Source organism: Neoarius graeffei, chromosome 19 (assembly GCF_027579695.1).
Source record: "Neoarius graeffei isolate fNeoGra1 chromosome 19, fNeoGra1.pri, whole genome shotgun sequence".
Classification (NCBI taxonomy): Eukaryota; Metazoa; Chordata; class Actinopteri; order Siluriformes; family Ariidae; genus Neoarius; species Neoarius graeffei.
The window spans coordinates 43,993,138-44,065,226 of record NC_083587.1 but is presented as its reverse complement, the minus strand read 5'-3'; the positions used below and the strand labels follow the sequence as shown (position 1 = coordinate 44,065,226).

At 43.5% G+C, this 72,089-nt stretch overlaps 2 protein-coding genes across 3 annotated transcripts in view; one reads left to right on the top strand and one right to left on the bottom strand.

The window, feature by feature from the left end:
- The window catches only part of LOC132867300 (hyaluronidase-5-like), a 19,010-nt gene extending 13,594 nt beyond the window's left edge, over positions 1 to 5,416 (top strand). Inside the window, exons 3-4 of the mRNA XM_060900120.1 lie at positions 4,404 to 4,493; positions 4,995 to 5,416. Of these exons, the coding sequence (XP_060756103.1) occupies positions 4,404 to 4,493; positions 4,995 to 5,330 (426 nt within the window). The 3' untranslated portion in view covers positions 5,331 to 5,416. The remainder of the gene's footprint in view (positions 1 to 4,403; positions 4,494 to 4,994) is intronic.
- A 23,909-nt stretch (positions 5,417 to 29,325) lies between these two features.
- fzd6 (frizzled class receptor 6) lies at positions 29,326 to 61,353 on the bottom strand. Of its 2 annotated transcripts, none has more exons than XM_060900119.1 (6): positions 61,065 to 61,353; positions 56,984 to 57,340; positions 48,244 to 48,440; positions 41,090 to 42,098; positions 40,817 to 40,965; positions 29,326 to 33,756 (listed from the first exon to the last, which is right to left on the bottom strand). In XM_060900119.1, the coding sequence occupies exons 2-6, from the start codon at positions 57,167 to 57,169 to the stop codon at positions 33,381 to 33,383; spliced, it is 1,917 nt and encodes a 638-aa protein (XP_060756102.1). In that variant the 5' UTR covers positions 57,170 to 57,340; positions 61,065 to 61,353; the 3' UTR covers positions 29,326 to 33,380. The 2 variants fall into 2 exon arrangements, with proteins under 2 accessions (XP_060756102.1, XP_060756101.1); XM_060900118.1 differs by having other exon boundaries at positions 61,069 to 61,353.
- Positions 61,354 to 72,089: the final 10,736 nt, after the last annotated feature.

Genomic DNA, 72,089 nt, shown 5'->3' with positions numbered 1-72,089 from the left:
CTCCTCCCAATTTTCCCGCAGCACATCTAGAATGCCGCGCGGTTTACGCCCATATAACAATTCAAACGGGGAGAACCCCGTGGAGGCTTGTGGGACCTCTCGCACTGAAAACAACAAGGGTTCGAGCCACTTATCCCAATTACGTGCGTCCTCACTTATGAAATTTTTAATTATATTTTTGAGGGTGCGATTGAACCGTTCAACTAAACCGTCCGTTTGTGGGTGATAAACGCTGGTGCGGATCGGCTTAATACCCAACAACTTATACAGTTCCTTTAGTGTACGTGACAAACGCTGTGCCTTGGTCAGTCAGAATCTCTTTCGGGATTCCAACTCGGGAGATAACGCAGAACAGTGCCTCCGCAATACTGCATGCTGAGATATTGCGTAGAGGCACTGCTTCCGGGTATCGCATTGCATAGTCCACCAGAACTAATATAAAGCGGTACCCTCGTGTTGACCGATCTAATGGCCCGACGAGATCCATCCCAATTCTTTCGAATGGGGTCTCGATTAATGGTAGAGGGCGTAAAGGCGCTTTTGGAATGGCCGCTGGATTTACTAACTGGCATTCGCAGCACGCTGTACACCACCTACGGACATCGCCGCGAATCCCTGGCCAATAGAATCAGGCCATTATTTGGGCTAGTGTTTTATCCTGCCCTTAGTGTCCAGCCATGGGATTAAAGTGAGCCGCCTGGAATACCAATTCCTGGCGGCTCTTCGGAATTAAAAGCTGCGTGACTCGCTCTTTAGTCTGAGTGTCCTGCGTCACTCGGTATAATCTATCCTTCATAATCGCGAAGTAGGGGAAGGACGGGGTGACGTTCGGCTGGAGCATTTGACCCTCGATTACTCTCACTTGGTCAAACGCATGCCGCAGAGTCTCATCTCACGACTGCTCTAATGGGAAATCCACAAGGGATTCTCCAGGAGAGAGAGGAGGGGCCGGTGGCTCCTCACTCTGACGCGGAGCTGACGTAGACGGCTCTGTGACAGCTGCTCCCGCCAACGTGACACCAGGACCTCCCCTTATTACACTACTGCAGGACCCACTCTTCACTAGATGACTCATTAAATCCCGAAATCCCGGCCAATCAGTCCCCAAAATTATAGAGTGGGTGAGGCGAGGATTAACCACCGCCTTTACTATAAATTTCTCCTCTCGAAACAGAATGTGAACTGACACTAAAGGGTAGCTGTGAACATCCCCGTGCACACACAACACCTTCACCAATTGTGCTCCCCCCAATGCTTCGTCTTGCACCAGGCTTTGGTGGATTGAGGTCTGATTACAGCCGGAATCCACCAAAGCCTGATACGTATCCCCTTGGATACTCACCGGTATGCGATACGCTCCAGCCCGATCAAGGGCGGCTCCTGGCGTGTCAGGGATCCGGACCACTGCACCCACCTCCATTGCCGAGCCCTGATGCTGGAGGTGCCCCGGCTCCCCACAGCGCCAGGACACCGGCCCGGGCTCTCTCTCTGCACCGGTGTTCCGGATATCACTCACCTGAGGGGGGGAAGACACAGACACGGAAATAGGAGAAGATAGGACACCGCGGGTGCGGGGAGCCGGCTGGGGTGGAGCTGGCCCCCGCCTCCGCGGTGGGGGAATGGGGTGAGGGAGAGGCACAGAAGGAGAGAGAGAAAGAGAGGGGAGGGGAGAAGGGGAGACACGCTGTCCTGCCATTGGGACAGCCGCCATATGGTCCTCCGCCAGCTCAATGGCCTGATCCAGCGACGCCGGGCGATGGCACTGGACCCACTCCGCAGTTCCCTCTGGAAGTTGAGTGACGAACTGCTCCAGCCCCACCAGATCGATGATCTCCTCGGCGTCGCGGTTGTCGGCCCTCAGCCACCGGCGGCAGGAGTCCCGGAGTTGCTGGCCAAACACGAACGGCCAGCCGACCTCCTCCAGGTGCAGCGCGCGGAAGCACTGCCACTGCTGCTTCGGAGTGCGACCCACGCGCTGGACGACGGCCCTGTGGAGGTCCGTGTAGACCAGCCGGCTGTCGGCGGGGAGCTGTAGTGCGGCCAGCTGCGCCTCGCCCGTGAGGAGGGGGAGGAGGCACGCCGCGCGCTGTTCCACCGGCCAACCCCACGCCTCTGCTGCCTGCTTAAAGAGAACGAGGAAGGCCTCGGGGTCATCGTGCGGGCCCATCTTCGTGAGGGTGAGGTGGGAAGGGCCCGCGGCGGTGGAGGTGGTGGACCCCGCCGACGCGAGTAGGTGCCGGAACGCCCGGCGATCTTCCTGCTGCGCCAGCACCAGGGCCTCGAACCTTCGCTCCTATTCTTCCCGGAGGGCGACCAGCGCCTGGTGCTGGCTCTGTTGGGCCGTGGCCAGGGCATGGACCAGGTCCTTGAAGGGGGAGGACTCCATGGGGCTGTTTTCTCCTGCACTCCGTCCCGCGTTTTGGCACCACTGTAGCAAGTGTTTAGGTGGGTGGAGCACAGAAGCACGGCAGGCCAGTACTGAGTTCTCACTAACTCTTTTATTATTAGCTTTTCAGCTTCTACATGTTTATTTAGACATAGACGCACACACACGCCACACACACGTGTTCTGGTCGGGAGAGAGCCCGCTCTGCTCTTGCTCTCTTCCTTAAATAGGGCACGGCTCCTGGGAAGACACACAAACAGGTTAATTCACCTCAGGTGTAGTGATTCTGCCACTTACCTTCCCTGACTCCACCCTCCGGTCACAGACCGACGCTTGACCATGCCCCCACTGCCACACCTATATATCATTGAAAGTAGTACAAAGACAAAATATCAAATTTTGATACTGAGCAATTTTATTGTTTTTTGAAAAATATATGCTCATTTTTAATTTGATGTCAGCAACACATTTCAAAAAAGCTGGGACAGGGGCGTGTTTACTGCTGTGTTGCATCACCTCTACTTTTAACAACACTCTGTAAACATTGGGGAACTGAAGAGACCAGTTGCTGTAGTTTTGAAAGAGAAATGTTGTCCCATTCTTGCCTGATATACAATTTCAGTTGCTCAACAGTTTGGGGTCTCCTTTGTCATATTTTGTGCTTCATAATGCGCCAAATGTTTTAAATGGGAGACAGGTCTGGACTGCAGGCAGGCCAGTTTAACCCCTGGACTCTTACTACAGAGCCATGCAGTTTTAATATGTGCACAAAGCAGTTCGGCATTGTCTTGCTGAAAGAAGGAAGGCCTTCCCTGAAAAAGATTTTGTCTGGATGGCAGCATATTGCTCTGAAACGTGTTTATATCATTCAGCATTAATGATGCCTTCCCAGATGTACAAGCTACCCATGTCATGTGCACTAATGCACCCTCATACCATCACAGATGCTGGCTTTTGAACTGTGCACTGATAACAAGCTGGATGGTCCCTCTCCTCTTTAGCCTGGAGGGCGTGCTGTCCAGGATTTCTAAAAAGAATTTTTACTTTTGATTCTTCAGACCTCGGGACAGTTTTCCACTTCATCTCAGTCCATCGTAAAAGAGCTCGGGCCCAGAGAAGATGGCAGTGTTTCTGGATATTGTTTATATCTGGCTTTAACTTGCATTTGTGGATGCAGTAATGAACGGTTTTCACAGACAATGGTTTTCTGAAGTGTTTCTGAGCCCATACAGTGATTTCCACTACAGAGATGTGTCTGCTTTTAACGCAGTGTCTCTTGAGGGCCTGAAGATCATACTGTAGGCATCCAATGTCAGTTTTCAGCCTTGTCTCTTGCATACAGAGATTTCTCCAGATTCTCTGAATCATTTAATGGTATTATGGACCATAGATGATGTGATCCCCAAATTCTTTGCAGTTTTACATTGAGGAACGTTATTCTTAAATTGTTGCACTGTTTGCTCACTCAGTTTTTCACAGACCGGTGAACCCCTCCCCATCTTTACTTCTGAGAGACTCCACCTCCCTGGGATGCTCTTTTTATACCCAATTATCTTACTGACCTGTTGCCAATTAACCAAATTAGGGTTTGTTTGTTTTTTTAGCATAACACAACTTTTTCAGTCTTTTGTTGCCCCGTCCCAACTTTTCTGAAACATGTTGCTGACATCAAATTCAAAATGAGCATATATTTTTCAAAACACAATAAAATTTCTCAGTTTCAAAATTTGATCTGTTGTCTTTGTACTATTTTCAATGAAATATAGGGTTTCCAGTATTGCAAATTTTTACATTCTGTTTTTATTTATGTTTTACACAGTGTCCCAACTTTTTTGGAATTGGGGTTGTAAAAGGTGTGTCTAGACTTTTGACTGGTACTGTACATACAGCCAAATAGATTTTTCACTTTGGAGATTTTGTTAACTTTAGTGTAAATACATGAAATATTGAAAAGTTCTGCTGAAGACATTAGAATCTGGTTTATTATTGATCTCTTTATATGTCTGCTTCTTCTCAGGCAGATCTAGTCCATACTATTGGAGAGAGCGCAGCTTTAGGCGCATCAGGTGCAGTGCTCTGGGGTGCAAGTGCTGACTACAACAGCAAGGTACGGTATGCAAATATCAAATAGGTTTAAAATGCACTATATCTAATCTAATTTATGTCTGACCAACATCTGATCTTCTGGGCAAATTCTGACTGAAATATTTTTTTAAATATTCATCTCATCTCATCTCATTATCTCTAGCCGCTTTATCCTGTTCTACAGGGTCGCAGGCAAGCTGGAGCCTATCCCAGCTGACCACGGGCAAAAGGCGGGGTACACCCTGGACAAGTCGCCAGGTCATCACAGGGCTGACACATAGACACAGACAACCATTCACACTCACATTCACACCTACGGTCAATTTAGAGTCACCAGTTAACCTAACCTGCATGTCTTTGGACTGTGGGGGAAACCGGAGCACCCGGAGGAAACCCACGCGGACACAGGGAGAACATGCAAACTCCGCACAGAAAGGCCCTCGTCGGCCACGGGGCTTAAACTAAAAATGTTCCCATTAGACAGTTGCTATATTTGATTTATTGTTTCTCCTCTCCCTTTCAGTCCTCATGTGAAGCACTGGCTGCTTATCTGCCCTCTACGCTGAACCCTTATGTGGCCAACGTAACTGCAGCTGCAAAACTCTGCAGTCAGACCCTGTGCCAAAGCAACGGTCGCTGTGTCCGCCAGAACCCCGATTCAGCTGACTACCTGTACCTGAACCCAAATAACTTCAGTATTCAACAGCATGATGGCAAATATGTGGCTGTTGGTGTGCCTTCCCAAAGTGATCTTAATGTCTTTGTAAACAGATTTACCTGTCAGTGTTATGTGGGTCAAGTGTGTTCTGCCAGTACATCCATTTCAGTGCCTAAGACTCCAGTAGTTATTCAAGTGTGATTTTAAGTCTTCTTGCTACCTGGATACCTTACTGTAAAATTATGCTACAATGAATACTTACATATAATTCTACTGCTTTTTTTAATCATGAAGCTTATTTCAAATCAGTGTAATGCAGCTTTCTTATATTTCAGTTCATGCTTATATAATAAAGCTTAAAGCTAGACAGCCTTTCGATTTCATAAAATCTGTGAAATTTAGTTCCTGTTGAAATTTGGTCATTGTGATGTATGGTTATTTCTATATCTCTATGTATGTGATCTATGTATGTAGGTCATTGTGATGTATGGTTATTCTATATCTATATCTCACAAAATGCCAGGCCATTCTGTGGCTGGGAAGTTATTTAATTTGAGGGGATTCCCTAGCAAATAATATTGTAGAAAGACCCTGATGTGGGTGGAGCACAGAAGCACGGCAGGCGGTTGTTTGCGACTTAATTATTTTCTTTATTGCTGCTTTTCAGCACACAACTCAGACTCTCTCTCACAGACATACACACACTCTCCTTTTATAGGGCGCGGTCACTGGAGGACTCACACAAACACACATTAATTGACAACAGGTGTAGTGACACGACCACTCACCTTCCCTGACTCCGCCCTCCATTCACAGACTGACGCTCAGCCACGACCCCACTGCCACAAATATGCATGAAATTGCTTGCTTCACACAGTCAAGCAGACAGAGGAAGTCTGTGTGCACATGCGCAGGTTTATCTTCTTCTTCTTTTGGGTTTTACAGCAGCTGGCATCCACAGTGTTGCATTACTGCCATCTACAGGCTTACCTTGACCGTGCAGCTTCTCTTCCTCTCTCTCTCTCTCTCTCTCTCTCTCTCTCTCTCACTCTCTCTCCCTCTCCTCGCCCCTCCACTACCCCAGCCTCATGGAGATGGGGGCCAATTCCCACAATACCCGCTCCACATGCTCATGTCTGACCTTGTGTCTCATCACCCCTTTTTCCTTCCATGTCTGTGCTGCCGCTAATCCCCTCTCTCTCTCAAGTGAACCTGTCTGTGCCCACAATAATCAGGAGAAAGTCCGGGCAGGTCTGTTGGTGCAGCAGGAAGGCTGGAATTTCCCAGAATCAGCACTTCTGCAAAGAGGGAAGGGTTCTGATTCACATTCCTGACATGCCCCAGGCTTCCCCTGATTGAGCAGGAACATACCGCGTCTCTGTGAGTATTCAAGGGGGTACACATCAGGCTTTGGTGGATTCTGGCTAGAATCAGACCTCCATGCATCAAAGCCTGATTCAATGTGGGGCATTAGGGAATGCACTATTGGTGAAGGTGAGGTGTGTACACGGGGATGTTCACAAATATCCGCTAATGCTCATCACTATAGACCCCTTTGCATGTTTGTAAACAAACCGACCATTGCCAGGATGCGCGCGCAGCCTGGACTCAGAAACAATGGCGCTGCCATTGACCGGCATTATGAGCTGTCAGATTATGCCAAACAATTGTCGTTACAAGATCGAGAATGCTACATAAATAAGTTAACTCTAACAAGTGGACATCGCCTACCGGATCCGTATTTAATTAAAGAGTGGACGGACGATGTTAGTAAATTCCCTGGTATACAATGGCCAGATATATACTCGTACCTTATTGACAAGACTTTAGTGTACACCCACGAAAAACTTCGTGCCTACAAGTCTTTAGATGCATATGATTATGCTATGTGCGGGCATGTACAACTTAATTAACAATGGGACATTCATATTCATTTTGTTTTAATCAAATTATGCCAGTGATGTGATGGCAATGTGGCTTTAGCTACAACAGCAAATACTAACACTAAACAGCAATTTGCAGGAGGTAATGGCATGAAAGGAATGATAGTGTAAAGAGTGCAGCTAAGAGAAATCAGAGCTGCGTAAAAAGCGAGAGGCAGAGACCAGAAATGAAACTGAACGGGGCGGGAGCTAGGTTAGAGCAGTCAACGCAAGTTGGCATTTAGAGTGAGGGCACACAATTTTACCTTTCCATCCTTGCTTTAAAATTGTGATTTTCGGCATGCACAAATAATGATGGCACAAAATCTGGACTGCTTGAGTCGAGTGAGACCTCTCCTACAAACAAAATTGCATGCAAAGCTAAGTTAACATGCTAACAATATTCATTACATTGTGTAACTATGACCCAGCTAATCAGACAAACATTACCAAAGTATTTTGCTACATCAATAAACGAAGACTAGAAAGAATAAAAAAGAAAGATTTAATAAATAGCCTGATCTTACCTGTGATCAAGTGGGCGCTGCAAACCCGCGCATTTTTGATGGTGCTTTCATCCCAGTCTACACGTTTGATGGCTTGTAGTCATAGACGTCGGCGATTTTTTTGGAATGGGTGAGATCCTGCTGGAATTCTGTACATTTTAACCCCATCACTGCTACGATTCTGACACCCGACAACACAACAACTAGGCATCGCTGAGTCTTTATTGAGTCCAGGCTGCGTGCGCAATTTCCTCTTACGTATGACTGACGTTTACTGCGAAGGGGTCTAATCACTTCCAGGAAGCAAAAACATAGTGTGGAGGCAGTGGTTAGCCCGAGCCTCACCCATCCACTGATCCTGGGGACAGATTGGCAGGGGAGTTTGATAGATTGACAGATGGGTCCTGCAGTAGCACGTCATGGGGGAATAGAACATGCTGATCAAATGATTACATTTTTTTGGTGGAGAGTCTGTGCCATTACCGGGAATCATCATAATCAGTAAAAAGACCTCTTCAGTAGCTTTCAAACAGCACCAAGCCCTATTCTTCTGCAAGCTACAGTGCCCAAGACAGAGACTGTGGATTCAGGAATGCTTGCTGAATTTGGAGCTCTATTCCTGTACAAAATGATACCTCAGGCACTGTTATGGAGCTGATTATGTTTCAGTCGATCATTTTCATCAGGTCAGGAACTTTGCTGATGCAATCAAATTCTCATCTCATCTCATTATCTCTAGCCACTTTATCCTGTTCTACAGGGTCGCAGGCAAGCCTATTCCAGCTGACTACGGGCGAAAGACAGGGTACACCCTGGACAAGTCGCCAGGTCATCACAGGGCTGACACATAGACACAGACAACCATTCACACTCACATTCGCACCTACGGTCAATTTAGAGTCACCAGTTAACTTAACCTGCATGTCTTTGGACTGTGGGGGAAACCGGAGCACCCGGAGGAAACCCACGCGGACACGGGGAGAACATGCAAACTCCGCACAGAAAGGCCCTCGTCGGCCACGGGGCTCGAACCCAGGACCTTCTTGCTGTGAGGCAACAGCGCTAACCACTACACCACTGTGCCGCCCTGCAATCAAATTTTTGGGTGAATTTAAAATGTATTTTTCTTCAGATATGGTGAACCTGTGGTAAATTATGTTTACAACATTAAACCTCTGTTCATTGCAATCTTTGTATAACAGCACAGTCTGTTGTGTGTTACTCATTACTTGAACATGAGTTTGAACAGTCACATGCCCCATTCTAAAAGGGTGTGCACACTTAATTTGTTCATTCATTCCTTCATTTTCTGTACTACTTATTCACTGCGGGCCACGGATGGGCTAGAGCCAATCCCAGCTGATGGCTGAGAGACAGACAGTCATTCACACTCATATTCAAATCTATGGGCAATTTAGAGTAGCCAGTTGACTTTATCCGCATGTCTTTGAACTGTAGGAGGAAACTGGAACACCCGGAGGAAACCCACACAGGCACGAACCCAGAACCTGCTTGCTGTGAGGGAGCAGTGCTAACCACTACACCATCAGTGTACACTAGGGTGACCAGATTTCCCTAGTCTGAAACCGGGACACTTTTGCGCGCGAACATGCTCGTGCTCGCACACCTTTTTTTTACGTAAACGTGACACTCAGAGAGGTGCTCTTATCATTTTGTTGAAGCTCACATTTATCAACATCTCATATGAAATAAAACAAACAGGCATTTTGTTATCTAGTAGCATAGTGGTATACAGATCAGTTAAATTATGGTCAGACAACAGATTTTGTAATGGCTGAGAATAGGCCAGGCTATGTCCATAGGCCAAATTTAAACTGATTTATTTCACCTGTTTGTGAGAACACCAAGAAGAATGCATATGCACATGTAGGCTATATCTCTAAAATTGTATGCACTATAGCATGAACTTAAAAAGTAGATATGTGACCTCAACATAGCCTAGGTCAGAATCAACCTTACTAACCATTCCCCACAACTGAATGAATAAAGCAAGAAGATGTGTACAAAAGTGAACACTTTAATGGAAGGTGCAACAAGCTGTTCAATATGGCCAAACTGTCAGAATGGTATGTTAAACAGAAACAAAAAAGAGACAACTGATTTGAGAATCTATACTATGGAAGCCGCGAGAGGCCCTTCATATAATCCTTTTTTTTATTCACCTTGTTATCCCGAGATAACAACATAATTAATTCAGGATCTCGAGAAAACAACACAACTAATTCGAGATCTCGAGAAAACAAAACCGTTATTCCGAGATCTCGAGAAAACAAAACAATTATTTCATGATCTCGAGTAAACAGCTGAGAAATGGTTAATTCAGGTACGCCAAGACTTGTGATATGCTGACTTTGGGGCTATTTCTCATCCTGTATAGACGCAACTTTGGTCATTAGAATGTCTGGAATAATCGATCACCTAATAAGGCAATATTTTGATCAGGGGTTGACACAGGGAGAGATTGCATTAAGTCTTTTAATAAGGGATAATTTCAAAATTAGTCCACGGCACCTCCGCAGAAGACTGGCCCAGCTTCCTCTCTACCGACGGAGATACAGTGATCCAGCTGAGATCATGAAATAACGGTTTTGTTTTCTCGAGATCACGGAATAATTTTGTTTTGTTTTCTCGAGATCTCGAAATAACGGTTTTATTTTCTCGAGATCTCGAATTAGTTGTGTTGTTTCCTCGAGATCCTGAATTAATTAGGTTGTTATCTCGGAATAACGGTTTTGTTTTCTCGAGATCTCGAATTAGTTGTGTTGTTTTCTCGAGATCCTGAATTAATTATGTCGTTATCTCGGGATAACAAGGTGAATAAAAAAAGATTATATGAAGGGCCTCTCTCAGCAATAAAGGAGGAGGGGGCGACAGCCCGAGGAAAGCCCCCACAGGCGCGCACATCATTTGCAACATAGGTTACCCAACTCAGTACAAGAACAAAGCACTTACAGTGTGTGCAGTAGGCTTCGTGCGCATTGTTCTGCACCTCTCGGAGGAAGGGGTAGGTGCCCTGTAAATCTTTGGAAAAGGTACATTTTCTTTTCGGCATAATTGCTGCGGCATTACTGCTGCTGGCTGCTAGACAAAGAACATTCGCACCAGTTAATGTTTATTTTATTGTTGCATGGCAACCAGTTCTGTTGTCTGGAATAATGTGGCTAAATAAACACCCATGCCACAGGGCCAGGGGGCAGTAACCAGGAAAGTTTGCGATTCCTGTCAATTCATCAAAATAGTAAATGCAGACATTTCTCCGCTAATGATTCCCACGCTGCTCAGTCGCAAACGTCGCGAGTGGCGAAAACCGGGACATATCTGTGTCCCAACAGACTTTTGTCGGGACTCGGGACACACAACCCCAAACCGGGACTGTCCCGGTAAAACCGGGACGTCTGGCCACCCTAGTGTACACACTTATACAACTAATATTTAAATAATATTGGCTGGCTTTGAGTGGTATATCAGATATATTCCATTCAGCTAGCATGATATTGAACGAGTCAAAGACAAGTTCAGTATCATGCTAGCTGAATAGAACATATCTGATATACCACAAAAAAGCCAGCCAATATTATTATTATTATTATTATACATACACACTCTCTTCATATCAGCATACTTGAAGGCCAATGCTAGCTTACCCATGAGTTGGTGCTGTTAGCACGGCAGTGAAGTCACCTACAGTCGGTGTAGCATTCATCAGTAGTGTTAGCAAAGGCCAATGCTAGCTTCCCTGCGAGTTAGCCCTACTAGCACGGCAGTGAAGTCATCTTCCAGCTGATGTAACATTCATCAGCATGACAGTGAAGTCACCTTCCAGCCAGTGTAGTGTTCAGCAATAGTGTTAGCAAAGGCCAACACTAGCACAGTCAAATCAGTGCTATCGAGAGCTAGTAGCACAGGCTAACTATTGAGAAACTAAGATTTCTGTCTCCAGACTCTTCTTCCACACATGCTTGCCACAGTATTTTTCACTCATACCAAAGTATTAATTTCCCTATATAATTTACTTAGTTACTTTTAAAATCAACATCGACAACTACACACAACAGAGCTACCTGGCAGCCAAAATTCTCTCAAAATCTTATGTATTTTACGAAGCAAACCTGGCAGCCATGTTTGTTTACAAATTGTCACAGTCGCTTACTAGGGTGTTAGTTTTACGACTCTGATGTGTCTCTTTTCCAGTTTTTCGATGTTCATTGGTATGTTTGTTTCTTGTAAATACGTGTGAAGAATATATAATGATGTTTTGGTAGCCTTTCGGGTATTCAGCGCATCTTTAGTTTCAGATTTCAGTTTATTTATTTAGTGCTTAATTATAACATAGCTAATCCTAGCAGTAGCACTAGATTAGCCTCATCTTTCTTTTTCCTGACAGACAAAGAAATGCATACTTGCCAGCTTTTCAAAATTCTCATGGGGGAGAAAAGTGCGTGAACGACATTTTCAGTTGGACGAGGGTATGATGCGCGGTTGAAACGATAAAAACAGTGGATCCCAATTAATTGCAAACCATTTGAAATTCATGAGTATGTCTTTCATCATTTTACAAACAAGATCCCCATCATTATCAAAAGAAAATCTTCCTGGAAACTCATACATTCATTCTAATAAAATGCTGCATAAAGGATGTTATTTTGACTGGCAGCCACACGCCATATTAGTAGGAGATTCTGATAGCATGTCCAGCAAGTATTTTTGGTCTTTCTGGGATATAACAAACCCAAAACTAAAATAAATTGAATAAAATATTATTAGGTGATATGATTATTATAGTCAACTAACAGTTTTTTGAACAGATCTGTTTGAGACCAATTATGAAGTCAAGTGTAGTAGCTGAGGACTTGTAGATGTTCAGGAGTTGAATGAAGTTATGATCTGCACTTTAATACTTGTTGTAATACTCCCCTATCAACTCCTCCAGTTTAGTCTGGGCAATTCTCACCCACCACTAGCTGTCTCTGTCTCCCCTGTGACATAACTACCAACTGTTAAGGGTTGGATAAGTGTTTGCTTCCTTGTGAGACACATGAAATACATCTTTTTTGCACTGCTGCATGAGAGTGCAGTTTAACACACTTGGAGGAAAGCACCGTCTACTGTATTCCATATAATGTGGTGTGGTAGCAGGATTCACAGATTCCAGGAGAACCTGACAGGGACTGCAATGTGAACACTCCTGCTGTGACCACACCTTGCCACCCCAGCATTTGAAATCACACAGAAGCTTTATATCTTCTGCCCAATCCCTAGATTGCAGTGCATCTGCATCATTCAAAAGGGTTAAACTCTGGGAAGAGAGACTTGAGAAATCTCCAGAGGACAGTCATACATCTACTGATCCCTCAGAGCAACTCCCTCCTGGTTCCAACCAACTATGGATAACATGGCGCAGTCTCAACAGACTGTGGGCACCCATGGGGAGATGTAAATCTAATATGGCGAAGTGGAGATACACCAAGGATGCAGCAGATTGCGAGTGGGGACTGGGCCCCCAGATTATGGAATGTCTCCTGAGCTGTGGCATGCTGTATGACACATGCACTGTAAAGGACCTGGCAGAGGCCAACGATGTAGCGCTCAAATTTGCTCGATATTGGCAAGCAGTGGTGTGATGACACGAAATAATGATGATCCACATAATGAGCTCACAGACACACACAATCGGGTAGTTTCTCTGTGATTGACAAGGGAGAGAGAGTATGCCATTCCTGCCACCCAGAGAGCATGGCCATTTTTGCTTCCTTGACTCCTGGTCACACATGGTTAGAGCATCACTGGGATCAAACCTGCGAGTTCTTGATGATAGTGGGAACATTGTTTTGCTGTACCACTCAGGAGCCATAGATTGTGGATGACAAAATTACTTCTTTTTCCCACCAGCCCTAGGCTTGCTTGCTTGATTATCCATCCATCCATTCATTATCTGTAGCCGCTTATCCTGTTCTACAGGGTCGCAGGCAAGCTGGAGCCTATCCCAGCTGACTATGGGCGAGAGGCGGGGTACACCCTGGACAAGTCGCCAGTGTTAGGACTGGGACTGTTTTGGCCTCTAGAGGCCGCTGTTATTTCCTTTTCGTGTCATGTTTGTTTTGGCCTCTAGAGGCCGCCACTGTTCCTGTGTTTTGTGTTTGGGTTAATTGCCTGTTTAGTCCTGATTATTTTCACCTGTGTTCAATTTAGTTTGTGTATTTATACCCCCTGAGTTCAGTCCTCTTGTCACGGAGTCTTTGTGCTGTTATGTTTATCTCCAGTTTCCTCTGTACTGTGTTCTTTGTTTTGCACTTTGCTTTTCTTTTGGATTTAGTAGTGACTGTGTTTTTGGATCTTCTGAGCTGTTGCATTTTTGCCTTTTCCTTTTTGGACTTTGAACTTTTGGATATTTTATTTTTCCCTTTGTCTTCCCAGTGTTGGATTATACTCTGTTTTTTTTTTTGTTGTTGTTTTTTGTTTTGCCCTGGATTGTATATAGTGTATATAGTATAAATAAACCTTTTGATACTTTTTCTACTTCCGCCTCACGCCTCGGCATTTGAGTCATCCCCCTGGTGGCCTAGTGGGGGTTTGCTGGATTATCACACCAACGAACCAGGTTCGAATCCCAGCAAAACCCTAACAGCCAGGTTATCGCAGGGATGACACAAAGACAAACAACCATTCACACTCACATCTACCTTCTATTTAGAGCCACCAATTAACCTAACCTGCATGTTTTTGGGGGAAACCGGAGCACCCGGAGGAAACCCACGTAGACACGGGGAGAACATGCAAACTCCACACAGAAAGGCCCTCGCCAGCTGCTGGGCTTGAACCCAAGACCTTCTTGCTGTGAGGTGACAGTGCTAACCACTACACCACCGTGCTGCCCTTGCTTGATTATTTATTATTTTATTTGTTTATTTTTAATGCAAGGCCTCAGTATGAACACTTGTTGCAGATGCACTGTTAAGTATTTTATGGGAGGTGATCAGATATCGTAATAAATAGAAATGAACCTGCATTCATGAACCGCAGGTACAATAACTATAATTAAGCAATGCTTACTGTATTTTAATAATAATAATCATTATTATTATTGGTGGCACAGTGGTGTAGTGGTTAGCGCTGTCACCTCACAGCAAGAAGATCCGGGTTCGAGCCCCGTGGCCGGCGAGGGCCTTTCTGTGTGGAGTTTGCATGTTCTCCCCGTGTCCGCGTGGGTTTCCTCCGGGTGCTCCGGTTTCCCCCACAGTCCAAAGACATGCAGGTTAGGTTAACTGGTGACTCTAAATTGAGCGTAGGTGTGAATGTGAGTGTGAATAGTTGTCTGTGTCTATGTGTCAGCCCTGTGATGACCTGGCGACTTGTCCAGGGTGTACCCCGCCTTTCGCCCGTAGTCAGCTGGGATAGGTTCCAGCTTCCCTGCGCCCCTGTAGAACAGCATAAAGTGGCTAGAGATAATGAGATTATTATTATTTCTAGAGGGGCGGCACGGTGGTGTAGTGGTTAGTGCTGTCGCCTCACAGCGAGAAGGTCCGGGTTCGAGCCCCGTGGCCGGCGAGGGCCTTTCTGTGTGGAGTTTGCATGTTCTCCCCGTGTCCGCGTGGGTTTCCTCCGGGTGCTCCGGTTTCCCCCACAGTCCAAAGACATGCAGGTTAGGTTAACTGGTGACTCTAAATTGACCGTAGGTGTGAGTGTGAATGGTTGTCTGTGTCTATGTGTCAGCCCTGTGATGATCTGGTGACTTGTCCAGGGTGTACCCTGCCTTTCGCCCATAGTCAGCTGGGATAGGCTCCAGCTTGCCTGCGACCCTGTAGAACAGGATAAAGCTGCTAGAGATAATGAGATGAGAATGAGATTATTTTTAGATTTATGTATTTTTACAAAAATGCAATGCAAGGTAATAGTATTTTGTTCATTTGAAATTAGAGTAAGATTTCATGGAACAATTTCGGACACTGCAACTTTCTGCATTTCGGGAAAAATGGAAAGGGCGAGGAATCTGTCCAGTTTTCTTTCACCTACCAATGAAGTAATTACTTATGGCTGGTGATCACATTTTGCATTGTCCAATTGCACATTAGAATTAGCTGTCTTTTTTTTTTTGTCAAATACTGATCAAGTTACCAACCATTTAACAGGTACCCCATCTGTGAAGTGGTTTAGATTGTGACTTCTTGAGGAATTTATAGTAGTGATGTCGTTGCACCCCCTCTAGTGAATGAATAATGAATTGCTCATGAATAATGAATTGCTTGAGCCATAGAACATGCCTTTTTGAACTTTAACTTCCATTCTCATATGCCCTTTGACGTGCTTTTACGCCTCGCAAGGATGGAACAACTGTGGTGCACACATTCTGTCATAAAGCTGTGGTCTGCACGTTTCCAACTTTCCCTGGTTTTACAGAAAAAAAATTAAGTAGAGAGCTGAGTTCACAAGTATTTTATATGTTCAAAGAAATCAATGTGTGCTATTAAAAATTATGTATTCAAAAAATAAAATCATTATTATTATTTTTTGAAACCTTGTCGAGGTGTGGCAGCTTGTCCCCACCTGGTGTCTGCCCGGGTCTGGTGCATGGAAGACCTGTAACCTTTGGGGGGCTTATGACATGAGGAAGGTACTAATTAGCAGTTCTGACACTTTTGGCCATGAAGCATTTACATCATATGCAACATGCCGGTCCCCAAGCCTGGATAAACAAAGAGGGCTGCCATGACAGGCCCTGCAAGCCGGTGGCATAAAAAGCTTACTGCACACGCAACGCATTGTTCCTTGACCGTCAGAAATGGAGATGCTTGAGTAAAAGGCCGATCAACTGACAAGCACTTAAGTGCTTACCTTGCACAGGGTGAGAAAGGTGAGAATTTTTTTTTTTGAAACTGCAGTCACCTGAGCTCCTAGGGTGTGATCCTCTCATTCATGCCTTAGCAATCTTTTGACCATTGCAAAAGTAGAAAAGATTTTCAATGCGTAAATTGTGCATGAATAATTACTCAAACTTCCACTGGAAAAAATGAGTTGATTCCCGATTACTTAGCGTATCAGATCTCGTGACGTTGTTCCACAATTATCGACACCTTTGTCCACAGTTATCGACACCGTTCCACAATTACTGACATCCAGATGATTATTTATTTTAAAAAATTGGTATGTGGTATTAAGTTAACAAAACATAGTTTTTATTTAAATTTTGTTTTACACAGACTTACATTTAGTCCAAAGTATCTTTTATATAAACATATTGATGTCGGTGTTTACGTAAATGAGGAAGTAATTCTAATGTTTGTAAACAAATGAACTGATAATGTTTAACCTGTGTCAGAAAATCTTTTTGTTCCACTTTCTACCTGCTTTCTAAGTATTTTCATAGATCACATTTTGTCAATCATTCATTGTTGTTTGTATTAAGTTCTAGTTTTGTAGTTTACTAATAAATGTCAACAGGCAATTGGCATTGTAACCACATGAAAAGCCAGGTCAAAGGTCGCGTCATTCCTCGAACGAAAATATAGAATGTCTACTGATATTGTAATATGTGGTAGATATTTTCTGAATGGAATAGAAAAATCTGAATATTTCAAGCATGTCATTTTTTATATGCTAGGAATTTAATTCTGGTCTAATTCTATTCATTGCAATCGGATTCCAAATACTCTATAAACATTCCATTCTGTTATGAATCAGAAAAAAAAATTATAAATCACAGCACTTTTATTTTTTTTAAGTACTTCATCTACTTCAATAATGTTACACAAAGATCAATACATAACAGTTGTAAATGTCACTTAATTCCACAGGGTGTCAATAATGGTGGACACCGGTGAAAGTGATCACTATTATCGACACCTCACGTGACTTCTCAAACGCGCGTTTAGATACAAAATGGTGACTGTCAAATGAAAGAGTAAGAAATAAAGTAGGTTTCAACAAGGAGATCGTGAAATATCTGTGAATTTGATAAGTAAAAACATGTCCATGATCTTTCCACCATGCTTACCTGCGATGATAACGTCTGTGTTTTCCTCAAATTGCCGATGTGCTAAAAAAATTCCATCTTCGTTAACGAGCTGTGTCATCAGACGACAAGATCAAAGGGTGGGGGGGTCTTCCAGTTGATTAATTAACCATTAATAACTGTTGTAACTGAAACTCACCTTTGTAAAATTGTTTTTTATTGGTAAATCTGAAAAGGTGTTAATTATGGATTGTCGATAATTGTAGCCGCTACTCTACAGAGACACAGACCACAACACCTGTGATTTGTCAACCAGCTTGGTAGCGTCACATTTCCAGCTGCTCTTTCTTCTTCACAAAAATTGGGAATATATCATCACAATACTGTGTTAATATAAATATGAAAAAAATTAATCTGTCGCTAATCACAGCTGTGCTGATATTAGGTACAGCGGCACGACCTCAAGTGTGATATAGCTTTTATACAACAGCTTTATAACCAAAAAATTAATATCAAGTACATGACATTTTGGAAACAATATGGCCAAATGTTTCTTTCATTTTTGCTCTGCAAGCAGACTCTTCCCGAAACAGCCACACTCACTTTATAGCACATTGGCTAGCTAACTCGTATTAATTTGTACATTGCTGTTTAAGGTGCTTCTGGTAAAACTGGTGTCCCTTCTTCCTTTTCATCTTCATCTGACAAGCTTTTATATTCTAAGTCAAAGGTTATCGTCCTGAAAAGTATCATTTGCCACATCCATTAATGATTTCCCTAGCACTACTGGAGTAACTGGTTAGACCTAGGTTAGAACTAGGTGGAGTTTTATGCGACTAGTGGACTGATACACACAGTGAAACATCTCAGTGCTGCTATCATGAAATATCAGCACTCTTGGAACGCTGCTCGACCAAGCAAATTAGTGGACTGGAAATAACTGTTGTATAATAAATACTCACTTTCAATGGCCACCAATCTTCTCAAGGTCCTACTGCCCTTCTTTTTTTTTTTTACATAATATATCTAGACTAGGCAGCACAGTGGTGTAGTGGTTAGCACTGTCACCTCACAGCACAGTCCTGGGTTCGAGCCCAGTGGCCAACGGGGGCCTTTCTGTGTGGAGTTTGCATGTTCTCCCCGTGTCTGTGTGGGTTTCCTCCGGGTGTTCTGGTTTCCTCCACAGTCCAAAGATATGCAGGTTAGGTTAATTGGTGGCTCTAAATTGACCGTAGGTGTGAATGTGAGTGTGAATGGTTGTTTGTCTCTATGTGTCAGCCCTGTGATGATCTGGTAATTTGTCCAGGGTGTACCCTCCCTCTCGCCCATAGTCAGCTGGGATAAGCTCCAGCTTGCCTGCGACCCTGTACAGGATAAGCGGCTACAGATAATGGATGGATGGGATGGATATCTAGACTAGTAAAGACTTTTTAGATCAGGGGTTCTCAACCTTTTCTGCTTTGAGGCCTACCTATTCATACTTGTAATGAGTCGGGGCTTATTAAAAAATTCCCAATTATTTTGGCTCATCTATTCTATTAGACTCTAATAATCTATTGTAAAGTGTATTAAAGGGGTACAACATCACTCCCTGTTACAGATGGGAGCCCAGGAATTAAATAAATACAATAAAAACAAACTTTTAAATTGTAGGTATTATATTTAAAACTGTATGGATGTGCCAGAAGCCAGTATAAAACCATGCATGTGGGTCATTCTCAGTCAAAAGGGATTAATGATCCAAAAGTGGAGTCTGGTCCATTAACACAAGAGCTTACTGCCATGTTTGTGTACAGAAAACAAATATGTTATTAAAACCAAGAAGTACACTCAAAAGAAGTGGATATAGAAACCACTCAATGGGATAGATCCTTACACGCTAACAAAGAAGGATTTTTCCTATTATTTGGAAAATTATCCATCCATTAAGTTCCCCAACATCTCAAACTATCTGGTGCTGCAGACATCGTTCTACACAGACAAACAGATTAACAGATGAAAACCTGGAAGATCATGGAGGCGAACAACTTTTTTATATGTGGCTGGGTTAAAGATTTGGTGATCAGGACACTGCAAGATAGATGGTGGATCTAAGTGCAAGAAGAGTGTTTATTAGCTGGTGTGATCTCATCTCATTATTTCTAGCCGCTTTATCCTGTCCTACAGGGTCGCAGGCAAGCTGGAGCCTATCCCAGCTGACTACGGGCGAAAGGCAGGGTACATCCTGGACAAGTCGCCAGGTCATCACAGGGCTGACACACAGACACAGACAACCATTCACACTCACATTCACACCTACGGTCAATTTAGAGTCACCAGTTAACCTAACCTGCATGTCTTTGGACTGTGGGGGAAACCGGAGCACCCGGAGGAAACCCACGCGGACACGGGGAGAACATGCAAACTCCTCACAGAAAGGCCCTCGCCGGCTACGGGGCTTGAACCCAGACCTTCTTGCTGTGAGGCGACAGCGCTAACCACTACACCACCGTGCCGCTGGTGTGATATTTACAAAAACGAAAGCAAAGCAGAATCATAAAGCAGAGTATTTAAACAGCATTATAAACATGGTTAGAAACAAATGTGACAGTGACAATGATAATACTTCGCAAAGCCGCTGTGAAAACAGTGCCTGTATCTGCACGTGTTGGTTGCGCTTAAATCAGTATCAGGTGTTTCCCCTAATGACTGGGTCCTAAGTGTGTGCACAAAGTGTTCTGTGAGTGAGCGCGGGTCAAGTGAGCTTCAATTTGGAAAAAAAAATCATGGCCTACTAGATGCGGCCCAGTGGTTGAGAAACACTGTTTTAGATCAGTTTTACAAAAAGCCTAGCAAATGTGTTTTTTGCGAGCAGACAGTCACTATTTCAAACAGTATGAAAATTTTTAACACAGAATGCTTGCTCATTATTCATCAGTCCATCTCTTTGAGGATTTCATCCTGGTATGGTATAAAAGATTACTGAGCAGGATTACTATTGCAACAACACCTCATCAGTAGGGTAAAACTGACCTTGTCAGTCACAGCGGACTCTTCAAGCTACACAGAGGATAGGCGGCTGACCAAAACTACTCAGTATAATCAGATCTTTCCACAATGACATGAAAAGCATTGTGAGCTTTGAGGGCAACACATCAGAGTCATTTCCAATCCTCAGTGGAGTTAAACAGGGCTGTGTGCTTCCCCTGCCCTCTTTGGAATCTTCTTCTTACTGCTTCTGTCCTATGCCTTCTTCTGATGGCATCTACATCCACACTCAACACAATGGCAAACTATACAACTTGGCTCGCTTACATGCCAAAACTAAGATAAGCTGTGTCCTCCTCAGGGAACTGCTATTTGCCGACAATGCAACTCTTGCAAGTCACTCACCTGACGGCCTCCAATGCCTCATGGACCAATTCTCCAATGCATGCAAAGAGTTTGCCCTAACCATTAGCATAAAGAAAACAGAGGTCATGGCCCAGGATGCTCCTAACCCATCTCGCATATCAATAAATGACTCCATGCTCACTGTGGTGGATGGGTTTACATACCTAGTATCACAAGTTACCAGCAACCTGTCTCTTGATGCGGAAATCAATACCAGGATCAGTAAAGCAGCTTCAGTAATGTCTAAACTCAACAAGAGAGTGCGGGAAAACAAAAACCTGACTACAAACATCAAGCTGAAAGTTTACCAGGCCTGTGTCCTGAGAACTCTACTCTACAGTACTGAAACATGGACGACATATGCTGCACAGGAAGCAAAACTGAATACCTACCACATGTCTCCGCAAGATCATGGGTATTACATGGAAAGATAGGGTCACCAACTCTGAGGTCCTCAAAAGGACAAGATCAGTGACCATTTCTGCAATGCTCAGTGAACACCGACTCAGATGGCTCGGCCACATGCGCCGCATGGACAAAGGCCACATTCCCAAGGATCTGCTATATGGACATCTGGAGTGTGGAACACGTCCAACTGGCCGCCCACATCTGAGATACAGTGACACATGCAAAAGAGACCTCAAGTCAGCACACACTGACACTCAGTCTTGGGAGGATATTGCCCTAGACTGTTCCGCATGTAGGCATGTTGTCAAAATCGGAGTAAAACGAGCAGAAGATGACCGGCGCCAGCTAAGAGAGCACAGACGCCAAAAACAGAAGGAAAAAACACTACATCACGACACAGACTTTATCTGCTCCATCTGTAATAAGGACTGTCATTCAAGAATTGGACTCTTTAGCCACCGCAGATGCTGCACAAGGCGCAACCCACCATTGTCTACGTAGACGGACGGAGGCCGATTTACCTCTTTGAGGGTTACATGCTGCTATGGTATAAAAGATTAAGCCAGTTCTTACTCACACAGTTAACGTGTGATGGAAAGAAATGACATTACACAATGTAGTTGATGGTTACATGAATAAGCAAAAACTGAATCATGCTTTTCCTCCCCATGATACACATGAAAGCCCTCTCTAGCTGAGCAGATTTGTCAAATGAAACTTTATCATTCTTATCCACTGCTATGCTACAACTAAAGGATAGGAGGCCCAAATTACATTGAGAAATATGACTTCCATTAGCTATGCGTAGTAGTATAATATGTTCCATCAACTGCATTAGCAGGTGTAGCGTAACCTCCAGATACAAGTCCACTGCTGGTCATATCACAACTAAGAATAGACCTAAATTCATTGTTTCTACCATTTCTTCTCCTAATTTCACTAAAGATACAATACTAGAATATGTTGATGATGAATTTGAAGAACTTTTTTTTTCATGTTATTGAAAGTTGATTTATTAATGCCAGGGACAAGAATAATAATAATAAGAAGAAGAAGAAGAAGAAGAAACCTTTGTCACATGTACACTAGAGCACAAATTCCTCCTCTGCATTTAACCTATCTGAAGCAGTGACACACACACACACACACACACCCAGAGCAGTGGGCAGCTACACTACAGATCCCAGGGAGCAGTTGGGGGTTAGGGCACTTCAGCCATGGATACAGAAGGAGGGGAAAGTGCTGTTCATTCATTCCAGGGAATCAAACCAGTGACCCTTTGGGCCCACTGCCTCCATAAGTATGCTACACATAAATAATGCCTTAAAAATGTAACTGAGGATAAAAGTGAAGGCCAAATGACCAAACGTAACAAACTGGCTACTCAAAATTGCCCATAGGTGTGAGTGTGAATGGTTGTTTGTCTCAGAGTTAACCCTGTGATAGGATTGGCACTGTGCCCAGGATGTACCGCACCTTTCGCCCAGTGTCAGCCTGGATTGGTTCCAGCTTCACCCGTGACCCTGATGGACAAGCGGTATGGATAACTACTGGATGTTCACCAGTTCACCATATGCTCTACATATGTCCCATATATAGTGGCTTACTGGAATAATTGGTGTAGAGTTATTGTAAGAAAATGTATTTTGTTAGCAAAGTGAAGGAAGCAGCTTCTAAAATTATACACAAAGTTTACCCCTCTGAATTTTTTCTCAAACAATTTTCAAAGGATAAAGTGGTCAGATGTTCCTTTTGCGAATCATCTCCAGAAAATGGGTTTTCCTTATTTTGGTTCGACCTGTTGCAACTCTTATATTATTGCAAACACCATAATTTTGTTTGTGAAGGCTACGATCTTTGTGGACATAGTTATTACAGAAGTGTCTCTATCATCTGGGAATGAGCGCTGTGGCAGCAGGGGCGTGGTCAAGCGCCGGTCTGTGACAGGAGGGCAGAGTCAGGGAAGGTAAGTGGCAGAATCACTACACCTGATGTCAATTAACCTGTGTTTGTGTGTCTTCCCAGTGACCGCGCTCTACTTAAGGAGGGAGATCGAGAGCAGAGGAGATCTTCCTCGAACCAGACGCCGATTGCGTGTGTGTCTGTGATTATTTGCTAGTTGTTCACTGAAAAGTGTGGCAATAAAAACACTTTACCAACCTGAACTCTGTCCTGCTGTCTTCTGTGCTCCGCCCTTCTGTGAGAACCGCTACAGTGGTGCTGAAACCGGGGAGCTATCTGGAGCGCAGAAGCCAAACAGCCCCATGGAGTCCTCCCCGTTCGCCGACCTGGTCCACGCCCTCGCCACGGCCCAGCAAAGCCAGCACCAGGCGCTAGTCACCCTCCGAAAGGAGCAGGAACAGCGGTTTGAGGCCCTGGTGTTGGCCCAGCAAGAAGATTGTCAGGCGTTCCGGCACCTCCTCACGTCGGCGGGGTCTACCAACGCTCCCACTGCGGGCCCGTCTCCCCTCACCCTAACAAAGATGGGCCCGCAGGATGACCCCGAGGCATTCCTCATGCTCTTTGAGCAAGTCGCGGAGACCTCGGGGTGGCCGATGGATCAGCGCGCGGCGCGCCTCCTCCCCCTGCTAACGGGAGAGGCGCAGCTGGCCGCGCTACATCTTCCCGCCAACCGCCCTACGCGGACCTTCGCCGGGCCGTCCTCCAGCGTGTGGGGTGCACCCCCGAGCAGCAGCGTCAGCGCTTCCGCGCTTTGCGCTTGGAGGAAGTCGGCCAGCCGTTCGCGTTTGGCCAGCAACTCTGGGACGCCTGCTGGCGGTGGTTGAGGGCAGACAACCGCGACACCGAGGGGATTGTCGACCAGGTGGTACTGCAACAATTCATCGCACGCTTGCCAGCAGGAACCGCGGAGTGGGTCCAGTGCCACCGCCCGGCGTCACTGGATCAGGCCATCGAGCTGGCAGAGGACCATTTAGCGGCTGTCCCGGCGGCAGGACAGCAGGCAGCCTCTTCTCTCCTCTCTCTCCCTCTCCTCCTGTGTCCCGTCCTCACCCCATTCCCCCACTGCGGAGGCGGGGGCCGGTGCCACCCCAGCCGGCCCGCTGCACCCGCGGTGCCCTCCCGTTTCTCCCTTCTGTGTCTGTCTCTCCCCCCTCAGGTGAGTGAGCCCCAGAACACCAGTGAGGAGAGGAAGCCCGGGCCGGTTTGCTGGCGCTGTGGGGAGCCGGGCCACCTCCAACAGCAGTGCACGGTAATGGAGGTGGGCGCAGTGGTTCGGATCCCCGACGTGCCAGGAGCCACCCTTGATTGGGCCGGAGCGTATCGCATACCAGTGAGTATTCAAGGGGATACATATCAGGCGTTGGTGGATTCTGGTTGTAATCAGACCTCAATTCACCAAAGCCTGGTGCAAGTAAAAAACATTTCCAAACTAAGAGGACTTATGTCAAAACATGATCTGGAAAAACTAATACATGCCTTCATCTCTAGTAGGGTTGATTACTGCAATGGCCTTTTCACAGGCCTGCCAAAAAAGACCATTAAACGATTTCAGCTGGTTCAAAATGCAGCGGCTAGGGTTCTCACACGAACAAAAAGAACAGAGCACATTACTCCAATTCTAAGGTCCCTTCACTGGCTTCCAGTAAGCTACAGAATTGACTTTAAAGCATTGCTGCTGGTGTACAAATCTCTAAATGGTACAGGGCCCAATTACCTCTCTGATATGTTGCAGCGGCCTAACCCAATCAGATCTACCAGATCGCAACAGAAAAATTTACTATTAAAACCAGTTGTTAAAACAAAGTGTGGTGAAGCAGCTTTTAGCTACTATGCAGTACAGCTATGGAACCAACTGCCAGAGGACATTAAAAATGCTCCTGCTGTTGGCAGCTTCAAATCTAGGTTAAAGACCAAGCTGTTTTCAGATGCTTTCTGTTAAATAATTAATATTTTACATTTTTTATAATCTTTTTCTCTGCATGTTTTAAATTTATTTTAACTTTATTCTATTTTATTCTGCTAGTTTTTTTTCTCTTTCTCTTTCTCCTTTTTCTTTTTGGCATTTTAATATTTTATTTCTACTACTGTTTAATTCTTATTATTTTCTTTTAATTCTTTTAATTAATTATTTTAGAATAAAGATAAAATTATTTTATGTAATTTTATTTCTCTATTGTTTACTGTTTTTGTTTTTACTTCTGTAAAGCACATTGAACTGCCATTGTGTATGAAATGTGCTATATAAATAAACTTGCCTTGCCTTGCCTTGCAAGACGAGGCATTGGGGGGAGCACAGGGGGTGAAGGTGTTGTGTGTGCACGGGGATGTTCACAGCTACCCTTTAGTGTCGGTCCACATTTTTTTCAGAGGGGAAAAATTTATAGTAAAGGCAGCAGTTAATCCTCGCCTCACCCACTCGATAATTTTGGGGACTGATTGGCCGGGATTTGGGGAGTTGATGAGTCATTTAGTAAAGAGTGGGTCCTGCCATAGGTCAGCAGGGGGAGGTCCCGGTGTCGCCTTGGTGGGAGCAGCTGTCACAGAGCCGTCTACGTCATCTCCGCGTCAGAGTGAGGAGCCACAGGCTCCTCCTCCCTCTCTTGGGGAATCCCTGGCGGATTTCCCGTTAGAGCAGTCACGAGACGAGACTCTGCGGCATGCGTTTGACCAAGTGAGAGTAATTGATGGTCAAATGCTCCTGCCGAACGCCACCCCGTCCTTCCCCTATTTTTCTATTATGAAAGATAGGTTATACCGAGTGACGCAGGACACTCAGACGAAAGAGCAATTCACACAGCTTTTGATTCCAAAAGGCCGCCGGGAATTGGTATTCCAGGCGGCTCACTTTAATCCCATGGCTGGACACTTAGGGCAGGATAAGACACTAGCCCGAATAATGGCCCAATTCTATTGGCCGGGGATTTGCAGCGATGTCCGTAGGTGGTGTACGGCATGCCGCGAATGCCAGTTAGTAAATCCAGTGGCCATTCCAAAAGTGCCTTTGCGCCCTCTACCGTTAGTCGAGACCCCATTCGAAAGAATTGGGATGGATCTCGTCGGGCCATTAGATCGGTCAACACGAGGGTACCACTTTATATTAGTTCTGGTGGACTATGCAACATGATACCCGGAAGCAGTGCCTCTCCGCAATATCTCAGCACGCAGTATTGCAGAGGCACTCTTCCGCGTCATCTCCCGAGTTGGAATCCTGAAAGAGATTCTGACTGATCAAGGCACCGCGTTTATGTCACGAACACTGAACGAACTGTATGGGTTATTAGGTATTAAGCCGATCCGCACCAGCGTGTATCACCCACAAACAGACGGTTTAGTTGAACGGTTCAATCGCACCCTCAAGAATATAATTAAAAAATTAATAAGTGAGGACGCACGTAACTGGGATAAATGGCTCGAACCCTTGTTATTTGCAGTGCGAGAGGTCCCCCAAGCCTCCACGGGGTTCTCCCCGTTTGAATTATTATATGGGCATAAGCCGCGCGGCATTTTAGATGTGCTGTGAGAAAATTGGGAGGAGGGACCTTCACCAAGTAAAAATGAAATTCAATACGTTATTGACCTGCACGCAAAACTCTACACACTCACACACCTAACCCAAGAACGGCAAACCCGCCTGTACGACAGGGGTACGCACCTTAGGGAGTTCGCACCGGGAGATAAAGTACTCATACTGTTGCCCACATCGAGCTCCAAATTGATCGCCAAGTGGCAAGGACCCTTTGAGGTCACACGACGAGTTGGGGACGTCGACTATGAGGTGAGGCGAACGGACAGGGGTGGGGCGCTACAGATTTACCACCTCAACCTACTCAAACTCTGGAACGAGGAGGTCCCTGTGGCGTTGGTGTCGGTGGTTCCAGAGAAGGCGGAGCTGGGGCCAGAGGTTCAAAAGGGGGCATTGGCATCGCATACCTCTCCGGTCCCCTGTGGAGACCACCTCTCCCCGACCCAAATCGCGGAGGTTGCCCAGTTGCAGACCGAGTTTTTGGACGTGTTCTCGGCCCTGCCCGGCTGCACCAACCTCATAGAGCACCACATTGAGACGCCCCCGGGGGTGGTAGCGCGTAGCCGCCCTTACAGGCTACCCAAACACAAGAAAAAAGTGGTTCGAGAAGAACTCGAGGCCATGCTCGAAATGGGCATCGTCGAGGAGTCCCACAGTGACTGGAGCAGCCCGGTGGTCTTGGTACCCAAGGCCGACGGGTCGGTCCGGTTCTGTGTGGACTATAGAAAAGTCAACGCAGTGTCTAAATTCGATGCGTACCCAATGCCTTGTATTGATGAGTTGCTCGATCGACTAGGCACAGCTTGCTTTTATTCGACACTGGATTTAACGAAGAGATATTGGCAGATCCCCTTGACTCCACTATCCCGAGAAAAAATGGCCTTTTCCACACCGTTCGGCTTACACCAATTCGTCACACTTCCTTTTGGGCTGTTTGGGGCGCCCGCTACATTTCAGCGGCTGATGGACAGGGTCCTCCACCCCCACGCCACCTATGCAGCCGCCTACCTTGATGACATTATTGTCTATAGTAATGACTGACCGAGGCACCTCGAACATCTGAGGGCCATCCTTAGGTCGCTGAGGCGAGCGGGTCTCACAGCCAACCCGAAGAAGTGTCCGATTGGGCGGGTGGAAGTACGGTATCTGGGCTTCCACTTGGTCAACGGGCAGGTGCGTCCCCAAATTAGCAAGACAGCAGCAATTGCGGCCTGCCTGAGGCCCAAGACCAAAAAGGGGGTGAGACAGTTCCTGGGGCTGGCTGGCTATTATCGTAGGTTTATACCTAATTATTCGGACGTCACCAGCCCACTGACTGATCTGACTAAAAAGGGGGCACCAGATCCGGTCCAGTGGACGGAGCAATGCCAGCGGGCTTTTTCTGAGGTAAAGGCCGCACTGTGTGGGGGGCCACTTTTACACTCCCCTGACTTTTCTCTCCCCTTTATGTTACAGACGGATGCGTTGGACAGAGGGCTGGGGGCTGTTTTGTCCCAGGAGGTGGAGGGGGAGGACCGCCCAGTCTTGTACATCAGTAGGAAGCTGTCGGTGCGTGAGGGGCGCTACAGCACCATTGAAAGAGTGCTTAGCAATCAAGTGGGCGGTCCTCGCCCTCCGTTACTACCTGCTGGGACGCCCTTTCACCCTCTGTTCGGACCACGCGCCCCTCCAGTGGCTCCACTGCATGAAGGATGCCAATGCGCGGATCACCCGTTGGTATCTGGCACTCCAACCCTTTAATTTCAAGGTGATCCACAGGCCGGGGGTGCAGATGGTCGTGGCGGACTTCCTTTCCTGTCAAGGGGTGGGGGGGGGAGTCGGCTGCAGGCCAGACAGCCACCCAGCCTGAGTCGGGCGGTGGGGGTATGTGGCAGCGGGGGCGTGGTCAAGCGCCGGTCTGTGACAGGAGGGCGGAGTCAGGGAAGGTAAGTGGCAGAATCACTACACCTGATGTCAATTAACCTGTGTTTGTGTGTCTTCCCAGTGACCGCGCCCTACTTAAGGAGGGAGAGCGAGAGCAGAGGAGCTCTTCCCCGAACCAGACGCTGATTGCGTGTGTGTCTGTGATTATTTGCTAGTTGTTCACTGAGAAGTGTGGCAATAAAAACGCTTTACCAACCTGAACTCTGTCCTGCCGTCTTCTGTGCTCCGCCCTTCTGTGAGAACCGCTACAAGCGCTTTTTTAATTTTCTCATTGTCTAATGCAGGTTAATTGGCTGTTAGACTGGAGATGACAAAGCAAGGAGTTTAATGAGTACTAAACCCATCATGCAGGTGTTAGTTGTGTGTTTAATACCGAAAATAAAATTTAACATTCCTACATGGTTTCCATTCACATATTTAACGTTAAGGCTGCAACTGGTGTATTGTGCAGGCGATGTAAATAAACGATGGCCTAAAAACAAAGCTACTTTCTGGAATAGGATACGATTTTAATTTTCTCTTCTTTTAGCTAGATTTTCTCTTGTATGACAGACTAAGAAACATTGCGTGTTTTAGTCTTGTGTATAAGAAATAATAGGAGAGCAATAAAGGATTCAATTACCTTTTAATTGAAGGCAGATTTATTATAAAACATTTATAATGTGAAGGCTTATCACAATATTTATCATAAACCAAGTACAAGGTATAAAATTACATTGAATACATACTGATTGATTTTTTTTTTGTAAAATACCGACATTATGAAAAAAATTCTAAGAAAATATAAAAAAATTGATAAATCCATTTCTCCTTTCACACGGTCACAAAGTCAGAGTTCCAGCAGACTGTTTTACCTCACTGAAGACATTTTCCCTCTACCACATAAATACACATCCTATTTTGAAAATTTAACATATCAAATGTGTATATTCCTTGAAAAGAATGTAGTTTTCATAGGACGTCATTAAGTTTTGCGAAACATTTACCATATAATAATAAGCATTTGGTAATGTCCACATTAAAACAACTATTTGATTTTCTTCAAGAAGAACTAAAAATCAAAATTTTGCTACTTTTCTTAGTGTAGTTGCTTTGCAGTAACCAGTATTTTAAAAGTAGCACTGTGTAGTAAATGAATAGTGTTCATCACATCATTTAACATGTACTCAGAAAGACAGTTAAAACATATGATAGAACAGAATTATAAACTTGCCATGATAAAAAAAAAAAAAAATATATATATATATATATATATATATATATATAACGTGCATCAGTTGCCCTCACTTTCATAAAATCTGATGCATTTTTGTTTGGGTGTTCCTTTTCACCAATAAAGACATCCTGTAAAATTTTTTGACCATATTCAAAAGTCTAATGGTGGCACCATGAGGTTCATTTTTTGCCAAAAAACACTTATTTTATGTTTTCGCGTAAGGTTTGAATCACAATGTTGGACTCCATTTATTGATTTCTTGTGACCCAGAGATCATGTTAAGAACCTTTGCAAGGGATTGAGAAGCATTAATGTGATTCATAATACATTTGTATTGTTTAAAAGTAGTTGAACAATGATTCAATGAACAGCTAAAACTCAAACTGTGCTTGATAATATATTTAGAATATGTACTAAAAATGTGTATCTAAGATATTTGGTATACTCTATAAGGTGCCATAATGTTTCATGAAAAGTGATCGAAATTTTGTCATAAAAGTCATAAAATAGCAGCTTTTTCCAAAACTTTGAGCTCCTGGTGCCACCATTAAACTTTTGAATTTTGTCAAAATATTTCACCCAGTGTGTTTTCTTACCAAAAGGAACATAAAAACAAAAATGCATCATGATCGGAGGAACTTTTCATTTTTAGGGGGCAACTGATGCACCCTAATATATATATTAGTGCCATTTCTGAAATGATGACTAACATAGTAATATGAGAAACAAGAGACGGACAAGACCAAGATAATGATGATGATAAAAAAAAAAAAATCCAGCAAAAAGCTATTTGAAATAAAAACTAGCCACATAATAATATGATTACAATTTTTAAAAAAACACAGATGTTGTCCTATGTGGCACACCAGGTCGTGTTGCTGCGTTAAAAATGCTGAGGTCCTGTTAATATTCGTGCATTGTTTCACGTTTTGGTTTCCTCCGACCTCCCAAAATAGTGTCAGTAGGTGGATTAGCAATTCTAAAGTGCACCTAGATATGAAGTGTGATGACACAGATTAAAATTGTTGAAATGTCCACACAGTTAATACTCCTAATGAAGGTCAAGAAGAAACACAATGGTTGTTTTGAATAAAAGGTTAAGCTGAAAAAATTATTTTATATATTATATAGCAAAGCTTTAACAAATGCATTATTCTGTTTCTACAGGTCAGTTAAGAAGGGATATGGATATATACAGTATGTGAATATACAGTTTAAGTATAAATGTCTGACAACGAACTACTTGTATTAACTCCACAGTGTTAATACACTCAATCCATGTGCATCATAATTATGCTACAGAAAAAATGTGCTATTTATCCAGCGTAACATCTGCATGTAGATTATTTAAAAAACACCACACACACACACACCAAAACAAAGCCACTAATCAGCTCTGTATAACAGTGGATTAAGTCAAGTTTAACCTTATCCAGCACCTCAGTAATATTTCCTGAACAGCTGATCAAAACCATTTTCCAACTGTTTTCCATGATTGAAATACTAGATTACAATATTCCAGGTTTTTCAGGATATGTGGCAACCGTGAGCATGCATCATTCATTGCAACATACAGTATATCAGGATTTGGACATCAGATTTAGCCTGATTGGACCTGGAGGTAAAATGAACAATTCTGTACTTTGTGCGCATTTTTCATGAACTGGACTTGTCCCTGGCCTGAGGACAGAACAGAGAATGGTGCTTTCAAAATGAGAAGGAACAATACAGTGCTGCGCTTTATTTTGGCATACTTCAAATGAAGCACAAAAGACGGCACTCTGGGGAGCATGGCACTGCTTGTGATTGCTGTAGTGTCTTGTGGCCGAAGTAAATCCGATTTGCATGGCAAGTTTATCATCACATAACCTATAATCCTGAAAATAGTAAGCTTAAAGTCTAAAACAATCGAATAAGAGAGAGCAGAATTCGATCCATGACTGGATTTATTCTGAAAAGCAGGGGTGTCAAACTCATCAGGCCGCATTACACTTAGTCCCCCAACACATCACATCTAAGAGTCTGTGCTTATTAAATATAAGCCATGCTGTGTTAAGCACAGCATGAAGCAGAGTAAATCCCCCTTACCCATGATAACATTAATTTAAGGCAGGCCCTCATGTGGCTTTCATAAAATGGCGACAAAAACAATATGATAAAATCCAGTGTTCAGTAAATAAATTATTAAAAATATTCGAAAAAATAAAAATAAAAATACACCATGTCATATCGTCTATTTATGGTAAGCTTAACATAAAGGGAAAGATTAGGGATTTCTACAGACGGAACAATGCCTTAAATGCAACAGTTTTATTCATATAAAACCTGCTACAATAATGCGGAATTCAATTTACAACAGTTTATAATGCAGGTCAGCCAACCACAAAAGTATTCACGCCCTTGGTACGCGACTTTTCCCCAGAATTTTGTAGTGCTATAATCTAGAACTGAAATAGGCTTAAGTTGGGCTTTTCATTCAAAATAGCAGAAAATAGATCAATCTATTTAAATAAAAATAATACAGTTTGTAGAATTATTGACAATTAAGGACATAAAAGCTGTGTTTTTGCAGAAGTACTTACCCCCATTGTTGTGAAACCCCTAAGAATTAGGTATTCTGGAAAGAGACAAGGTTAAGTGTTTTAAAAAAAAATAAATTGCTTGCTAGTGAAGAATTACATCAGCATCATTTCTGGCCCCGAGTTTATTGTTCTACTTTGCCCTCTAGTGGAATTACAGAACCCCAGTAGGGCCATGGAGAAAAGAAAAAAAGACTTTTGCGAGATTCTGCAAAATCTTTGTTAGATCTCACAAAAGCTTTTCATTGAGGTTGTCACGGCATTTGAGCTGAATGCTAATGCTGCCACTCGGTGATTTCCACATACAGTGATGTCAGCGCATACACTCGAGCAAGAGGCGATATGATTGCGTTTAGCCTCCACTTCAGCCCTGTTTCCATGTTGCCAAACTGACCTGAAAGTACACTGACCTTAAAAAAAACCTTGCGCAAGATCTCACATAGATTTTATAGAATTTTGAGATTGTCCTCAAATATAAACACATTAAATCCATGCTGGGCCGTGGCACGGTTTTCACATAAATGAGAGAAATCTGAAGAGAATATTCAGTGCAAGGGGACACATTCTTCACAAATTAGCTGAACAGACCTGGAAGTACATCGATTTTAATGAAAAACCTATCTTGCGAAACTTTTGTGAGATTTTGCAAAAGCTTGTCTTATTTTTTTTTCTATTTTTAACTCCATGTCCCATCCAGGGCTCCATATGGAATAATAGAGACGAGCTCTTTTTTAATCTTTCAAATGAATTAGGGTCTACGAGACAATTTTATATTTAAATTCATTTATCAGACCAGATTAGAACCTTTACTAGGCCAGTCCTGGCCTGCAGGCTGCATGTTTGACACCCCTGCTGGCCAAACACATCACTAAATTAGGGGCTCTGCAGAGGCTCCCCATTGCCACCGACTCTAATGGAACTGCCAGTTTTGCTGCTCTTTTGCTCCTTGCTGCTCTGGCTAGACACCTTTCCAGAGGCAGCCTGGTCATGTACAGATGATTTTGACGAACCCCGTATGTCAGACCCTGAAACAGGTGTTCCCGTGTAGTAGTTGCTAGTGGTGAAAGCCAAGTCGTGGTTAGCAGTGTTGGTTGGTTGAGCACTCGTGTTGGTGCCCATGGACTTGGAGATGACCTTGAGCTTGTGCGAGTTGGACTTGTAGTGCTTTTTCTTATGCTGCACACGGCTGTTGTGCTTCAGGAAGAATTCGCAAGACTCCTGCAAGACACGTCGACTCTCACTGATGGGGCTGTGAGAGAGACAGAGAGAGAGAGAGAGAGAGAGAGAGAGAGAGAGAGAGAGAGAGAGTAAATTCTTGACAATAAGGAGAATAGGGGATGATAATTGTTTTGTGGATCCCTCTGGAGCCATCACTGCAAAAATTGAGAGTGTGTTGTTTTGCTCAATGGACACACAAACTCAAATAACAGCAGTTTAACATCAGGAGTGAAAACTCCCTAATGCAGACTAGAATGAAAGAGGCAGGTTCAGTTGGGGACTCAGTGAAGAAAATTCACTCAAGTAACCAAGGTCTGAGACTGATCTGTTAAAGGTTACGAAGCTCACTGTCAGTAGAACATCATTAGATAACATTAGATACTTTAAAACAAAAGCTATTGGTCATTTCCAATGTGTCCTTTTAAAGAGATCTGTGTTTTTAGTACATTTTGTTATCATGCTGGTTTGTGTGTTATGCTGTTGTCCAAAACTTAAGTTAAAAAAAAAAGAGCACCAAGAGCAAGGAGTTGTTAACAGCTATAATATTTACAGCTAAAGAAACTTCACAACAATAAGCTACAAATACAAATTTCAAACAAAGAAATAATATAGATATTTAGGCACTGCCTAAAAGCGGACCTCCTGATTAATAAGAGCAAAATCAACCCGAACTGAATAACAGGAGAACACAGCCGCATACTTCAATGTGCACGCAGCACCATTAGGACTAATTAGCATGCACCTGTTCCTGATTAGAGCTCAATCATAGCACATACATATAAGGGCCTGGTCCCACAACACCGATAACTACAACTATGATGACATCTCTGCCTGAATTTAGTTCCAGTCTGGAGCAGTCACACCACAACTATAATCCTGACTATAATATCGGTTGGTTCTGCCACTCGGGTAAATAAATGTACAACCCCGATTCTAAAAAAGTTGGGACAAAGTACAAATTGTAAATAAAAACGGCTCATTTGAAATTTCATGACAGCAACACATCTCAAAAAAGTTGGGACAGGGGCAATAAGAGGCTGGAAAAGTTAAAGGTACAAAAAAGGAACAGCTGGAGGACCAAACTGCAACTCATTAGGTCAACTGGCAATAGGTCATTAACATGACTGGATATAAAAAGAGCATCTTGGAGTGGCAGCGGCTCTCAGAAGTAAAGATGGGAAGAGGATCACCAATCCCCCCAATTCTGCGCCAACAAATAGTGGAGCAATATCAGAAAGGAGTTCGACAGTGTAAAATTGCAAAGAGTTTGAACATATCATCATCTACAGTGCATAATATCATCAAAAGATTCAGAGAATCTGGAAGAATCTCTGTGCGTAAGGGTCAAGGCTGGAAAACCATACTGGGTGCCTGTGATCTTCGGGCCCTTAGACGGCACTGCATCACATACAGGCATGCTTCTGTATTGGAAATCACAAAATGGGCTCAGGAATATTTCCAGAGAACATTATCTGTGAACACAATTCACCATGCCATCCGCTGTTGCCAGCTAAAACTCTATAGTTCAAAGAAGCCGCCATATCTAAACATGATCCAGAAGCGCAGACGTCTTCTCTGGGCCAAGGCTCATTTAAAATGGACTGTGGCAAAGTGGAAAACTGTTCTGTGGTCAGACGAATCAAAATTTGAAGTTCTTTATGGAAATCAGGGACGCCGTGTCATTCGGACTAAAGAGGAGAAGGACGACCCAAGTTGTTATCAGCGCTCAGTTCAGAAGCCTGCATCTCTGATGGTATGGGGTTGCATTAGTGTGTGTGGCATGGGCAGCTTACACATCTGGAAAGACACCATCAATGCTGAAAGGTATATCCAGGTTCTAGAGCAACATATGCTCCCATCCAGACGACGTCTCTTTCAGGGAAGACCTTGCATTTTCCAACATGACAATGCCAAACCACATACTGCATCAATTACAGCATCATGGCTGCGTAGAAGAAGGGTCCGGGTACTGAACTGGCCAGCCTGCAGTCCAGATCTTTCACCCATAGAAAACATTTGGCGCATCATAAAACGGAACATACGACAAAAAAGACCTAAGACAGTTGAGCAACTAGAATCCTACATTAGACAAGAATGGGTTAACATTCCTATCCCTAAACTTGAGCAACTTGTCTCCTCAGTCCCCAGACGTTTACAGACTGTTGTAAAGAGAAAAGGGGATGTCTCACAGTGGTAAACATGGCCTTGTCCCAACTTTTTTGAGATGTGGTGTTGTCATGAAATTTAAAATCACCTAATTTTTCTCTTTAAATGATACATTTTCTCAGTTTAAACATTTGATATGTCATCTATGTTCTATTCTGAATAAAATATGGAATTTTGAAACTTCCACATCACTGCATTCCGTTTTTATTTACAATTTGTACTTTGTCCCCTTTTTTGGAAATCGGGGTTGTACATGGTTGTTGGTTTTCGGGGGGAAACATAGCAGTTGTATGCTGTTTGTGTGCACACCCAGTGCACTCAGCAGTACACAATGGCTGACAGTGACAGCGAGGAAGAGCTGCTTTCGATGCTCATTTTACACAGAAGGAAAAGCTGAAAGAAGAAAAGGAGAATCTGGGTGCAGCTTGTGCTTTTTGTCATAAAGCATGGGATTCTTCAACACTTCTATCATCAGCTTCTCCTCCATGATGCAACAAGGACGTACAAAGATGCCTGGGAAAAACAGCACATGCTCAGACATCATCACGTGTAAACAATTACCTGATTGGTCAGATGTTTTATCGGATCAGGTCCAGGCCTGGAAAAATCGCTCCAGAAACAATCTCACCAATATGGATAAACCCAGACCTGGGCTATAGGTATCGTTATCAGTCTGGTATGACCACCAACCACAAACTGCAGGTGACCAATTTATTTGTAATCATTGTTAATAGTTGTAGTTAAAATTATCAGTATTGTAGGACCAGGCCTTAAGAACTCTCGGTAACACCGAGACTTTGCGAAGTATACAATCTGTATCCTACGTCTGACATTACCAAGCCTTGCATTTCGTGTTGCTTTTCTGTTTTTGGACTGTGAGTATTATTTTACCTTTGATATCCTGTCTGTGCCTTGCTCGACTACTGTTTTTCGACTCTGCCCTTGTCTACATTTTGGATCGGTTTGCCAGTGCGCCTTCAATAAAACTCTTCCTGCATGTACTTCCGTCCACCCCCATACATTATAGAACTGTCAACTGCCCAACAAGCTAGTGGACTAATAAAACTGTTTTAACTAGTTTTATGTGAAACTGTCATGAATATTTAGCATAAAATATGTTCGTAAATAAATGTTATTTACCAGCTGGGAGGTCCGTATCGTGAAATACCGTGACCAAGGTCTTGAAAGTACTGACCGAGTCAGTATTCAAGGCTGAGGTCACAGTATTTCACCACACGGACCGACCTTAAGCTGGTAAATAATATATTTATTTTTTTCTTTACCAAATTCTAACAGAAAACGAAAGCGCTCGAACGGGAAAACAGAGCCGCCATTTTGAATCCTCATTCACGGCTGTAATGCAAATTGCTTCCTCCTCGGTATACAAGTGCACTTCCATGGCAGGAAAAAAAAAAACTACATTTTGCCGCCTATGTAGTCCCCTATTTATACAAAATTGAGTCATTCAGGGGCGGCACGGTGGTGTAGTGGTTAGCGCTGTCGCCTCACAGCAAGAAGGTCCGGGTTCGAGCCCCGTGGCCGGCGAGGGCCTTTCTGTGCGGAGTTTGCATGTTCTCCCCGTGTCCGCGTGGGTTTCCTCCGGGTGCTCCGGTTTCCCCCACAGTCCAAAGACATGCAGGTTAGGTTAACTGGTGGCTCTAAATTGACCGTAGGTGTGAATGTGAGTGTGAATGGTTGTCTGTGTCTATGTGTCAGCCCTGTGATGACCTGGCGACTTGTCCAGGGTGTACCCCGCCTTTTGCCCGTAGTCAGCTGGGATAGGCTCCAGCTTGCCTGTGACCCTGTAGAACAGGATAAAGCGGCTAGAGATGATGAGATGAGATGAGATGAGATGAGATGAGATGAGTCATTCAGGATTCAGCCACGTTTTTGCTCGGCGTTAGCAAGTTATAGGTTTTTAGCTTTCTCCTGAAATGTTTTCTTTTATTTCTTCTTCCTCAGGGTAGTAAAACTCGCTTTCGCTGTGAAGACTGTCGTTATCGCTATCCATGCTGTAAAATTAATGCTATTCTCCTGAGAAATGCTGGCAAAAATTTATAAGATTTTTGATAATCTTATAAATAAATCTTATTAAAAAAAAAGATAAATGTTGACAAAAAATTCTACTGTGTTTGTTGTTGTGAACGAGCGAGTCGCCAGAGGTCCATAACTGGGGTCCGTATCGTGGGATACGGACCCGCTCGCCAGCCAATCAGAGCGCAGGATTTGATGGAAACCGGACCACGAAAAAAATAATTCCATGTTATTTTTAAAAAAGAAAATTAAAAATAACTGCTGGAAAAAACCCAGCTATCTTATGTAAATAAGGACACAAATTTCGTTGTCTGGTGGTCAAGTCTTTATAAGATGTTGCCTTGCACTTATGGTTGGGTACCCTCTGGTGGTACACGTTCGTATGCACGGATGTCGTACGGTGAAGTCATCAAAAATCAGGTAGACATTCTTGAGATCAGATGTAGTCTGTGTTGGGCACTTACCTGATTACTTACGGTAACTGGATCACATGGTATTGGTGGCAGCAGTAACCATAACATCACCTGTGCATTTGCTAGTGTTTGTGAATGAGCAGAGAGTGGGTGATGGGGGAAACATTACTTTTTGCTGACCACACTGAACTATCGTTGGTTAACTTGTGAACTATTGCTATTGTGGACAACTGCTGTGAAACCTGTGGATTATATTACTGCCTTTAGATTTTATGGATGTTTATGAAACTTTGAATGCTTTTGGATGAAGACTACTGTTTTTATACTGAAAATAAAGGAGCTTAAACTTATTGAACCAGGCACTGGATTTACTTTTGAACAGCCAGCACATCGGGCAGGTTAGGGTCCCCTATTCAGCCTCTCGGCGATTAAAACTTTGTTGGATAGTCGCCTACAGATGCATTCTCTTAAAGGTAGACTGCCTTTCAGATTTTTCAAGTGTAGGTCATAAAAAGAATTTTCCCTGACACCCAATTATTTTTGTTTAGTGGACCGAAAGCTCAGCATGACCCAATTCAAGATACTATGTCATGCATCACGTGCTGGGCTTTCCCTGTTTGTGCAAGGCATTGTGGGATACAAATTTGAAACTGGAGAGAAAAATGGAGGATGTGAATGTGCGGATGAAACATGAAAGACCGACTACAGTAACGGAAAGCGAGAAGAAAAGACGTTATGTTGCGAAGGAAAGGAAACGCAGGACCAAACTAATAAATATCGGCGGTCAGCGAGCACCTCGGTGTGATCAGCTGTTCGTTTAGCGACAGGATGATGGAACTGTCAGTGCACGGTCAAAGGTAAACCTGCGCATGCACAAACCAGACTTCCTTTGTCTGCTTGACTGCGTGAAGCAAGTGATTTCATGCACATTATTTGCTAGGGAAGCCCTTCAAATTAAATAACTTCCCAGCCACAGAATGGCCTGGGTTTTCTGGATATATTACAGAAATAAACATACATCACAATGACCAAATTTCAGACGGAACTAAATTTCACGGATTTTATGAAATCGAAAGGCTGTCTAGATTTAAGTATGGTGGGGGGCTCAGAATCCATCACTTCAAAGTCTCTTCTCCACTTATAGTGGACCGTCTCTCTTTTTATTATCAATATCATTATTATTAGACTAGAGTCTCACACTTTTTCACTCCCCTCACTGGCTGCCACATCACACCAGTCACCGTGCATTCAGACTGTCTTTACAATGATGTTTGATGTACTTGAGTCTGAGATTGGTGTATGCGTACAAATTTCCCACCAATTTCATCCTGACACAGCCCTAACTGTGAATCACTTTTACAGGCTTGTCAGGTTGATTCAGGAACATCAAACTGTACAGTATATTTTGCTCCACTGATTCACTTTTTTTTTCTTAAAGGAATACGCCACCCCCAAGTGAAATTGAGTCAGTCCCTGCAGTCCCTAGAGTTGGATGAGTGAGCCAAAGCGTTTTGTAGCCGACCCAGCCATTGTCCTGATCTGGAAACGTCCCGGTTAGCTTAGCTTAGCATAGTCGCTGTAATCCGGCGTGTCCAGATAGCATTGTTGTTGCAAAAGTGAATCAAATAACTCAAGATTTTTTATAATTATTTCTCATGACCTGTACATTCACATCGAGTACACATATCAATGCAAATTAACACGAAGGGATTTACTAGACCAATTTATATCTGGAACTATTTTCGGCCACAGCACAGGCAAAGCACCGCTGCAGGCGCAAAGACACCATGCAGCACCACAACTTCCGTCAATACACCAGTGTTACCAGGGAAACCAGGGTTTTCAGGTGCTGCGCGGTGTCTTTGCGCCTGCAGCGGTGCTTTGCCTGTGCTGTGGCCGAAAATAGTTCCAGATAAAAATTGGTCTAGTAAATCCCTTCGTGTTAATTTGCATTGATATGTGTACTCGATGTGAATGTACAGGTCATGAGAAATAATTATAAAAAATCTTGAGTTATTTGATTCACTTTTGCAACGACAATGCTAGCTGGCCGAAAATAGTGGCCGAAAATAGTTCCAGATATAAATTGGTCTAGTAAATCCCTTCGTGTTAATTTGCATTGATATGTGTACTCGATGTGAATGTACAGGTCATGAGAAATAATTATAAAAAATCTTGAGTTATTTGATTCACTTTTGCAACGACAATGCTAGCTGGACACGCCGGATTACAGCGACTACGCTAAGCTAAAGCTAACCGGGACGTTTCCAGATCAGGACAATGGCTGGGTCGGCTACAAAACGCTTTGGCTCACTCATCCAACTCTAGGGACTGCAGGGACTGACTCAATTTCACTTGGGGGTGGCGTATTCCTTTAACAAAAACACGACAGCTTTAATAGGACTAACATGCTGTAAACCATGGCTTTAGAATCATCCATAATTGAGTATCAAAGACAGACCAAAAGTGAACTCTCACTCTTTCTTGCGTGTTCTGTTGAAAAAGTAGGCCCACTCTGACCAGGTCTTCTTACTGCTAACCCAGAAAACAGCGGAGATGCCCACTACAAGTTTCATCAGGTATTTAATCAGGAACAGAGATAGGTCTGGCCAAGCGGGATCAATTTTCTAGAAAACAGACAAAAACGCACAAGACAAATCTGCATCAACATTTATTCTGAACCACATTTACTGAAAAATATATCCGTGCTCCTCTTATCATGCAGTACGATACAAGAAAATCAGGGCTCACTTTGTAGGGGCAGGGGATGCTATATTCCTGACAGTGTTCGTTGATCCACGTCTTCTCCCAGCTGTTCCGCAGGGCCTGCTCATACAAGTAACAGGCCAGCAGTGTGAGCAGAGGAAGGAGATACAGGCCACTGAACACACCTATGCGTATCATGAACTTCTTCAGCTTCTCCTGGTTACGCTCATCATGCTGGATCACTTGTCGCACATGGTTAAGTGAAACGATGCCAGCAAGGAGGAGGGAGAGTCCAGCGATCACACCAAGAGCCTGCGGAACCAGCACAAACCATCTCAAGGCTGTCAGGTCATACAGGCCAACAAAGCAGACACCACTGATCCCATCCCCCTCCACTTTATTGAGGGCCAGCAGAATGACAGTAAGGCTCCCTGGGAGGCCCCAGGCCACTGCATGGAACCACACAGCCTTCTTTTCAATGGCCTCACAGCTCCACTTGGGCCTTGCTGCAAGAAACCAGGTGATTGTGAGAATGACCCACCAGACCATACCAGCAGTGAAGAAAAAGTAGAGCATCATGAAGAGCAGTGTACAGACTTTGTTCCGGCTCCCCTGCACTACTGTCGAGACAGTGCCAGGCATGCTGGGCTTGTTACATGCCGCCTCATTACCCAGCAGGAATGCGATAAAGTAGATGAGAGCCACAAAGCTGTAGCATATGGCATAGAAGACGATTGGCCGCTCTGGGTAGCGGAAACGCTTGACGTTAATGAGGAAGGTAAAGAAAGTAAACAGTGTGGCACACAAGCAAATGATCGAGCAGATGCCGATAAACATCTTGGCAAACTCAATCTCATGTGTCTTGAAGTACATGTTGTGACATGGAGGAGCACAGTCCTGAGCACCCAGGAAGGAGGAACTCTGACCAGGACGGGTCTTTAGTTGTAAGGGACACCAGAAGCCCAAGTCTCTACTGGCAGATGCCCTGGGTGTTGTTACGTCTTTTTGCAGTAGGTCAGTTGACTCTTCTGCAGAGGTGTGACAGGGCTTTAGCCTAAAACACACAGAGAAAATGTGCTTTACGGAGCTGGAGAATGTGGATTGTAGTAAATTGGATAAAGAAGTATCCATGAAACAGTAACTGTATTTTGCATAATTAAAGATAAAAAAAAACAAAATAATATTTTACTCAAAACATTACATGTGATCCTCCATTACAAAACCAATCAGATGTCACAAATCACGATTTTGAGATTCATAGAGAAATGCAGGGGCGGCACGGTGGTGTAGTGGTTAGCGCTGTTGCCTCACAGCAAGAAGGTCCTGGGTTCGAGCCCCGGGGCCGGCGAGGGCCTTTCTGTGCAGAGTTTGCATGTTCTCCCTGTGTCCGCGTGGGTTTCCTCCGGGTGCTCCGGTTTCCCCCACAGTCCAAAGACATGCAGGTTAGGTTAACTGGTGACTCTAAATTGACCGTAGGTGTGAATGTGAGTGTGAATGGTTGTCTGCGTCTATGTGTCAGCCCTGTGATGACCTGGCGACTTGTCCAGGGTGTACCCCGCCTTTCGCCCGTAGTCAGCTGGGATAGGCTCCAGCTTGCCTGTGACCCTGTAGAAGGATAAAGCGGCTAGAGATAATGAGATGAGATAGAGAAATGCATTGTGTGGGCTAAAATAGTCATTGTATTGAGACGATTATAACTGATCTCAGTAACAACGAAGATGATTTCGAGGATGACTTTGACTTGAAAAAGGCCGATTTCATGTTCGTCATGGAAAATGCTGTCTGTGGTGAATATGCCGCCGATGCCAGCGATATTGACCAAGTCAAGTAAGAGGAAGCTTCAAAATGTAGGCGAGTCACGTTTTCATATCTTGTGGGCAGTTACTATGATCTTTCTGTAGTGTGTTATGGAAGTTGTTATTGTGAGGGGCATCATGAACTAGGGATGGCGAAAACTAAAAAAAATCTTGACCGACCACCGAGCCTCATTAGCCGGTTGAAGTCGGTTAACCTATGAGTTTAAAACTCTAGAATTGGAATTATTAGAATCTATTCTAAATCTAACCGCGAGCATCTGCACATTCAGTCCCAGTCGCTGCCCTCCACTCACATTACCTTTTCTACAGCGCGAAACATTTATGGCCCTTTTCCACTACCCTTTTTCAGCTCACTTCAGCCCGACACGGCTCGCGTTTCGACTACCTCAGAGCAGCACGACTCAGCTCGCTTCAGCCTTACTCAGCACCCAAAACTCGCACAGTTTTGGAGTGGGGCTGAAGCGAGCCAAACCGTGCCGAGTGAGGCTGGGGGCGTGAGCAGACACTCCCCTGTGCACTGATTGGTGAGGACGAGTGTCCTTACATGCCCACACACGCCCCGCGAGCACGCTGGGATCTGTAAACACCGTAAGCCCGGAAGAAGGAGAATTACAAATTACGAGAATTTCTGAAGCCTTATGCGCCTCGCCTCATCTATACGCTCTTGCCAGTATCTGTTGGCGTTGTCGGTGACAACAAGCCACAGCACCAAGACCAGCAACACTAACGACTCCATGTCCTCCATGTTTATTGTTTACTATCCGGGTCATGAGACTACCGCTTAAAAGGTCACTGATGTCACTGTTTGCGCCGCCTAACGACATCACGTGACGTCCACCCACTTTCGCTAACTCCACCCAATGTGTCCACCCACTTCCAGCCAGCACGGTTCAGCGCGGTTATAGTCGAAATGCAACTCCAACAGCCCCACTCAGCTCGACTCAGCCCGACTCAGCACGGCACGGCTCAGCCCAACTCAGCCGCGTTGGTAGTGGAAAAGCGGCAATAGTCAAACGCGGCACTGATGTCGAGGGGTCTGTATTGCAGCGGAGGACAAATGGCTCCAGCTTAGAGACAGTTTCAGTTGGCCATGATGGCGTTGAAAATAAAGTCAAGTGCTAGAAGAAGTACATAACATTCAGTGATGGGAATAACGGCGTTAAAATAAAGGCTGTTATAACGTCGGGTAATCTAATTAATTAGCTACAATCGTTATAACGCCGTTACCAATATCAACACGCCATTACAGCATGGTATTGAAGTTGCTCTGAAGCCGTCACCGACTTGGCTCACAGACATAAAAGCTGTGTTTTGTCACTCCCCCTTCAGACACCGCTGTCATTTCATTCTCTCCCCTTCCCTCCAAAAGTCGGCATCTGCGCCTTTAGTTTGTGTGGAGAAATATGATCTGCAATAACATGCATTGTTGGCTACAGACCGAAACATACTTTCAGAATGCACTGGCCAAGGCAGGACTAAACTCCATGTGCCTTCTAATAATAATAATTAAAAAAAAAAACAGAATAGTAATTTGTAAGCTAAAAAGCCTGTGTCTACACTTTTCTTTCGCCGAGTGGCAGCTGTCTTCAACTGGGGCGGGAGGGCGGGACATGACTGAATGGGTGTTTCTGATTTGTCAGCTGTCGTCCTTACACCGCATGGCATGCCCCACACGTTTACAACACAGAATTCCAGGTTCTCCGCTCCAAAATCAGCAGCTTCAAAATGACTGATTTTTTTAACCGACAACCAAAAAAAAAAATTTAACCGGTTGACGTTGATTCGGTCAACCATCAGTCAAACGGTCATGATAGGAATTGGCATTAACTTCATGAGTACGAGTGTACATTTTGAAGGGAAGTCTAACATTAAGTCACTATGTTTATAAGCGCAGTGTGAACAATGCATAGCTTTGAAGGCACATAAAAATATCAGCAACCATAAACCAGGACAAGAAGTTTCAGTCACGTTCGGTTCCAAGAATTGACATTTAAATAATGTGTACAGACGCAGATAGGCCTTTCTTTTTCATGCCCTTTTATTTTTAAGTTGACAAGCATGGGTCGTCATGCTGAGTGCCTACAGTGGCTGCACATGACAGACTAGAATACATTTAATGAAATAGACCAAATAGCTTGTGTTGTAATGGTTTCCTACAGCTCACTGAACTCCTCTTTTTTCCAGCTGTGTATGCCAGATCGGGCCTGATGGAGGACCATGCTATTACCTTTTTGTACCCAAAGAAATGATCCAGGTGGTCTTCCAGTCACACTTCCCTCAAATGGACTTCTACTAGCTAGGCAACAGTAACTCTACAAACAAACCCGAGCCTTTGTTCCTCAGCCCTACAAGGTCATAATGTGCCCTAAACCAGATGTGCTGCTCCAGATGAGTCAGACGATGAAGAGAGATAGGTGCAGGAAGATGAAGGATAAGGAGGACAGAATGGAGGTATTAGATGCAGGAAAGGACGTAGGCATGGCTACAGAAGTGGGAGTGGTCATGGGTATAGTCATGCCATGGTAGAGGGGATGAAGCGGGGGGGTCTTTTGTTATAAGGGTTGTTTTACAAATCAGGGTACGCAAGCTAAAAATCACATTTAACACTTATTATCTTCAATATCAAAAGGCTTGACTAAATAAACTTGGTTGTTTATTGTAGCCCTGTGATAGCTCTATTTACCATGCAAAAAAAAAATTTGGTTATAACGTTATTTTTGGTGAATGTATGGCAATATATGTCATATTTAGCAAAATTAGTCGTGTCATTTAGAAAAAGTGCTTTTTTGACCACAAGTAGCTCTAAAAGGGATGCACTTAAATCATTCTTTATACCATAAAACAAATATTTGGTTCCATATCATTGGAAACATAGTTAAGTTTTAATGTTGAATGCCAGTAAGTTTTCAGACTATTTTGATCAAATTAGTATGTAATTGTGTCAAAAAAAAGTCCTCTCCGAGACAGCTAATTTTTCAATATAAAATAACATATCTAAAATGGTTATTTTCATCCTAAAATGTGGTCAAGATATTGGGACATACATATTAGAGACAACTAACACAAAGCTTACAGCCTTATATTTAAAAGCACTATGGAAGTAGTGGATTCTGAATTGTCAAAAAAAAAAATGTCCTCTCCAGGGCTCGAAATTAACTTTTTTTCTTTGTGTCCCCCAGTGGTCCCGAATTCTGTGTTGTATTGTCCCGAATGGAAGCAACAGTGTCCCCATTTTTTTCCTCTCTGAAATAACCAGTGGTTAATATTATCATATGAAGTTACTATTATATTTGTAACTATGCGATTTTGAACCCTTTATATCAGGGGTGTCAAACCTGATCCATAAAGGGCCGTGTGGCTGCAGGTTTTCATTCCAGCCATGCAGCAGCACCCTGATTTGGCTTATTCAATCAACTGACACACCCACCCTTTAATCAAGGGTGGGTGTGGCTGCAAGTATTTGACTGTGTGAAGACAGTTCAGTTGATTGAATGAGCCAAGTCAGGTGTGCTGCTGCATGGCTGGAATGAAAACCTGCAGCCACAAGGCCCTTTATGGATCAGGTTTGACACCCCTGCTTTATATCATTTTTACAATAAGTCACAAGACACAAGCGACACATGTCCTATACATCATCTACTTCAAAATTACAGTTATTGCATTTTCAGTTTATTAAACTTTGGCGATCTCACTGTATGAATAGATACCCGTTTATTTAAAGGGGCCAACTAGCTCATTCAGAAAATGTTTCAACTCCCTACATCTGCAGTACACTTTAGTTGAAAATAAGACCCCTTTTATGTTCATTTCATCTACTTATACCTTGAATATCTGTTGGCACTTATAAGGCCAACTTATAATTTTCACCATTACCGTTATCCATTTTTATGAACTTTCCGTTATCCATTACCGTTATCCATTTTTATGAACTTTCCGTTATCCATTACCGTTATCCATTTTTAAGAACTTTCCGTTACCCATTTTATGAACTTTCGCTGCCGAAACGTGGGTGCAAATGTTAGCAACATCAGCATAGTGCCAGGTCCGAGCCTAGTTGTGCTGCTGACTGACTAAACTTTCTGAACTAGAAAGACACCAAGAAAACTCACTTATTCTGTTGAACGGTATCTTCCGTCAATATCATCCACATCATTCCTGTTGTATTTTATAACGTGTCTAACAGTGTTCATTAAGTTCATTCAGTAGCGTTGCCTGCAGACCAGGCGATGACACTTTGGATCCTGAAGGTCCCGGAGACGTTATGTCTGGGCTCTCAGTTTCTTCCCCGCGGTCGGTCCGCTTCAACCACTTCAGCATTTTTGTTCTGGCAAGAGTCGGCGCAGCGTGTGCGGTAGCAATTCCATTCCAAGTCCATATAATGCGGACTCCGGCCGAAGATTCTAGAACAGAATGCGCTGCTCTGTAGCCTACGGATGCAGGTGAATCGAAAGTGTAGCTACTATGTATTTTTCGCTGTTAACGTTTTAAAATTAAAATCGACAAATTAGGTGAATGTCTACGTATGTGTTACGGCTTTGTAAATAATATTAATGTAGAACTTTTTTTCTAGATCTATTTTTTTCCATTGTCCCGGGATTGTCCCAGATATGATAATTTTGTGTCCCGATGACATTTTTTATGGTCCCCGGGACGTCGGGACACCGTTAGTTTCGAGCGCTGGTCCTCTCCGAGAATCACTTCATTTGTTTCTCCCATCTTATAGCAGATTACACAAAACTACCATACACATATGTCAAAAAATGACCTGAAATCTGTTCTTTAACTTGTCCTTCACTTAAAAACTGGTACAAGAACCAGTTTGAATCAATTTGAATTTTGGACTCCTGTGACACAAACTTTGTACCCTGATTGTAAAACAACCCATACATGAGCTATAGATGGGGGGAGAATACATGGAAGATACAAGAGGAAAAATCCTGTTTAAAAAAAACCTACATTTTGTTCATATGTTAATAACATGTTCCTAAAAAGATACAGTGGAAAAAAAAAATTGGTGTATACATCTGTGAAGCCATAATAAATGTGCCCCAAATTTCATTAATATTTAATGTGTTGCTAAGGAGTTTATGTAGTAAATTTTCCAAGCAGATCTATCCATTTCTGACTTTCTGTAAAAAGTAAACTCTGACTCCTTCAGAAGAATTTTTTGAAAAATTTACTTAAAATGCCCATATCTCGATAGAATATTGGTCAATTTTCTTGATCTACGCATCACTGGAAAGCTTCTTTAAAAGCCTTTCATGGAAGCACAATAACTCCATTATGAAAAATTAACCCATGTGATTGGTATTGTAATGGAGGGTCACATATATAAAGATATCTTTAAAAAAAAAAAAAATGTGTTGTGTGCGTGTTTTGGACCTGTCACAAGATAGCTCCAGTGGCCAAGTGATGTCAAAGGTTTTCATGTCTTGTGTACAGTCAGAGAGGACACTCTCACAGTGCTCTCTACAGGGCTGGTGCACTCGTGTCTGCTGTGTACACTCTGGAACAAAGGCCTGGCACAGGAACAAATGCACATCTGGCGAGCAGTGTAGACTAACCAGTGGCATGAAGTGCTGCAAATGCAAAAACAAAGAGGTTGTACTTTCTCCACATTGTGGTTGTATTTCTGAATATACCAAATCTTTTTATTAACTGGCTACTCTGATGCCAAATAAATAAATAAAGTTAAAGGAGTCCCTCTAAAAGTGGTAAAAAAGCACTTTACTAAAACTGATTTCCTTAGTCTCACATTTTGTAAGGTTATTCTTAAAAGTGATATATCTAGTAAGAGTGTAGCTTCTTTTGTGATTGTGATTGTGGACAGCTCAGGCCAAAGATCTACAAGGATCTTGAAAAGAACTTTGAAGATCTTGGCAAGAAGTTACAAGATCTTTGTAGATCCCTGAAGATCTTGCCAAGAATTTTAAAGATCCTTGAAGATCTTTTGAGGATCTTTGTTGAGATCCTCAACAGGATCCTCAAAGACCCTCACAAAGAACTTTACAGATCCTTGAGAGATTTTTCACCAGGGTTACTCTCTGCTCAAGTTTTATGCAGTTTTACGCAAACGTGCATGTCGTCACAAAAACGCATGCAACACAGGTCCCAATGTTGACGACGCAAACATTGTACGGCATACTGACTCACAAAAGTTACAGCATGCTCCACACACATACAGTAACCTTGCTGCACTCCATTCACGACAAGTCATGGAACTTTTGGGTTGCACCTCATATACCCCTTTTCCACCAAATCAGTTCCAGGGCTGGTTCGGAGCCAGTGCTGGTGCTGGTTCACAACTCGTTCAACTTGCGAGCCAGCCGAGAACCAGTTTGCTTTTCCATAGCTCGCGGTGCTAAGGGAAGCCACGTCATTACGTCGCTGTATACGTCAGTTACGTCACTACGTTTGCATAAACCTTGGCGCGAATATCGAAGCAAAAACAACACGGAAGAAGCAGCAGCAGCAACAACGACAATAATAATAATGGATGACTTCGCGTTTGTACAGCTGCTGCTTCTCGTCGCTTAAAAATGGCGATCTCTCGTGGTCTTGTTATTGTTGTTGGTCTTAACAACTCCGCCCCCCCGCTGACGTAAGCGGTTCTTTCCTCTGGCCCAGCAGAGAGTTGGTGCTAGCCTGGAACCGGTTTTTCTGGCCCCAGAACCAGTTCTTTGTCAGTGGAAACAGAAAACCCGGTTCCAAACTAAGCACTGGCCCCGAACCAGCCCTAGAACTGCTTTGGTGGAAAAGGGGCAACAGTGAGGAAACATAACCAATGTAGAAATACCATGACTCCATATCATAATCCACATTCACGGGTACCGGTAATCCTCCGAGATAAACAAGTCAGCACATAATTCTACTAATTGTGGAAATATATCCAGATATATAAAATGGTTGTGGTTGCAGATTTGCATATCATAGAAGAGCCAACCATTGTCTTTGGCAGAGGTCTGCGTGCTCTTCTAGTTGCTAGTGCCACAGTGGTCCTCTTAGCTTATCTATCATGTTCCTACACAACACTACTCACCTTGTTGTAGGACCACATGACTCAGCTCTCAAGTTCTTTATCTACAAGGCAAAACGTGAAGCGAACTGAGACCACTTTGTTTTCACAATGAACACATCAAGCGGACCACAAAATGAAGCACAAATGACCCCTATGCAGACCACCTCTGAAAGTGGTCAGAGTAGGGTTCATTTGTGGGTCACTTTAGAGGGGTCTGGGTTCATTTGTTGTGTTCACATACGCACAAAACATGCTGAGTCATCGATCTGAGACAACTTGGAGCACTGAAACGGAACAAGTGTGAAAAGACCTGCTGTTCACGTGAGCCAAATGGAGGCTGTAGGCTATGACTGTGCTCTAGATACTCACTATCTAGTTAGCCTTTATTTTTTTCCCCCATTTCAATTCCATCAACAAGCAAACTGAATAAAAATAGCAATGAATTAGCATTAATTTCCGACCGCTGTTTTCAGTCCACGTCTCCTCTTGTGCTTTCCACCCCAAATAGATATGAACACTTCATGATCGTCCGTTCTTTGTCATCTTTTGACATTACTTATGTTAGTTACCCAGGCTTTCATCTAAACCGGGGAACAGGGGCGCTGCGCCCTCTTACTCTTGGAGTGCGCCCTCTTACCAAAATGCCGACTGAACCCCAAGTCACACTTAGGCCATGCACTTATATGCTACTGCACAACATGCAATCTTTCTCAAAACGATCTTTTCTCCATGAAAACATCCCAGCAACACCATGTGACAATGTGTCTGATCATCGAATACGTTATAATTACTCCAAAAACATTCCAATCATAGTAGATATACCGCCAGACGGTGCAAAAACAATCCGAATTGGCGTTTTCCAGACTGAGGCGCCATGTTGTTTACTTATCGCGGCTGCTCTCGCGAGATTTGACATGGGTTACATCCAAGGTCAGCTGACTTGTAGAGCGAGATTTCTCGAGACTGAATGACCTTTCACCCACCGGCGCGGGAGCTTTTGACAGAAGTAGTTCGCGAGTTGTTTTTGTTGACACTTGGGCATTTAAAGATGTCATCCCGCGGCACGAAGCGTAAGAAAGCCAAAGACTGTCCGGGACAGAAGAAGATTACTTCTTTCTTTTTCAATGTTGACAAACAATTTGTTACAATTTCCCTCTCAGATAGCCTCAGAATGTCCCATTGTAGCCTCAATTTTTCAACGGCTTCACATGGCGGAGGGGGGGGACGGACAACCGGCACCATCCTTGTTCCCTCCCCATGGTGAGCGCCCTCATACTAGATTTTTCTAGAAAAAACCCTGGTTACCTATTCTTTTCGTACTACAAATGGGACCCCCTTAGACTGCACGATAAACCTGTTTGCCAAATGATAGTAAAGTGTGCGTTTTTGGATGTCTATTTTAAAAAAATCATGGGGCCCCTAAGCAAACACTTATTATTGGGCACATCAGACGCTCACTGTCTGTCCTGTGAAAATTCTGCATGCAGATGCTCGTCTAAGTTTCCAAATCGGTCACTGCTTAACTCCTGAATATTTTATATCATGAACACGATCATCAAAAAGCTTATAATTTCTGCTTTCCAAAGAAAATTATCTCCTTAAGATCTGTTCAGTACTTTGGGAGTAAAGGCAGGTTGAAGTTGGTCCAACAGAGTAAAAACTCTCTGCTTGCGTGACGTCGGGAAACTGCCGGTGCTTTTTGAGTCACGGGAAAGTGGTCAGGCTCGCTCTCTTCTGATTGGTTTTTGACTGGATTACTCGAGAAAATCAATCAGATAACTTTTATAGCGATGTTCTCTCGCTCTCACTGTTTCTGATGAAGTATTCAGCAAAATTTTCCATCTGCTAGTTTTGATGTTATGCTTCATGGGAAACTTTGAAGTGAGTTTTCATAGCTTTACCTACTTATTTGTTAAAATCAAATTGATTCATGTAAATAAATAACTATTTTAGAATATAACTGTAGTTGTTTTTTTTTTTCGTTTCCATTTCCGGTTGAGAGTACGTCGTGCGCATTCTGGCTGCCGCTTCTCACCAGAGCTTTTTTTTTATTTTATTTTTATTTTCTTTCTTTTTCTATTTTCATGTTTTTATTTATTTATTTTTTTCTGTGTATTTGTGTAGTTTGATGTTTGTTTGAGCGTTTTTGTCCGCTGGTTGTGGTGTAGCTCCAGACCCAGATTTGGGCGTCGGTTTCCTCCAGGCCTTGGTTCGCCGTGGGTGATGCCTGTGCTCCCAGCTAATGGACTGCAGTGAGCCTGTTGCTCATTTTACATCGTGGTTGTCCAGTGCTCTGTGCTTTAGTGCTTGGCGTGATGTTCCGAGCGATGTTGCTCGGTGGCGTTGCAGCAGCTGTGCAGGTGGTTTGGGACACACCAGCGCTCTGCGTGGCGGAGCTTCTCTGCTCACTTTGTGGATCCATGGCGTGGTGTTCGAGCGACGTTGCTGACGGTGTCACGGCGGCGGTGCTGGAGATGTGGGACTCGTTTTCGTGCGCCTTTTGGTGGGACTGTGGCTGCTACACCACGGGAATTACATCCTGACCCCCACTTGGTGGACTTTTTTACTTTTTATTTTTTAATTTATTATTATTATTATTATTATTATTATTATTATTATTATTATTTATTATTATTTTTTTCCTTGTCTATAACTGTAAAGCGTCCTTGGGTTTCTCGAAAGGCGCTATATAAATTTCTCATCTCATTATCTCTAGCCGCTTTATTCTGTCCTACAGGGTCGCAGGCAAGCTGGAGCCTATCCCAGCTGACTACGGGCGAAAGGCGGGGTACACCCTGGGCAAGTCGCCAGGTCATCACAGGGCTGACACATAGACACAGACAACCATTCACACTCACATTCACACCTACAGTCAATTTAGAGTCATCAGTTAACCTAACCTGCATGTCTTTGGACTGTGGGGGAAACCGGAGCACCCGGAGGAAACCCACGCGGACACGGGGAGAACATGCAAACTCCGCACAGAAAGGCCCTCGCCGGCCACGGGGCTCAAACCCGGGCCTTCTTGCTGTGAGGCAATAGTGCCAACCACTACACCACCGTGCCACCCGCTATATAAATTTAACTTATTATTATTATTATTATTATTATTATTATTATTATATTGAGATCTTAGTGGTTGGAATGATACTTTTAAAAAACCGGAAGTCAGAAACGCGAGTGTCAGTTTCAATTCAATTAATGTGAATTGTTTATTGGATGCGGCTCACACAGTTTTTTCGAGGTTCGCCTTGAAAGCTGTGAATATTATCATTTATATTATTTCATATAAACACTCGTAAGCCCTACTTTTGACAAATACAAAAGCCTACAGAGCACAAAGAGGGTATTAGAAATATTCTTTTATTACTTTTTTTGAGTGTACCGATAACATTTTTACCCAATAAGCATAATTAATACTAATTGAATACAAATTTGCATATTTAACTAATATTTCAAACTTTGTATTCAGTATACAACCATCTATGTGTCTGCCAATGTCCATGTAAATATCTTGAAAAATAAAAATGTTATTAAGAAAAAACATTTGATCCCGTTTGTTAATGAGGCCCATTTTGGACCAGGTTATCTTAATATATAATATTATGGCAGTTTTTTAAAAATTAAGCCATTTTTTCAGTCTTTGATTTGTAATATCTCAAGAATGGATAAACGTATTTTAATTCTGTAAAAAGTACACTGTTCTGCATTCAATTCTGAATTCAGTGAGAGCAGTTTCAAGTAATTTGGACTGAATTTGAATTTTCACTTGATATGCCTACTTATAGAGGTTTTCGACCCACGTGACCGTTGCCATGTCAACAAGCAGACGGCGCCATTTTGACGGTCATAAATATGGCGACTACCGGTAGCGATACACTGTTGATCATGATGAAGTCTTATTGTCGAGTATTTTATCCGGCCTAGATGACGCGAGTAAGAAGCGATATCACCAGAAAATCAATGATGCTGGTGCACGTGATCCGTACACGTTACCAGGCTATCTTTTTCTGGCTTTGCAGCACTGCAGCGCGGGTGATCTTCCTGACCTGCAGTCAGGCATGTGGGAAATACCAGGGAAAAAACATAAAAGAAAAAGGAGCGAGATGCAGAAAACACCTTCACTATCCAGCGACGTAGGGCATTTACAGGGCGAGCAGAGGGAGAGGTATTTGCAAAAATTGAGGTTAGCAGGCTTAGAGAACGACGTTTACCTGCTTCCACCAGGATTGTTCACTGACGTACGGAAGTACACGAAGCCCTCGTCTTTACCTGACTTCGGCCCACATGATCTGTATACCTATGTCGTTAAAAACCAGGCTGGGTAACATGCCTACATCAGCGGGTCGTCCCTGGAGCCGGTGGTCACCATCTTATTACAGCTAAGGTTTGTTCACATTTTCATTTACTTTCGGGCCTCAGGATAAACAAAATGTTATTAAATGTCATTGAAATAACTTCTTAGTCTGTTGAGACATGGCCCGTTATAAATTTGCTGTTACCAGGCAATGACCAAGAACTGTATTATTAGGGTCGGTGTAGTTGTAGCAGTGCACTAGCAGCTAGCTGTTAGCACTAGCTAATGTCAACAACAGTAGCTAGTATGTTACTGTAGCAATGTTTACGTTCAGTCATTTGGATGACTGTTAAAACCTTTCAGTCTCAAGTTTTTCCTTTACTGTATTTACTAGTTTACTGAGCTAGCACGCTCGCTCCCAGCCTGCCCGAGCCAGCGCGCTCGCTCCCAGCCTGCCCGAGCCAGCGCGCTCGCTCCCAGTCTGCCCGAGCGCGCTAGCTCAGTAAACTAGTAAATACAGTAAAGGAAAAACTTGAGACTGAAAGGTTTAAACAGTCATCCAAATGACTGAACGTAAACATTGCTACAGTAACATACCAGCTACTGTTGTTGACATTAGCTAGCTTGACCTTCAAAATGGCGGACACCGGGGCGTCACGTGACCTGTGACGTCACGTCGAAATCCTCTATAGCATGAAACAGCCCTGCAAACAGTGTTAAGTGCTTTACAATTATAACTGCCATCAACATTATTTGAGAGGTGTTCTATATTACACTTTGTTGTAGGCCTATTTTTTTCCTCTTTCAGATGAAACCTGAACATGCCGTTTGGACTATCCATCCATCCATCCATCCATCCATCCATCCATCCATCATCTGTAGCCGCTTTACCCTGTCCTACAGGGTCGCAGGCAAGCTGGAGCCTATCCCAGCTGACTATGGGCGAGAGGCGGGGTACACCCTGGACAAGTCGCCAGGTCATCACAGGGCTGATACATAGAGACAAATAACCATTCACACCTACGGTTAATTTAGAGCCACCAATTAGCCTAACCTGCATGTCTTTGGACTGTGGGGAAAGCACCTGGAGGAAACCCAAGCGGACACAAGGAGAACATGCAAACTCCGCACAGAAAGGCCCTCGTCGGCTGCTGGGCTCAAACCCAGGACCTTCTTGCTGTGAGGCGACAGTGCTAACCACTACACCACCATGCCGCCCCGTTTGGACTACCTTGGCCAAAATATTTTGGTGGCATCTTTAATAAATATAGTGACGTGATCTTATATACTGTGTAGCACTGTGCTGCAGTGGTTAGCACTGTCACAGCAAGAACGTTCTGGGTTAGTGTTCAGGACTCAATCACAGTCTCAATCTTTGAGTCTATGCTAAAAACATGCTGGTTTCATCAGGCATTTTGTTTAACACTCTTTCTCCTTTGTAATGGTGCAGACCTGGGATATGGTAAGCTGGGATATTTGGATGCTGTCGCCCCACTCTTTCTCATGCAGCACTGATTATGTGTCACTTATTGCTGATATGTGATCCAAGTTAAAACCCAGTCAGCCCTGTAACATCAAAAATTGGTAGATGACCAATGCCAGCTGAAACAGTGTCACAGTCACTCAATACCGAACACTGGGTAACTGAGAGCAAATACAAATCTTATCTATTTTAGTGCAGCTAGTGTTAAGAGGAGGGCGGCACGGTGGTGTAGTGGTTAGCACTGTCACCTCACAGCAAGAAGGTCCTGGCGAGGGCCTTTCTGTGTGGGGTTTGCATCTTCTCCCCGTGTCTGCATGGGTTTCCTCCAGTTTCCCCCACAGTCCAAAGACATGCAGGTTAGGCTAATTGGTGGCTCTAAGGCCAAGTTTACATTAGACCGTATCTGTCTCGTTTTCTTCGCGGATGCACTGTCCGTTTACATTAAAACGCCTGGAAACGCCGGGAAACGGGAATCCGACAGGGTCCACGTATTCAATCCAGATCGTGTCTGGTCCGGTGCTGTGTAAACATTGAGAATACGCGGATACGCTGTGCTGAGCTCTAGCTGGCGTCGTCATTGGACAACGTCACTGTGACATCTACCTTCCTGATTCGCTGGCGTTGGTCATGTGACGCGACTGCTGAAAAATGGCGCGGACTTCCATCTTGTATCACCTTTCATTAAAGAGTATAAACGTATGAAAATACTGCAAATACTGATGCAAATACTGCCCATTGTGTAGTTATGATGGTCTTTAGGCTTACCATCCTTCCACTTGCAAGTGGTAAGTGACTTGCGCACAGCGGCTCAGTCCCGAATCACTGCTCGTGCGCTTCACTCGCGCGCTCTGTGAGCTGCGCAGGGCCGGAGTGCGCACCCTCCAGAGGGCACTCGCTGTTCAGGGCGGAGTGATTTGGAGCGCAGCCGCTGAGGAGGAAGCGATGAGCCGCACTGACACATTTCTCAACTTACGTGCCGAATTAGTCATGTGATTAGCGTATCCGTGTATTGGCTTTGCTGTGTGCACGCGAATCGTGTATTGGCGTTGCTGTGTGCACGCTAATCGTTTTTAAAAACGTTAATTTGATGATCCGCTGATACGGTCTAATGTAAACCCCACCTAAATTGACCGTAGGTGTGAATGTGAGTGTGAATGGTTATTTGTCTCTGTGTCAGCCCTGCGATAACCTGGCGACTTGTCCAGGGTGTACCCCGCCTCTCGCCCATAGTCAGCTGGGAAAGGCTCCAGCTTGCCTGTGACCCTGTAGAACAGGATAAAGCGGCTACAGACAATGGATGGATGGTGTTAAGACAAAGCCCTACCTTCATCTTGCTAGCAGCAATGTCCTGGTCATAGTGCTCAAGCATGTTAGGGAAGAAGGTCATGTTGTATGGCATGTCGTGGCACCACTGCACCTGCACAGGTTCGCAGGTGAACGAGCTGTGTGTGTGACATGTGTCCAGTAGCATCACACACACACCCAGCCAGAGCCAAGTGCAACTCCACATGGTGAATTGGTACTCCACACGGTTTTAGTACAAAACCAAAATTGCTTGGTCCTTTAACATGGGCACAACGGAAATAGTGTGTGGGTTGGCTTTTGGGCAAAAGGTCTGGCCGTATCCATGGAGACAAGCAGCACCTTGACTTTGTGACTCCACTACAATACACACAGGAGCCTGAAACAGAGTCACGGAAATTACAGAATGCAGTAAACATGTCAGATACACATGTCCAGTGTTAGCAATTTTTAATACGTTTTCAATAAACAGCTATTTGTGTAGCCTATTATAGATATATAGGCGGATTTGTGGTTAGTGTTATCATAACTTCCTGACATTCCAGCATTATGTCCAGAAGTGGACAGTAACGAAGTACATTTACTTGAGTACTATACTTAAGTACACTTTTTGAGTATCTGTACTGTACTTGAGTATTTTTTCTGGAAACTTATGACTTTAACTTCACTACATTTGAAAGACAAATATCGTACTTTTTACTCCACTACATTTCTATCAAGGTCCTCGTTACTATGAAGCGGCTTTGAAAGTGGATGTTTTTTCTTTTTCCTAAAACGCGATTGATTTTTCTGCAGGTGACACTGAGACAGACTATCAGTAATCACTAGGGTCACATCACGTCCATAGACTGTGTATAAAATCAAGTTCAGTGATTTCTCAGCAGCGTTATTTGAACATGATGTAATTCTCCTATTTTATATTAAAAACTTTGGTCAAATATCTGTCACATTTTGCATTTTGTGCAATTTTTTTTACCTTGCGCAATGCCAGAAAAATTCAGTTGAAATCAAGCCATTTGAGGCGAATTGGTCCGCCTCTGAAAAAACTTGGCATTTGGATTTTCTGGCAAACGTTAATTTGTGTGACGTCACGTGCGGGATGCCTCCCTCTGAATCCTACATCAGCGCTGGCTTGTTTATCAGAAAACGACCTGGTGGTTTTCTGCAAATTTCTTAAATGTTATCACGTAATTATTAAAATGGTTAACAGATGTATCGTAGGAGGGTGTAGCAACATTACATTCTTCATCCAAAGGTGAAATAATATTGCACTCAGGTGACAATTCCATATTTCAATGCAAAAATCGCTAGCTGCTAAACTTGGTCTACACAGGCTGTGCACTGAAACCGTGCAAAGCTCTCGCAGCCTGCTGGCGCTTCCGCAGGTGACGTCACGAATCTGGCTCCAGACTCCCTTGGGATTTTTCCAGACGCGTTTTGTTATTTTATTTTTTTCTGCTGTAGACAGATGGCCTTGTGCAAAATTACCCTTCTGGATGAGTGTGTAAAGGGACATTCTTTCATATAAAAAAACCCATGAATTTGGTCCAGGATATGCACTTTAAACCAACATTTGGCCAGTGGGATCTGTACTTTGACTTCATTACTTAAGTTGGGTACTTTGTCCATCTCTGATTCGGTCTGAATCAGCAGCCTGATGAATGTTTCAGAGCAAATTGTAAAGAACAGATTCCTGTCGAATTTCCAAAATTACAAATGTAAAGAATCAATACAAAATCAAATTTCACAAATGTGATAACACTAACCTTTCAATTGAGTTGTATTGATTCTTTACAGTGGTGCTTGAAAGTTTGTGAACCCTTTAGAATTTTCTATATTTCTGCATAAATACGACCTAAAACAACATCAGATTTTCACACAAGTCCTAAAAGTAGATAAAGAGAACCCAGTTAAAGAAATTAGACAAATATTATACATGGGCATTTATTTATTGAGGAAAATGATCCAATATTACAGATCTGTGAGTAGCAAAAGTATGTGAACCTTTGCTTTCAGTATCTGGTGTGACCCCCTTGTGCAGCAATAACTGCAACTAAACGTTTCCGGTAACTGTTGATCAGTCCTGCACACCGGCTTGGAGGAATTTTAGCCCATTCCTCTGTACAGAACAGCTTCAACTCTGGGCTCTTGATGGGTTTCCTCACATGAACTGCTCGCTTCAGGTCCTTCCACAACATTTCGATTGGATTAAGGTCAGGACTTTGACTTGGCCATTCCAAAACATTAACTTTATTTTTTCTTTAACCATTCTTTGGTAGAACGACTCATGTGCTTAGGGTCGTTGTCTTGCTGCATGACCCACCTTCTCTTGAGATTCAGTTCACAGACAGATGTCCTGACATTTTCCTTTAGAATTCGCTGGAATAATTCAGAATTCATTGTTCCATCAATGATGGCAAGCCGTCCCGGCCCAGATGCAGCAAAAAAGGCTCAAACCATGATACTACCACTACCATGTTTCACAGATGGGAGAAGGTTCTTATGCTGGAATGCAGTGTTTTCCTTTCTCCAAACATAACGCTTCTCATTTAAACCAAAAAGTTCTATTTTGGTCTCATCCATCCACAAAACATTTTTCCAATAGCCTTCTGGCTTGTCCACGTGATCTTTAGCAAACTGCAGATGAGCAGCAATGTTCTTTTTGGGGAGCAGTGGCTTTCTCCTTGCAACCCTGTCATGCACACCATTGTTGTTCAGTGTTCTCCTGATGGTGGACTCATGACCATTAACCAATGTGAGAGAGGCCTTCAGTTGCTTAGAAATTACCCTGGGGTCCTTTGTGACCTCGCCGACTATTACACGCCTTGCTCTTGGAGTGATCTCTGTTGGTCGACCACTCCTGGGGAAGGTAACAATGGTCTTGAATTTCCTCCATTTGTACACAATCTGTCTGACGGTGGATTGGTGGAGTCCAAACTCTTTAGAGATGGTTTTGAAGCTTTTCCAGCGTGATGAGCATCAACAACGCTTTTTCTGAGGTCCTCAGAAATCTCACCACGATACACTTCCACAAACGTGTGTTGTGAAGATCAGACTTTGATAGATCCCTGTTCTTTAAATAAATCACACCTGATTGTCATCCCATTGATTAAAAACTCTAATTTCACCTTCGAATTAACTGCTAAGGTGGCACGGTGGTGTAGTGGTTAGCGCTGTCGCTTCACAGCAAGAAGGTCCGGGTTCGTGGCCGGCGAGGGCCTTTCTGTGCGGAGTTTGCATGTTGTCCGCGTGAGTTTCCTCCGGTTTCCCCCAAAGACATGCAGGTTAGGTTAACTAGTGACTCTAAATTGACCGTGAGTGTGAATGGTTGTCCGTGTCTACGTGTCAGCCCTGTGATGACCTGGTGACTTGTCCAGGGTGTACCCCGCCTTTCGCCTGTAGTCAGCTGGGATAGGCTCCAGCTTGCCTGCGACCCTGTAGAACAGGATAAAGCGGCTAGAGATAATGAGATGAGATATGTAATATTGGATCATTTTCCTCAATAAATAAATGACCAAGTATAATATTTGTGTCTCATTTGTTTAACTGGGTTCTCTTTATCTACTTTTAGGACTTGTGTGAAAATCTGATAATGTTTTCGGTCATATTTATGCAGAAATATAGAAAATTCTAAAGGGTTCACAAACTTTCAAGCACCACTGGAGCTTTGTAATTTTGGAAATTAGATTGAAATTTGCTCTGAAACATATTTATCAGGCTGCTGATTCAGACCGAATGCTGGAATGTCGGGAAGTTAGTCTTTAGTCCCCGCCTGGAAGTCGGCTGTGTTTGTATATGCTGTATATACATCTGATCAACCTAAATTGATGTTGTCAATTCAAAATACACAAATCTACACGTTTAGAATGAGCTTAGTCGAGTTTGTGTTGATTATTTTTGTCCAAGTTCGACAAATCGGACGTTTTCTTTGTCCCACACGGAAGTCTCATGTCGACCATTTCACAGTAGTTGTAGTTTTGTGTGTTTTCATGAGCCAAATACAGACTGAAGGCTAGAACTTAGCTTAGCTTAGCTTACTATCAATCACAGTCGGTCTAGGTTAGTTTGCTTTTATTCTGTAGCTCATGTACACATACACTTACGTACAATTCCTGTTCTTCGTCACATACTGCAGCTTCCAAAACAAAGTTTATTAAGATCTTCTTTCTTTCTTTCTTTCTTTCTTTCTGTTAGAGTACCATCACAGCTCTGGAGTTCAGGACTTCCTGGGAATGAAGGAATACGTTTCAGTAAAGTAGAATATGTGCAGGTGATCTGATTTAGATTTCATACACACCGAACACGAAAACTACAGAAAAACCAGTTGGACAGTGAGAGAGAGAGAGAGAGAGAGAGAAGTTGAAAAGTGAAGCCTAAGAGTCTCAGATGCCCTCCAGTGGCTGTACTCTCTGTAACCCCACCCAAACATGTGCTAATGCATTTTTTTAACATAGTTACTGGGAGGCCAAATGGTCTATAAACTATCCCCATAAATAAATCTCATCTCATCTCATCATCTCTAGCCGCTTTATCCTGTTCTACAGGGTCGCAGGCAAGCTGGAGCCTATCCCAGCTGACTATGGGCGAAAGGCGGGGTACACCCTGGACAAGTCCCCAGGTCATCACAGGGCTGACACATAGACACAGACAACCATTCACACTCACATTCACACCTACGGTCAATTTAGAGTCACCAGTTAACCTAACCTGCATGTCTTTGGACTGTGGGGGAAACCGGAGCACCCGGAGGAAACCCACGCGGACAACATGCAAACTCCACACAGAAAGGCCCTCGCCGGCCATGGGGCTCGAACCCAGGACCTTCTTGCTGTGAGGCGACAGCGCTAACCACTACACCACCGTGCCGCCCCCATAAATAAATATATACCATATACTAAGTTAGTTCTAATATAACAATCAACCCTAATATCTTATAACATAGATCTTCGTTTTCCTTGTTAAATGTATACTTACATGGTACTTGGTTAATTAATTGTAACTGATTGAACCAAATGATAAGACATAACTTGGTTTAAAATTTGGTCTCCCAGTGAAGCTGGTTTGGCACTGACTAGGAGACCAAAACGAAGATCTATGTTATAAGATATTAGGGTTGATTGTTATATTAGAACTAACTTAGTATATGGTATATATGGTATATATTTATGGGGATAGTTTATATATTTATATTTATTTATACCATGTAAGTATGCATGGTGGGCGGCACGGTGGTGTAGTGGTTAGCGCTGTCGCCTCACAGCAAGAAGGTCCTGGGTTCGAGCCCCGGGGCCGGCGAGGGCCTTTCTGTGCGGAGTTTGCATGTTCTCCCCGTGTCCACGTGGGTTTCCTCCGGGTGCTCCGGTTTCCCCCATAGTCCAAAGACATGCAGGTTAGGTTAACTGGTGACTCTAAATTGACCGTAGGTGTGAATGTGAGTGTGAATGGTTGTCTATGTGTCAGCCCTGTGATGACCTGGCGACTTGTCCAGGGTGTACCCCGCCTTTCGCCCGTAGTCAGCTGGGATAGGCTCCAGCTTGCCTGCGACCCTGTAGAAGGATAAAGCGGCTAGAGATAATGAGATGAGATGAGTATGCATGGTATAAATAAATGAAAGGAGTGGGAAGAAGTACAATACTTTTTTAATTTCCCACCCCTTTTTAACTACCCCGAAATCCAAACTACATTAATACACCTATAAAAAATATATACCATATATACAGTTCATGAATATCTATATAAATATATAATTACAAAAATAAATATATACTACATACCATATATATACAGTTATTATATTATTTATTTCATTTGGTTCAATCAGTTACAATTAATTAACCAAGTACCATGTAAGTATACATTTAACAAGGAAAACGAAGATCTATGTTATAAGATATTAGGGTTGATTGTTATATTAGAACTAACTTAGTATATGGTATATATGGTATATATTTATTTATGGGGATAGTTTATATATTTATATTTACAGGGATAGGTATGTAGTAGATATTTATTTTTGTAATTATATATTTATATAGATATTTATGAAGTGTATATATGGTATGTAGTATATATTTATTTTTGTAATTAAATATTTATATAGATATTTATTAAGTGTATATATTTATTTTTGTAATTATATATTTATATAGATATTCATGAAGTGTATATATGGTATCTATTTTTATAGGTGTATTAATGTAGTTTGGATTTCGGGGTAGTTAAAAAGGGGTGGGAAATTAAAGTATTGTACTTCTTCCCACTCCTTTTTCGAACAATGTGCGGTGTTTTGTAATGTCTTAGCTCTTTATGTTATTTTATTTTTTTTAATTTCTTGTTTTCTTTCTTTTGTATGTACAAATAGTTACATACATTTTTATACATGTTCGAAATAAAAATACATTCATTCATTCAATTCATATACACACAAGATCATGCTGGTTAAGAAAAACAAAACTAAAATTTGGTTACTGAGATGGCTGATGTCAGAATCCGATGTCATTACTGTGTAACTTTGAGTGTCTTTGACATAACATTTGTGCTTGGTAATTGCTCTTGATAGCTGTGTAGTCACTGTAGTGTGTTTGTCTGTATGGTGATTGGTGTACCATTTTGCATCACAGAATATGCCGCAGCGGTGCAGCTGCATGGACTCTGGGGCCTGTGATTGTATTGCCCAGACCAGTTGGTCTCCTAGTGGAAAATCATTAAAAAATGCTCTGATACACACTGACAATAAAGTGAATTCAGCAGAGATGGACAAAGTACCCAACTTCATTACTTAAGTCAAAGTACAGATCCCACTGAAGAAGAAACCTTTATTCGTCACATGCACACTTCAAGCACAGTGAAATTCATCCTCTGCATTTAACCCATCTGAAGCAGTGAACACACGCGCACACACACCCAGAGCAGTGGGCAGCAGGGGCATCTCTAGGCCTTTTTTACTGGGGCACGTGCCCCAGTAAAAATCAGCTGTGCCCCAGTAAGAAAATGTTGAAAGATTTTCGTAACACACTAGTTTCTTTGGCAGATCATTTATCTACTGTAAGTTGTAGGACAGAGTGTGTTTCAAACTTCTATCGCCTCTTCTTTCTAACTAACTTTCTGATTGGTCTGGGAGATTCTCACTGTAAACATAGCGTGCGTGCGGCATGCCACGAGTCCATTTAGCCTACTGGAGAGATGAGTCTACTCTTTGGATGAGTCAGAGAACGGGCTCTGGATGAGTTAAGGTAGCGCGAAGTTTTTGCAACAAAACTAAGCAAACCATATTCTAACAAACCCATTAAACTACATTGAATTAAACGATATTAAATTACTTTTCCAGATGGATATCAGACAATTCTTCTCACGAAGCAGAGACAGGGGCAGGGAAACAGTGACAGATGAGGAGGATGGTGAGAGAGGTAAGATTAAGGTTGTAGGCTATGTGCTAGTCAGTCATAACTAACCAGCTAAGTTCGTGAATCGTGAGAGTTGAGGTGACACGTTTAGCATCAGCATGCATTAAAAGCCCAAATGCCAACAATAAATTTTTTGGGGACTGGGATGTGTTTTCCATCTCGTTGACCTATTCCTCGCATAACTTCATCCACGAGAGCATGAGAATTATCCACTTTGCATAGGTTAGGGACAGGAACGTTAAGGTGCATTGTGTGTGTGTGGGGGGGGGGGCATTTTGTGTGTGTGTCGGGGGGGCAGTGCCCCAGTAAAGCTTAATTCCTAGTGACGCCCCTGGTGGGCAGCCATACTACAGCGCCCGGGGAGCAGTCAGGGGTTAGGTACCTTCCTCAAGGGCACTTCAGCCCAAGGCCGCCCCACGTCAACCTAACTGCATGTCTTTGGGGGGAAACCGGAGCACCCGGAGGAAACCCACGCAGACATGGAGAGAACATGCAAACTCCATACAGAAAGGCCCTCGCCGGCCACTGGGTTCGAACCTGGAACCTTCTTGCTGTGAGGCGACCGTGCCGCCCACCACTGGTCAAATGTTACTCTGATACAAGTTAAATTTCTACTTAAGTTAAAGTACTTGCTTTTAAAAATACTTAAGTATTAAAAGTACATTTTTCTGTCAGATTCTTTACGGTGGTGTAGTGGTTAGCACGGTTGCCTCACAGCAAGAAGGTTCCGGGTTTGAACCCAGTGGCCGGTGAGGGCCTTTCTGTGTGGAGTTTGCACGTTCTCCCCATGTCTGCGTGGGGGTGCTCCGGTTTCCCACACAATCCAAAGACATGCAGTTAGGTTGACGTGGGGCGGCTTTGGGCTGAGGTGCCCTTGAGCAAGGTACCTAACCCCTGACTGCTCCCTGGGTGCTCTGGTGTGGCTGCCCACTGCTCTGGGTGTGTGTGCGTGTGTTCACTGCTTCAGATGGGTTAAATGCAGAGGATGAATTTCACTGTGCTTGAAGTGTGCATGTGACGAACAAAGGTTTCTTCTCTTCTTATTATTATTATTAGTTATGCCAGCGTTTCTCAACCTTTTTTCAGTCATGGCACCCTTCAGAAGTATGCAAATTCTCAAGGCACCCCCATATAAAATATGCGCAGTCATGCTGACCATACGCTGACCCCGGCAGTGACGTTGTGACATGGGAAAGGGGGCCGTGAGACAAATTTTGATGATGCATGAAGCGGCGATGATCTGCATTAGTGTAACTATCGTTTTTTGGAATTTTAATTCATTTTATTTATTTCAATGTTAGAATATATAATTTTTTGACAGTACCCCTAACGAAGCCAGACGTCACCCCAGGGTGCCGCGGCACCCCGGTTGAGAAAGGCTGAGTTATGCTGTCATATTTAGTTTTGCCGGAGTCCCTGCTTGTACTCAGTGCAATATGTACACTGTTCCTACTTATTCAGGTGACATTGGGCATACCTAACAACCTGTGTTTTCTCGTCCCTCTGAGTTACATGTCGGTCCTGGGATCAAGATGCTGACCTCTTCTGCTCCTCGGACCTGCCTGATCCATCCTGGTGCCCTGTGTCTGGTTGGAGTCTCATCGCATCGCTCCTGTGGAGGGCAGCCCCATGTGGACAGCGGGGGTCGCGCCTGGAGGACGCTCTGGACTCTTGCAGTGGTGCTTTTGTGGCTGGGGACTGCAGTTGACTTGCTGACTTTAGGACTGCGGTTGTCGTGAACAGTTTTGGGCTCAGGTTTCCATCAGTGGGGGGTTTATGGCATCAACGAAGCTGACTTTTTGTTAGGACTGTTAATGTTATAGTCATGTTGTCTGTTGTTGCCCGGATGGGGATGGGTCCCCTTTTGAATCTGGTTCCTCTCGAGGTTTCTTCCTCATGTCGTGTGAGGGAGTTTTTTCTTGCCACCGTCGCCACAGGTGTGCTCATTGGGGATAGATTAGGGATAAAATTAGCTCATATTTTAAGTTGTTCAAATTCTGTAAAGCTGCTTTGCGACAATGTTTATTGTTAAAAGTGCTATACAAATAAACTTGACTTGACTATTGTCACTGCACATTACTATACAACGAAACACTGTTTGAGGGCTCAGATCACAGCAGCATATCAATAAATTATATATATATATATATATATATATATATATATATATATATATATATGGGGCGGCACGGTGGTGTAGTGGTTAGCACTGTTGCCTCACAACAAGAAGGTCCTGGGTTCGAGCCCAGTGGCCGGTGAGGGCCTTTCTGTGTGGAGTTTGCATGTTCTCCCGGTGTCTGTGTGGGTTTCCTCCAGGTGCTCCGGTTTCCCCCAAAGACATGCAGGTTAGGTTAACTGGTGGCTCTAAATTGACCATAGGTGTGAGTGTGAATGGTTGTTTGTCTCCATGTCAGCCCTGCGATAACCTGGCGACTTGTCCAGGGTGTACCCTGCCTCTCGCCCATAGTCAGCTGGGATAGGGTCCCGCTTGCCTGTGGCCCTGTAGAACAGGATAAGCGGCTACAGATAATGGATGGATGGATGGATATATATATAAAACCTTTTAAAAAGTGGCATATAATCAAATCAATCAAAGTCTTTCCCATGCCATGTGGCGCATAGGGCGGTGCCAATCTCCGTTTCTGTAGTCCTCGGCTTCTCGCCTATTACATAGCTAGGGTTACAGTGGGGGGCTAGTCCTCTGGTAACCACGAGAGTTTGACTCCCCACTCACATCTGTATTGCAGCGTGCCTTGCCAGACGGTAGTACAGTAGGTACCATTTTTATGATGGTCTTTGGTATGACCCGACCGTGAGTAGAACTCCCGATCTCCCGATCAAGAAGCAGACACGCTAACCACTAGGCCAACTCACGGTCAATGGCATATGAGCAGCAGTATAAATTGCAGTATGTGATTATTCAATGTAGCCAAACACAGTAAGGCGCAGAGTGAGAGTCCAAGTCCGGATCAGGCCTCCAGCAGAGCTTTTACAGCCCTGGGGAAGAAGCTATTTTGGTGTCTTGCTGTTTGTGACTTTATGACCCAAAGCCTGCCAGAGGGGAGGGTGTCAAAAAGACATTGTCCGGAGTGAGTGCAGTCAGTCCTAATCTTTGTGGCTCTGTTTCTCAGCCTGGCAGAGTAAATCTGTTTCAGGGATTGGAGATGGGTACCAATGATTTTTGACGCAGTCCTGATGATCCACTGCAGATCTTTCCTCTCCTCTGAGGTGCAGCTGGAGAACCACACTATGCATCCATAGCTCAGAACACTTTGTATGGTGCACTGGTCGAAGTTGGTAAGGAGCTTCTGTGAGAGCCCAGTTCTCCTTAGGGATCACAGGAAGAAGAGTCTCTGCTGGGCCTTCTTCACCACCTCTCTGATGTTCACTCTGCATGTCAGGTCCTCTGAGAGGTGAACACTGAGGTACTTGAAGCTCTCCACCTGTTCCACCTCCTCTCCAGAGATCACCAGGCTGGCATTTGTTTTATCCGGTCGTTTTCTGAAGTCAATGACAAGCTCCTTTGTTTTGTTGGTGTTGAGGAGCAAGTTATTGTTCTGACACCATTGCACTGTTGTATTATTGCCATAATGCTTACACTACCTAATGTCATTACCAAAGACAGAAATGTGAATTTGCAAAATGAACGCATGCTGTACCATCATGGTGGTTTAATGTTAAGCTAGCTAGTCAGTGAAACTCCACCTGACATGCTAGCAAACTCTTTTCAAACTCAAAATCATATTGGGTAGCTAACGCTACTAGAAAAGAAAGATTTCTACATTCTGTTTATTTGGCAAGATTATGCGAAAACACATTTCTGAAAGGACTTCAGATGAGTTAGCGTTATTCATGTTAGCGTAACTCCATTTTTACATGCTAACTAACAGTGTCCAAGTTAACTAGTTATGTGTAAACATTAGCCGTGGACAAGGTGACGGCATCTTGGTGGGCAAATCCAGAGAAAGTCATTTGACTAACCAGACTGCATAGCTATTACAACGTTGTCGCTAGCTCTAAAAGCACCGACAACTTCGTTGCAAGCTTTCTTTTGGAATAAAATGTTTACATGCCTCAATATGCTTCCGTAGGTTGGATGGCGAGTTTTTGTAGGCTGTGATGTGGTTTAATTTTGGCAAACAAAGCAAACATTTAAAACAAAACTAATCTTTAATCCTTTCAGAAAACTGAAACATGGGTTCTAGGTAAAGCCATGGGTGTGTGCATTCCCCAGAAGAACCGCCTCCTTCCATTCTGCCATCAACTGATCGTGTTCAAATAACGCTGCTGAGAAATCACTGAACTTAATTTTTATACAGTCTGTGGACGTGACGTGACCCTAGTGATTACTGATCGGCTGTCTCAGTGACACCTACGAAAAAAACAATCACGTTTTAGAAAAGAAAAGGAAAAAACATCCACTTTCAAAGCTGCTTCATAGTAATGAGGAACGAGGACCTTGATAGAAATGTAGTGGAGTAAAAAGTACAATATTTGTCTTTCAAATGTAGTGAAGTTAAAGTCATAAGTTTCCAAAAAAAATACTCAAGTAAAGTACAGATACTCAAAAAGTGTCCTTTAGTGCAGTACTCAAGTAAATGTACTTCGTTACTGTCCACCTCTGGAATTCAGATACATTAACAAAAGATTGTTGGGAACATCATGAATCTAATTTCTTAAGTTTTGGATGGATAAGTGATACTGAAGCAGAGTATTGGTCGACATCAGCTACAGTACTGCCCAACAGTCCCATTATCACCAGTCCCACCATGGTTATTCCCATTACCAGTTGTACAGTGGTGCTTGAAAGTTTGAGAACCCTTTAGAACTGTCTATATTTCTGCATAAATATGACCTAAAACATCAGATTTTCACACAAGTCCTAAAAGTAGATAAAGAGAACCCAGTTAAACAAATGAGACAAAATATTATACTTGGTCATTTATTTATTGAGGAAAATGATCCAATATTCCATATCTGTGAGTGGCAAAAGTATGTGAACCTCTAGGATTAGCAGTTAATTTGAAGGTGAAATTAGAGTCAGGTGTTTTCAATCAATGGGATGACAATTAGGTGTGAGTGGGCACCCTGCTTTATTTAAAAAACAGGGATCTATCAAAGTCTGAGCTTCATAACATGTTTGTGGAAGTGTATCATGGCACGAACAAAGGAGATTTCTGAGGACCTCAGAAAAAGCGTTGTTGATGCTCATCGGGCTGGAAAAGGTTACAAAACCATCTCTAAAGAGTTTGGACTCCATCGATCCACAATCAGACAGACTGAGTACAAATGGAGGAGATTCAAGACCATTGTTACCCTTCCCAGCAGTGGTCGACCAACAAAGATCACTCCAAGAGCAAGGCGTGTAATAGTCGGCGAGGTCACAAAGGACCCCAGGGTAACTTCTAAGCAACTGAAGGCTTCTCTCACATTGGCTAATGTTCATGAGTCCACCATCAGGAGAACACGGAACAACAAATGGTGTACATGGCAGGGTTGCAAGGAGAAAGCCACTGCTCTCCAAAAAGAACATTGCTGCTCATCTGCAGTTTGCCAAAGATCACGTGAACAAGCCAGAAGGCTATTGGAAAAATCTTTTGTGGACGGATGAGACCAAAATAGAACTTTTTGGTTTAAATGAGAAGTGTTATGTTTGGAGAAAGGAAAACACTGCATTCCAGCATAAGAACCTTATTCCATCTGTGAAACATGTTGGTGGTAGTATCATGGTTTGGGCCTGTTTTGCTGCATCTGGGCCAGGACGGCTTGCCATCATTGATGGAACAATTAATTCTGAATTATTCCAGCGAATTCTAAAGGGAAATATCAGGACATCTGTCCATGAACTGAATCTCAAGAGGAGGTGGGTCATGCAGCAAGACAATGACCCTAAGCACACGAGTCGTTCTACCAAAGAATGGTTAAAGAAGAATAAAGTTAATGTTTTGGAATGGCCAAGTCAAAGTCCTGACCTTAATCCAATGGAAATGTTGTGGAAGGACCTGAAGCGAGCAGTTCATGTGAGGAAACCCACCAACATCCCAGAGTTGAAGCTGTTCTGTACGGAGGAATGGGCTAAAATTCCTCCAAGCTGGTGTGCAGGACTGATCAACAGTTACCGGAAACGTTTAGTTGCAGTTATTGCTGCACAAGGGGGTCACACCAGATACTGAAAGGAAAGGTTCACATATTTTTGCAACTCATAGATATGTAATATTGGATCATTTTCCTCAATAAATAAATGACCAAGTATAATGTTTTTGCCTCATTTGTTTAACTGGGTTCTCTTTATCTACTTTTAGGACTTGTGTGAAAATCTGACGATGTTTTAGGTCGTATTTATGCAGAAATATAGAAAATTCTAAAGGGTTCACAAACTTTCAAGCACCACTGTAGATTTAAATATTCATCAGGAAATAAGAAAAAAAATCAAAGGATATATCAGTGAGGGAAATTGTACAAAATTATTTTGATTTTTCTAAATATACATGTACATTTACAGATGGTTCTAAAGATCCCCCCCCCCCCCCCCCAAAAAAAAAAAGGATGTGCTGGATCAGCAGTGTATATCCCAAAGAAAAGAGTAAGTATTAAGAAGAGTGACCAACAATGTGACGGTGTATACAACAGAATTGGTGGCAATATTATTGGCCCTGGAATGGGTTAAAGAAAATGCAATAAACAAAACAGTCATAATCTCAGACAGTTACCCAGCATTGGAAAGTATTCAATCAGATAAATCATTTAGAACAATCAATGAAAACTTTAACTTTGTGTAAAATAGATTCCAAGGGCCCGGGCGGCACGAGGGTGTAGTGGTTAGTGCTGTCGCCTCACAGCAAGAAGGTCCGGGTTCGAGCCCCGTGGCCGGCGAGGGCCTTTCTGTGTGGAGTTTGCATGTTCTCCCCGTGTCCACGTGGGTTTCCTCCGGGTGCTCCAGTTTCCCCCACAGTCCAAAGACATGCAGGTTAGGCTAATTGGTGGCTCTAAATTGACTGTAGGTGTGAATGTGAGTGTGAATGGTTGTCTGTGTCTATGTGTCATCCCTGTGATGACCTGGCGACTTGTCCAGGGTGTACCCCGCCTTTCGCCCGTAGTCAGCTGGGATAGGCTCCAGCTTGCCTGCGACCCTGTAGAACAGGATAAAGCGGCTAGAGATAATGAGATGCGATGAGATGAGATTCCAAGGGCTTTATAACTAGTTTTCTTTGGGTACCTGCGCATGTTGGCGTGGAGAGAAATGAACAGGTTGACAAGCTGGCTAAGCAATCACTAAATAAAATAGAAATAGAATTGCAAATCCTAATTAGTAAGGCAGAGGCTAAGATTTACATCAAGTCCAACGCAAAGTCAGTCTGGCAGGAGTATTGGGACGGCAGTGAAACAGGAAGACATCTATACTACATTGAAAAACAGGTGAAGACTGGAAGGATAGGATCATGGAAGGAAAACCCTCAAAGCATATTGAGGTATTTCACTCACGTGACCAAGTCATGTGACGCTGCCATTTTGGACGGCACGGCTCGAATCAGTTTGAATGCGAGGAAGGCGACAAACGAAAAACAAAAGAAAAAGGAGCGAGATGCAGAAAACACCTTCACTATCCAGCGACGTAGGGCATTTACAGGGCGAGCAGAGGGAGAGGTATTTGCAAAAATTGAGGTTAGCAGGGTTAGAGAACGACGTTTACCTGCTTCCACCAGGATTGTTCACTGACAGCTAAGA

What these genes read in the sequence shown, in the direction of transcription:
- fzd6 (XM_060900119.1), bottom strand. Translation starts at nt 57,169, where the DNA reads ATGTGGAGTTGCACTTGGCTCTGGCTGGGTGTGTGTGTGATGCTACTG. An exon ending in TTGCTGCTAGCAAGATGAAG is followed by an intron (nt 48,441 to 56,983) that starts GTAGGGCTTTGT and finishes TTGCATTTGCAG; the next exon opens with CACTTCATGCCACTGGTTAG. An exon ending in AACAGAACACGCAAGAAAGA is followed by an intron (nt 33,757 to 40,816) that starts GTGAGAGTTCAC and finishes TCTCTCTCACAG; the next exon opens with CCCCATCAGTGAGAGTCGAC.